This window comes from Salvelinus namaycush, chromosome 36 (assembly GCF_016432855.1).
Source record: "Salvelinus namaycush isolate Seneca chromosome 36, SaNama_1.0, whole genome shotgun sequence".
NCBI classification, from domain to species: domain Eukaryota; kingdom Metazoa; phylum Chordata; class Actinopteri; order Salmoniformes; family Salmonidae; genus Salvelinus; species Salvelinus namaycush.
The window spans coordinates 148,151-219,364 of record NC_052342.1 but is presented as its reverse complement, the minus strand read 5'-3'; the positions used below and the strand labels follow the sequence as shown (position 1 = coordinate 219,364).

At 41.7% G+C, this 71,214-nt stretch overlaps 5 protein-coding genes across 8 annotated transcripts; 3 read left to right on the top strand and 2 right to left on the bottom strand.

Annotated features, from left to right (window-relative positions):
- The first annotated feature begins 20,634 nt into the window (after positions 1-20,634).
- Positions 20,635-27,227, top strand: LOC120030459. 3 transcript variants are annotated; one of them, XM_038975873.1, is made up of 15 exons: positions 20,635-20,723; positions 21,048-21,113; positions 21,471-21,631; positions 22,063-22,180; positions 22,472-22,536; positions 22,790-22,891; positions 22,975-23,207; positions 23,604-23,776; positions 24,488-24,807; positions 25,118-25,206; positions 25,313-25,430; positions 25,759-25,863; positions 25,971-26,141; positions 26,272-26,445; positions 26,590-27,227. In XM_038975873.1, exons 7-15 carry the CDS (start codon positions 23,151-23,153, stop codon positions 26,592-26,594), a joined length of 1,212 nt encoding a protein of 403 aa, XP_038831801.1. In that variant the 5' UTR covers positions 20,635-20,723; positions 21,048-21,113; positions 21,471-21,631; positions 22,063-22,180; positions 22,472-22,536; positions 22,790-22,891; positions 22,975-23,150; the 3' UTR covers positions 26,595-27,227. The 3 variants fall into 3 exon arrangements, with proteins under 3 accessions (XP_038831801.1, XP_038831802.1, XP_038831800.1); XM_038975874.1 differs by having other exon boundaries at positions 20,660-20,723; positions 20,996-21,113; positions 25,118-25,182; XM_038975872.1 differs by having other exon boundaries at positions 20,660-20,723; positions 20,996-21,113.
- A 10,861-nt stretch (positions 27,228-38,088) lies between these two features.
- zgc:112271 (uncharacterized protein LOC553698 homolog) lies at positions 38,089-40,128 on the bottom strand. The gene is made up of 3 exons (XM_038975947.1): positions 39,976-40,128; positions 38,716-38,813; positions 38,089-38,609 (listed from the first exon to the last, which is right to left on the bottom strand). The coding sequence occupies exons 1-3, from the start codon at positions 40,036-40,038 to the stop codon at positions 38,510-38,512; spliced, it is 261 nt and encodes an 86-aa protein (XP_038831875.1). The 5' UTR covers positions 40,039-40,128; the 3' UTR covers positions 38,089-38,509.
- A 747-nt stretch (positions 40,129-40,875) lies between these two features.
- Positions 40,876-48,649, top strand: slx1b (SLX1 homolog B, structure-specific endonuclease subunit). Of its 2 annotated transcripts, XM_038975981.1 has the most exons (5): positions 40,876-41,354; positions 41,465-41,516; positions 47,367-47,690; positions 47,850-48,062; positions 48,233-48,649. In XM_038975981.1, the coding sequence occupies exons 1-5, from the start codon at positions 41,182-41,184 to the stop codon at positions 48,260-48,262; spliced, it is 792 nt and encodes a 263-aa protein (XP_038831909.1). In that variant the 5' UTR covers positions 40,876-41,181; the 3' UTR covers positions 48,263-48,649. The 2 variants fall into 2 exon arrangements, with proteins under 2 accessions (XP_038831909.1, XP_038831910.1); XM_038975982.1 differs by lacking the exons at positions 40,876-41,354; positions 41,465-41,516 and adding an exon at positions 43,416-44,060.
- A 3-nt stretch (positions 48,650-48,652) lies between these two features.
- Positions 48,653-51,211, bottom strand: LOC120030564. Its single transcript, XM_038975980.1, has 7 exons — positions 51,071-51,211; positions 50,622-50,800; positions 50,280-50,390; positions 50,048-50,101; positions 49,699-49,860; positions 49,211-49,336; positions 48,653-49,014 (listed from the first exon to the last, which is right to left on the bottom strand). Exons 1-7 carry the CDS (start codon positions 51,075-51,077, stop codon positions 48,979-48,981), a joined length of 675 nt encoding a protein of 224 aa, XP_038831908.1. The 5' UTR covers positions 51,078-51,211; the 3' UTR covers positions 48,653-48,978.
- A 4,176-nt stretch (positions 51,212-55,387) lies between these two features.
- Positions 55,388-68,403, top strand: LOC120030646 (inhibitor of growth protein 2-like). The gene is made up of 2 exons (XM_038976084.1): positions 55,388-55,652; positions 66,642-68,403. Exons 1-2 carry the CDS (start codon positions 55,511-55,513, stop codon positions 67,346-67,348), a joined length of 849 nt encoding a protein of 282 aa, XP_038832012.1. The 5' UTR covers positions 55,388-55,510; the 3' UTR covers positions 67,349-68,403.
- The last annotated feature ends 2,811 nt before the right edge of the window (positions 68,404-71,214 follow it).

Sequence of the window (71,214 nt, the reverse complement as noted above, 5' to 3'; positions counted from 1 at the left end):
ATGCCTTATTTACATTAGTGTTGCGATGAGATTCGAAATTGAGCTCAGGTGCATCCTGTTTCCATTGATCATCCTTGAGATGTTTTTACAAGTTGATTGGAGTCCACCTGTGTTATATTTACAGTGGATTGAGAAAGTATTCACCCCCATTGGCATTTTTCCTATTTTGTTGCCTTACAAACTGGAATTAAAATAGATTTTTGAGTGGGTTGTATCATTTGATTTACACAACATGCCTACCACTTTGAAGATCCAAAATATTTTTTATTCTGAAACAAACAAGAAACAAGACAAAAAAACTGAAAACTTAAGCGTGCATAACTATTCACCCCCCCAGAGTCAATACTTTCTAGAGCCACCTTTTGCCCATTTTTCAAGGTAAAACTGCTCCACCTCCTTCAAGTTGGATGGGTTCCGCTGGTGTACGGCAATCTTTAAGTCATACCACAGATTCTCAATTGGATTGAGGTCTGGGCTTTGAATGTTTCCCTTAAACCACTTTAGTGTTGCTTTAGCAGTATGCTTAGGGTCATTGTCCTGCTGGAAGGTGAACCTCCATCCCAGTCTCAAATCTCTGGAAGACTGAAACAGGTTTCCCTCAAGGATTTCCGTCTATTTAGTGCCATCCATCATTCCTTCAATTCTGACCAGTTTCCCAGTCCCTGCAGATGAAAAACATCCCCACAGCATGATGCTGCCACCACCATGCTTCACTGTGGGGATGGTTCTCTCGGGATTTTGAGAGGTTGTCACGCCCTGACCTTAGAGAGCCGTTTTATTTCTCTATTTGGTTAGGTTAGGGTGTGATGTAGGGTGGGCATTCTATGTTTTCTATTTCTTTGTGTTTGGCCGAGTGTTGTTCCCAATCAGAGGCAGCTGTCTATGATTGGGAATCATACTTAGGTAGCCTTTTTTCCCACCTATGTTGTGGGATCTTGTTTTTGTACAGCTCTTGTAGCCTATGGAACGTTTGTTTTGGTTTCACTTTGTTATTTTGTTGCTGGTTCTCATTTAAATAAATATGATGACCACAAATTACGCTGCACGTTACAGGTGTTGGGTTTGCGTCAGACATAGCATTTTCCTTGATGGCCAAAAAGCTACATTTTAGTCTCATCTGACCAGAGTACCTTCTTCCATATATTTGGAGTCTCCCACATGCCATTTGGCAAACACCAAACGTGTTTGCTTATTTATTCTTTAACTTCTCTGCGCTACGGATCCCTTTTACGGGATCACTTTCCTAAACCACCGCTAGGATTACAGGGCGCCAAATGCAAAAATATTACTAAAAATATTTATAATCATGCAATCACAAGTGAAATATACCAAAACACAGCTTAGCTAGCTTAATCCACCTATCGTGTCAGATTTTGAAAATATATTTTACAGCGAAAGAAATCCAAGCTTTTGTGAGTGTAGCTTTCAATGCTACAACAGCTAGCCCCAAATTAGCATGGTCACGAAAGTCAGAAAAGCAATAGAATTAACTGCTTACCTTAGATAATCTTCGGATGTTTGCACTCACGAGACTCCCAGTTACACAATACATTTTATTTTTGTTCGATAAATATTACTTTTATAACAAAAAAACGCCATTTGGGTTGCGCGTTATGTTGAGAAAACTACAGCCTCGTTCCGGTCCTGAAAGGAAGATGAAAATTTCCAAACGTATCAGATTAAAAAATATTACAAAATATATTTATAATCATGCAATCACAAGTGAAATATACCAAAACACAGTTTAGCTTGTTGTTAATCCACCTATCGTGTCAGATTTTGAAAATATACTTTACAGCGAAAGAAATCCAAGCTTTTGTGAGTGTAGCTTTCAATGCTACAACAGCTAGCCTTATATTAGCTTGGGTAGCTTGGTCACGAAAGTCAGAAAAGCAATAAAATTAATCGCTTACCTTTGATAATCTTCGGATGTTTCCACTCACGAGACTCCCAGTTACACAACAAATGTTATTTTTGTTCGATAAATATTACTTTTATCACAAAAAACGCCATTTGGGTTGCGCATTATGTTGAGAAAACCAAAGCCGTGTTCCGTTCGACAAATTCCCAAAAATATACGTAATGGTCGTAGAAACATGTCAAATGTTTTTTATAATCAATCCTCAGGTTGTTTTTAACAAACATAATCGATAATATTTCAACCGGACCATAACCTATTCTTTAAGAGAGAAAAGGAAAATGAGGAGCCCCTCTCTCGCGCGCAGGAAACATTCAGAGGACACCTGACTACTTATGAAACATCTTGCTCATTTTTCAAAATAAAAGCCTGAAACTATGTCTAAAGCCTGGTCACAGCTTGAGGAAGTCATTGGAAAAGGAATCTGGTTGATACCCCTTTAAATGGAAGAAAGACGGTCCAGGAAACAGTTTTTTTTTTTTAAATATCACTTCCGGATTATATTTTCTCATGTTTTCGTCTGCAGAATACGTTTTGTTATAATCACAGACAATATTTTGACAGTTTTGGAAACTTTGGAGTGTTTTCTATCCTAATCTGTAAATTATATGCATATTCTACGATCTGGGCCAGAGAAAATGTCTGTTTACATTGGGAACGTTTAAAAAAGAAAGAAAAAAAATTTCTGACCCCTAGCGCCAAGAGGTTAAGCAATGGCTTTTTTCTGTCCACTCTTCCATAAAGCCCATGTCTGTGGAGTGTACGGCTTAAAGTGGTCCTATGGACAGATACTCCAATCTCCGCTGTGGAGCTTTGCAGCTCCTTCATGGTTATCTTTGGTCTCTTTGATGCCTCTCTGATTAATGCCCTCCTTGCCATGTCCATGAGTTTTGGTGGGTGGCTCTCTCTTGGCAGGTTTGTTGTGGTGCCATATTCTTTTAATTTTTTAAATAATGGTGCTCCGTGGGATGTTCAAAGTTTCGGATCTGTACTTCTCCACAACTTGTTTGGAGAGCTCCTTGGTCTTCATGGTGCCGCTTTCTTGGTGATGCCGCTTGCTTAGTAGTGTTGCAGACTCTGTGGCCTTTCGGAACAGGTGTATATGTACTGAGATCATGTGACAGATCATGTGACACTTAGATTGCACACAGGTGGACATTATTGAACTAATTATGTGACTAATGAAGGTAATTGGTTGCACCAGATCTTATTTAGGAGCTTCATAGCAAAGGGGGTGAATACATATGCACGCACCCCTTTTCCGTTTTTTATTTAATTTAATTTTTTTCAACAAGTTATTTGTTTAATTTCACTTCACCAATTTGGACTATTTTGTGTATATCCATTATATGAAATCCAAATAAGAAACTATTTAAATTACAGGTTGTAATGCAACAAAATAGGAAAAACGCCAAGGGGGATGAATACTTTTGCAAAGCACTGTAATAGCTTGGACATGATTTGGAAAGGCACACGTCTGTCTATATAAGGTCCTGCAGTTGACAGTGAATGTCAGAGCAAAAACCAAGCCATGACGTCGAATGAATTGTCCATAGAGTACTGAGACAGGATTGTGTTGAGGCACAGATCTGGGGATGGGTACCAAAACATAAAGAATACAGTGGCCTCCATCTTTCTTAAATAGAAGAAGTTTGGAACCACCAAGACTCTTCCTAGAGCTGGCCACCCGGCCAAACTGAGCAATTGGGGGAGGGGGCCTTGGTCAGGGAGGTGACCAAGAACCCGATGGTCACTCTGAAAGAGCTCCAGAGTTTCTCTGTGGAGATGGGAGAATGTTCCAAAAGGACAACCATCTCTGCAGCACTCCACCAATCAGGCCTTTATGGTAGAGTGGCCAGACGGAAACCACTCATCAGTAAAAGGCACATGACAGCCTCAGATTGGGGTGGTTCACCGTCAAACGGGACAACGATCCTTAGCACACAGCCAAGACAACAGAGAAATGTCTTTGGGACAAGTCTCTGAATGTCCTTGAGTGGCGCAGTCAGAGCCCGGACTTGAACCCGATCGAACATCTCTGGAGAGACCTGAAAATAGCTGTGCTGCGACGCTTCCCATCCAACCTGACAGAGCTTGAGAGGATCTGTAGAGAAGAATGGGAGAAACTCCCCAAATACAGGTGTGCCAAGCTTGTAGCGTCATCTCCAAGAAGACCCACGGCTGTAATCATTGCCATAGGTACTTCAACAAGGTATTGAGTAAAGGGTCTGAATACTTATTTAATTGTGATATCAGTTTTTTTTTTTTTATACATTTGCAAAAAATTATTAAAACCTGTTTTTGCTTTGTCATTATGGGGTATTGTGTGTAAATTGATGATGAAAAAAACAACAATTTAATCAATTTTAGAATAAGGCTGGAACGTAACAAAATGTGGAAAAAGTCTAGGGGTCTGAATACTTTCTGAATGCACTGTAAGTATGGATCATAATGTATTTAGTGTTTTATTCACGTTTTCAAGTACTGGAGACAAATCATACATTCAGATTCTTGCATAGATTGTGTTGGACACGTGTGTAAAATACTTTTTTGAAGGTTGTACTCATTATAATGAGCTAATAGTAAGATTTTGCCGGCTATGTGTGGAGCCATATTTGTTGAGTCACGTAAACGTTTGTCAGATCAAAGGTGTTGTAACAAGGGATAGTTTACTCGACTGACTCATGGTGCTTTGAAGACAACCATGAACTTGGAAAAATACTAGGTCAAATTATGACGTCAGTGATCTTCAGGTCGGAAAGTCGGAGTTCTAGAAAGAGGCCCGAGTACCCGAGTTGGAATTACGAGTTGGATGACCATTCAAAAACGATTTTTCCCAGTCAGAGCTTGTTTTTTCCTAATTCCCAGTTGTCTTGAACGCACTGAAGTCAGAAGTCGGAGAATTCCCAGTTGTTTTGAATGCGGCATCAGATTGTAACTTTGATACCTCAGGGTTGCCAGCTCAGACCCCCCTTTCCAGGGTTTTTATTTTATTTAGCATATAAATAATGCGTTTGCTCCCCATTTATTGATAAATCCCCCATCATAGTAATATTTCCTGCATCATATCCCCCCACGATACCTTCCCCCATTTCTACCCCCATGGACTTGAACCCCCCCCCCACAAATGAATTGAAGAACCCCACAAACCCCCCCTAAAATGGTTTCATCCCTGTTTCATCCTTTCACGCTACGGTTAGGCTAGACAGTAGGCAAGTATTTGGTGTGATGATCTGTGAGGTGATAACATTTGATTTGCTTTGTGATTTGTCAAAAATCAAGTGTCTTGTCATGTGCTCCGGTTCTTGTATACACTGTAACATGTACATTGAAGATTTGTAATACGCTGAAAAGTAGACTAAGTTAATATTTTTGAGGCAATGGGCGCAGCCATCTTTGACTTTTAGTGAATGGCATTCTGGGATAATCAAACATGGCTGCCACCATAAAGAATTTAGCTGCTGTTAGCTTAGCTGACATGCATCTCTTTTCTAAACAATATTACATTTCTTCCTTGTGCTCACCAGAGATGTGGTACATTGTAAACAAGTCTAGCTGTTAAGTTGCTAACTTCTGTTTTGTTTTATGTCAGCGCAACCTGTTATTTAGACTGGTTTATGGAATGAGTTTAGCTGTGGATGTGTTCCGTGTTATGTTTTGATGAAGTTTGCATTTATCTTTTCAATAAAAGTTGAAATTGAGGAAGAAAGTTGTGAAGACCTCTATTTCTCATCAGTAAAAAATATTGTTTAGATGCTTTTCAGACAACAATGCTGTTTAGACGCGTTCTATTGCATTCTGTTTAGACGGGTTCTACGTTCTATTGCGTTCTATTGTGTTCTATTGCTACTGTTCCAATCACATATTTGTGATCGTACGCTGCAGGGACCACTCAACAATGATCACAAATATGTGATCATATGCATCAAAGGGTTAAACTGAGAGATTTCGATGGAGATTTTTGTGTTATGCTAATTATATTCCTTGATTGGAGTCATTACCATAATGCTTAGGCCTACTCCTGTCATATATCACCCAGGTTACCACTCAACCAACTAGAGTGTATACCAATAGTGTTGGATCTGTGACATCCACTTGTATTGATCATATCTTCACCAATGTTGCAGAGCTTTGCTACAAAGCAATATTAGTTCCCATTGGCTGTAGTGACCATAACATTGTGTCAACTGGGAAAGACAAAGTACCAAAGGCAGGGCCAAAGTTTTTTTGTAAGAGATCATACGAAAGGTTATCTCAGGACTATTTTGTTGAAGATGTAAAACATTTATGTTTGTCTGATGTGTATTAGGAGGAGAATCCAGATGCAGCACTTGGAGTATTTGTACAATTATTCTTGCCAATTGTAGACAAACATGCACCTGTTAAGAAACTAACTGTGAGAAGTCTTCTAGATCAATGATGAATTGAAAAATTGTATTGTTCGAAGAAATGATGAAAAAAAGGTGGCAAACAAGTCAGGCTGCTCAGCTGATTGGTTGACATACTGTCAATTGAGACATTTTGTGACAAAACGTAACAAAAAAGTATATATTATTTTACCAAAACAAGATAAAAACAAACATTAAAAACGTACTAAATGATATTAATAAGGGCAGAAAACCCAATTAATCTCCATCGTTCATTTCAATTACTATTTCACCGGTAAAGTGGACAAACTGAGAAGAGAAATGACAACATTGAACATTGAACCATTATATTTGTCCATTGAAGATCTGATATTGAAAGAGAAGTATTGTTGCTTTGAATTTGGTCAAGATTGTGTGGAAGAGGTGGAAAAACCGTAGTTATACATCAATAATGATAAGCCATCAGGTACACACAACCTATATGGGAAACTATTGATAATGGTAGCAGACTGTATTGCCACCTCATTTTGTTATGTATTTAACCAAAGCCTAAAGGAGTGTGTGTTTCCACATGCGTGGAAGGAAGTTAAGGTAATTTGACTAAAAATAGTAAAGCACCCTTTTGGCTCCAACAGCCACCCAATCATTTTGCTGCTTGTTCTAAGTAAACTGATGGAGAAAATTGTGTTTGTTTAAGAACAACTTAACTACTGACTTTCAACATGCATATAGGAAAGGGCACTCAGCTTGTACTGCATTGACTCAGATGACTGATGATTGGCTAAAATAAATGTTTAATAAGATAGTTGCAGCTGTTACATTTCAGTGCAGCCTTTGATGTTATTGATCATAATTTGTTATTGAAAGAAACTCACTTGTTATGGTTTTACATCACCTGCCATCACATGGTTGGAGAGGTACATATCCAATAGAACTCAGAGTATTCTTCAGTGGAAACTTCTCTAACATCAGATATGGACAGTGCGGTATCCCTCAAGGCAGTTGCCTTGGGCCGTTACTATTCTCTATTTTTACAAACGATTTGCCACTTGTCTTACAGGAATCTAAAATGACTATGTACAGTATGCTGGTGATTGCACACTACACATCAGCACACACAGCCAGTGAGCTCACCGAGACTCTTTGCAAGGAGTTACAGTCAGTGTCAGAATGGGTAATTACATCTAAAAGCAAAAGCATTGTATTGGTTCAAAGCATTCTCTTAGACCTCAATCTCAACTGGAGTTGTTCATAAAGGGTATAACCATTGAACAAGTTGAAGAAGCTGAACTCCTAGGAGTAACATTGGAGGGTCAGTTATCATGGTCAAGTCATATTGACAAAGTTATTGTGAAGATGGGTGAGGTACTGTGTGTCTGTTAACTGCACACTCAGAACTAACATCAACAACATGTGTTATAGTCTTTCATTGTTGAGGGTTGAGGAGAAATTGACTACTTCCCTTCTAGTCTTTTAAAGAAACATTTGTGTGTTGAAAATACCTAACCACTTATAAATTATATTTGCATACACTCCAAACAGACATATGAACCCCACCAGACATGCCACTATTGGTTTCTTCACAGTACCCAAACCAAAAAATGAATTAATACTTGGCTCAGCTATGTATAGAGCCATGTCATCATGGAATGCTCTGTCAACAGAGGTTACTCAGGCAAAAAGCAAGTATAGCTTAAGAAAACAGAAAAAAAACATGTTGTACCACAGCGCCTGCCTCTCCTCTTTCTAAAGATCTAATTTAACTTTACTGTACATAAGAATATGTGACAATTTTGTTGTTGTTTTGGCTCTATACTCCAGCACTTTGGAAGTGCAGATTGTCAGCTTTAATTTGAGGGTATTTTCACATCCGATGAACCGTATTGTCACGGTCTGACCTTAGTTCCTTTTTTATGTCTTTGTGTTAGTTTGGTCAGGGCGTGAGTTGGGGTGGGCAGTCTATGTTCTTTTTTCTATGTTATTGTATTTCTGTGTTTGGCCTGGTATGGTTCTCAATCAGAGGCAGCTGTCGATCATTGTCTCTGATTGAGAATCATACTTAGGTAGCCTGTTTTCCCCATTTTGGTTGTGGGTGTTTATTTTCTGTGTAGTGTCTGTTCACCTTGCATAACTGTTTCGTTTTCTCATCGTTGTTATTTTGTGTAGTGTTCAGTTTTAAATTAAAATATGACGAACACTTACCACGCTGCATTTTGGTCCTCTTCTCCTTCACCAGACGAGAATCGTTACACGTATAGAAATTACAGCACTTACTGTAGATAGTCCACCCATTTTAGGGGACCAAATGTATTAGGACAAACATGATATTTGTGTGTCTAATTTTCTCACTTTACTTTAGTGCCTTATTGCAAACAGGATGCATGTTTTGGAATATTTTGTATTCTGTACAGGCTTCCTTCTTTTCACTCTGTTATTTAGGTTAGTATTGTGGAGTAACTACAATGCTGTTGATCCATCCTCAGTTTTCTCCTATCACAGCCATTAAACTGTGTAACTGTTTAGAAGTCACCATTGGCCTCATGGTGAAATCCCAGAGCGGTTTCCTCCCTCTCCGGCAAGTTAGGAAGGACGCCTGTATCTTTATTGAATTTTTTTATGTTTATTTATTTGTAAAAAAAATAAATGTGTACCCCTTTTTCTCCCAGATCTCGTGGTATCCAATTGGTATTCTTGTCTCATCGCTGCAACTCCCGTACGGACTCGGGAGAGGCGTGCGTCCTCCGAAACACAAACCAACCAAGCTGCACTGCTTCTTGACACAATGCCCGGAAGACACACTTAGCCCAGAAGCCAGCCGCACCAATGTGTCGGAAGAAACACCATACACCTGGCGACCGTGGCAGCGTACACTGCGCCCGGCCCACAAGAGGAGTCGCTAGTACGCGATGGGACAAGGACATCCCTGCCCAGAATTTCTAGTGGCACAGCTAGCACTGCGATGAATTGCCTTAGACCACTGCGCCACTCGGGAGGCCCGGATGCCTGTATCTTTGTAGTGACTGGGTGTATTGATACACCGTCCAAAGTGTAATTAATAACTTCACCATGCTCATAGGGATATTCAGTGTCTGCTTTTTTTTACCGATCTGCCGTTCTTTGCGAGGAATTGGAAAATCTCCCTGGTCTTTGTGGTTGAATCTGTGTTTGAAATTCATTGCTCGACTGAGTGACCTTACAGAGTCCATTCAACTTATTATGTGATTTGTTAAGCAAATGTTTACTCCTGAACTTATTTAGGCTTGGCATAACAAAGGTGTTGACTCAAGACATTTCAGCTTTACATTTTTTATTAATTTGTAAAACATTTGAATAATTCCACTTTAACATTATGGGGTATTGAATGTAGGTCAGTGACAAAATCTCAATGTAAGCCATTTTAAATGCTGGCTGTAACACACCAGAATATTTTAAAAGTCAAGGGGTGTGAATCCTTTCTGAATTTTGAATATAACGTAATATATTATGTTGTTCTTGTCTGTTACTGTTCTGTACTTTGTCATGTCTTTAAAAATGTTAGCAAAGGAAGTGTAGGAAGTGTAGGTGCTACATGTGCAGTAGCTAATGTGGATCGTAATAAACTAAACACCTATCCTTTTTATAGATTTTACAGTGATTGTTAGAGCAGTTTACCAGCTCATCACAGATTATAGTTCACATCCTAACGTAGTACAATTACACAGGTTTTAAAAGAAATAAAAAGCAAGTATCAATCATAGACACTAGAACACTGCAATGTCTTTATACTTTGTTAAGTGGACATCTCCCCCTTGAAATCAGAAATTAGTTACGCGAGACACCCACTGGTAAACTTCCGTGTGGAGAATAGTGTAATTACTGTATATCTGCATAAAAGAGCTGCTTTTAAATGCAAATACACGAGGCACTTCTGTGCTTATTCTGCATTTCATTTGTAACCGACCACCTCAATTCAGTGTTATGTACAGTAGCAAGATTTGAAATGGTACTCTTTACATTGGATAAAAGTAGAGACTCAGAGCCACACAATGGTATATCATACACTGCAGTTGAGGAGCAATGGGAAAGTAATTCTGCTTTCAAAGTTGATTAACTTTTAACCCCACTTTTGAGAAAATGGCCTTGAATGTTTTTGTACACGTACTGGAGAGCTCTTATTTGTCTACACCTATTCAGCCTCTTTCACACCGTCTTAAGCCCCACCCATCTCTTTAAGGATTCACATGTGAGGCCATGTGCTAAACAGGGTAAGGTAGTGTAGTAAACAACCAAAGATTTCAAGACTAAAGGTGGTGAAAGTAGTAGCCTACAATAAGGAAAAGCTCCAGGTAAAAATACACTTAATCTAATCCTTGGCCTATATCCTAATCTGACTTTGGTGCAGGTCATGTTGTTCTTCACATTACCGTCTCTGATTTTATTTGATATTGTGTATTTGTCACATGCACAGGATATAGAAGGTGTAAACGGTACAGTGAAATGTTTCTTGCGTATTTGCATAGTATAAAAAATGTCCAAAGAAGTGTCCAGATATAAATATTTTATAATTAGTAGATGATACTTACCCGTACACACTTGTCTAAATTGACAGGTGTGGTGGAAATTCTAACCTTAATCAATAATGAGGAGAGGCTAAATGAATAATCAATCCAGGTATTACTTTTATTAAAATACTTGTTATGGCCTTTCTAGGGAGTTTTTCCTAGCCACCGTGCTTCCACACCTGCATGGTTTGCTGTTTGGGGTTTTAGGCTGGGTTTCTGTACAGCACTTTGAGATATCAGCTGATGTAAGAAGGGCTATATAAATACATTTGATTTGATTTGATAACAAGGACGCTGGTCGCCCCACCCCCGCAGGTGGTGGAACGAGAGCCCCCTGAGTGGAGTTAGCTTCTGGGTTATATACGATCTCAGGATAGGTCAGGATAGGTGCCACTTTGGAGATGTCGTACAATGGTTCCAAACACTAACCCCACACATCCTGTGCCAGACCTTGGGCCCCAAATACAAATAACTTGTTGTTTTGTTCAGTACTAAGAACTTAGAACATTTGTTCCCTCCCCTAGTTCAAGGTGGAAACTATCTCCCCCTAGGAGGAGGTGACTGACACACAGACACTATGGAGACAAGTGATTGGTTCCCCATTATTCACGCCATCCCTTCACATGGTTCGCAATAAAGACACATAGTTCACATACGGAAACAATGTTTCCTTCTGACCTCCTTTGTCATACTCCCTGCTGATATTCTGCATAGAAACAGGGGCATGTGATAGATAAGCCTGACTTCTCCCCACTCTGGATCCAAGGTGACTGAGGCCCATTTGAGGGAGGAAGTGCAGCTGCCAACACCAGAGTCCAAAAGGAGACATTCTAATAACAAGAGTTTCAACAGTTCAATCATATAAGCATATTCTGCAGATAAGCCATCTTAATTATCTGTGTTACTTAGTTTCTTTAACTAACTCAGAAATATATGTCTCAAGCCCAATGCCTAGGCTTAAAGAAGGATATTTTAGTACACACGCATTAGTGGGGTTTAAGAGAAAATTTCCCTCACAAGGGTAATGTGAAATAAATGCTATAACCACCCCCCAGCCACATCTAGCTAAGTGGATGGGTCACTATTGTCTAGACACATGTTCATGAAATACAATAGCTGGTCGTAATCAACCCCAGACACACCTGGCTAACTTGATGGGTCATGTAATCCTCTGGCGAAGTGGAGTATTTTGATTAGACATGTAAGTTAGCTAGCTAGACATAATAAACCATCAAATAAAATGTGTGCCGAATACAACAGGTGTAGATCTTACAGTGAAATGTTTACCTACAAGCCCTTAACCAACAATGCAGTTTTAAGAAAAATACTACAGCCCCGTCGATGAGAATGGGGGCGTGTTCGGTCCAATTTTCCTGTAGTCTACAATCATCTCCTTTGTCTTGATCATGTTGAGGGAGAGGTTGTTATCCTGGCACCACACGGCCAGGTCTCTGACCGTCTCCCTATAGGCTGTCTCATCGTTGTCGGTGATCAGGTTTACAACTGTTGTGTCATTGACAAACTTAGTGATGGTGTTGGAGTCGTGCCTGACTATGCAGTCATGAGTAAACAGGGAGTACAGGAGGGTACTGAGCATACACCCCTGAGGGGCCCCCGTGTTGAGGATCAGCGTGGCAGATGTGTTGTTACCTACCCTTACAACCTGGGGACAGCCCGTCAGGAAGTCCAGGATCCAGTTGCAGAGGGAGGTGTTTAGTCCCAGGGTCCTTAGTTTAGTGATGAGCTTTGAGGCCACTATAGTGTTGAACACTGAGCTGTAGTCAATGAATAGCATTATCACTTATGTGTTCCTTTTGTCCAGGTGGGAAGGGCAGTGTGGAGTGCAATAGAGATTGCATCATCTGTGGATCTGTTGGTGTGGTATGCAAATTGGAGTGGGTCTAGGGTTTCTGGGATAATGGTGTTGTTTATTTATTTATTTATTTCACCTTTATTTAAGCAGGTAGGTGCGGGCAGCAATCGGTTGAAGAGCATGCATTTAGTTTTACTAGCATATAAAAGCAGTTGGAGGCCACGGAAGGTGTGTTTTATGGCATTGAAGCTCGTTTGGAGGATTGTTAACACAGTGTTCAAAGAAGGGCCAGATGTATACAGAATGGTGTCATCTGTGTAGAGGTGGATCAGAGAATCACCAGCAGCAAGAGCGACATCATTGATGTCTACAGAGAAAAGAGTCGCCCCGAGAATTGAACCCTGCGGCACCCCATAGAGACTGCCAGAGGTCAGGATGTGAGCCATGACCAGCCTTTCAAAGCACCTTATGGCTACAGACGTGAGTGCTACAGGTCAGTAGTCATTTAGGCAGGTTACCTTAGTGTTCTTGGGCATAGGGACTATGGTCGTCTGCTTGAAACATGTTGGTGTTACAGACTCAGTCAGGGACAGGTTGAAAATGTCATTGAAGACAGTTGGTCAGCACATACTCGGAGTACACGTCCTGGTAATCCGTATGGCCCTGCAGCCTTGTGAATGTTGAGCTTTTTAAAAGTCTTATTCACATTGGCTATGGAGAGCATGATCACACAGTCGTCCGGAACAGCTGATGCTCTCATGCATGCTCCAGTGCTGCTTGCCCTCGAAGTGAGCATAGAAGTAATTTAGCTCGTCTGGTAGGCTTGTGTCACTGGGCAGATCACAGCTGTGCTTCCCTTTGTAGTCTGTAATAGTCTGCAAGCCCTGCAACATCCGACGCGCTTCAGAGCCGGTGTAGTACGATTCAGTCTTAGTCCTGTATTGAAGCTTTTCCTGTTTGATGGTTTTTCGGGGGGCATAGCAGGATTTCTTATAAGCTTCCGGGTTAGAGTCCCGCTCCTTGAAAGCGGCAGCTCTGCCCTTTAGTTCAATGTGGATGTTGCCTGTAATCCATGGCTTCTGGTTGGGATATGTACATACAGTCACTGTGGGGACAACATCATCAATGTACTTATTGATGAAGCCAGTGACTGATGTGGTGTACTCCTCAATGCCATCTGTAGAATCCCGGAACATTTTCCAGTCTGTGCTAGCAAAACAGTCCTGTAGCTTAGCATCTGTGTCATCTGACCACTTCTTTATTGACCGAGTCACTGGAGCTTCCTGCTTTAGTTTTTGCTTGGAAGTAGGAATCAGGAGGATAGAATTATGGTCAGATTTGCCAAATGGAGGGCGAGGGAGAGCTTACCCATACAGTACAAATGGATTGTCAGACCTAGCCACCATGCATAAAATGCAGTAATATTAATCTGAAGGTAGCTAAAGCTAATCAACTAGGTTCAATGTTAGCTAGCTAGCTAACATTATTCTATAATTAGCAATGAGTTTGACAAAATTAGAAACGTATAATATCTGAAAATTTAGCTAGACTCTTACCCGTGTACATGGATGAACGCTTCCACTTCACTAAGTAAGACGTCTGGCTGTGTCGTTTCCGTCTTGTATGTAGCTACAGCTTGTTTGGCCCGTTGTGTCAAGTCACTCCGGTTCACACTGACCGTGTGCAGAAAGTAGTCCATCACAACTTCATCACACTGATCTTTGTCGATAGCGCCTGCTAAATTCAGGGCATCAATGTTGTTGAGAGCAGTAGCAACACTTCTGCAGTTCTTCATGGCTAACGTTATATCTTTCAGAAAAGCTACAATAGCAAGGATTATCTATACATTCTGAGCAGCTGATGTTATAGATATCTATAACATAGATAGATGGCATGCTACATGACAGACCAATCCGAACTCATCTCTCGTCATGTCCAGTCCATCCAATCATGGCTAGCGGAAAGGTTCCTGACTTTTTCTGTGACTAAACCAACTAGGCTCATAATTTAACAATTGTATTCATATTTACAGGTGGCATACAAGTTCGTTATCAAGGCAGATGAAAGTTCACATGTTCCAGAAGGAACTTGGTGTAGTAATTTGGCTATTAAAAATATTTCCTAGTCAGACCATAATTACTGTTCCAGCTGCCTGATAGGCGTTATTAGGTAGGTAATGTTAAGTGTAGCACGGAGACCAACCTTTACTGGGCGATACTTACTCAATTCCCGACTTGGATGACAAGCATATTTTCTGAACTTCCATGTCTAGTTGCAGGGGGTTTGTTTGAATTTAGAAAATGCTCTGTTATTTAATGAATTAAATGTTTTGCTCCATGAAGTAATCCAACAATGTGTACACCGCAATCTTGTCAATTTCAAAACTTCTCATTGATCGAGACAGATGAGTGTCATCATGGCATGCGGCATTTTGGGGTGGACACCCACCTGTCTCAATCAATGAGAGAAGATTTGAAATAGACAAGATGGCGGCGTGTGAATTATGGAGCCATGACCAATTTTCAGAATTATTGACCATTCGTGTGTTTTTTATTTTTCTCTTTGTATTGGAGTGTAGGCAAAGTTGAACAACATGGCATATCATGACCTTTTGTAGATGAAAGGGTGGCTTATAGAGGCTCCTAGGGTTAACGTGAATTTAATCAACAGGTACTGTATTCATAAATCACTGGCTTCGCATGGTTTGCAGTTACCAAAATGATTACTTTTCCTATACATGGACATAGGACCAGAAGATAGATAGCCCTTTGTATTGGCCTTATAGAGCTAGACACTGGACAGCCGCATCTAACTACAAAATACACATATCAAATGATCTATCTATCTTTTAGTCCACTAACACTAATGGCCAATTGTTAATCTTTTGTACTATAAGGCCTGTTTTCACTGTACCCATATTCCATTTCGGTCCCTATCCCTTCCCCTTGGTTCTAACCCTTCCATGTTTGCCTATATGAAGGGTGTAGATACAGTAGGTATAAGCAGTGTAGGGGTCGAGCTTTCACCTTACATATCTGCAAACAATGCTTTTAATGTAAATACTGCTGGCTTGGTTACAAAACCTGCGTGGACAATATGCCTGTATTGAGACCTTAGTCGAATAAGGACTAGACCTTAGTCTAGCAATACTGTATTGCAACCTGCAATTCAACCTTGCCCTCACTGTAAATACTCACTATGCTGACAAGGTTTGGTAAGGGACAGCAATAGGTTGGAAGCTTGGATTTCACCAATCCAATAACAAACAGATCAGTGAATCGCTCAAAGAGGGGAGGAAGGAAGGATGAGTTTTACACACACTTGAACAAGAGTGTCTATATCTCAAATAATGTAAAACAAATAAATATCCTTGCCTCCTCTCCTTCATTGCACTTCACCTTTTTATCTATCAAGTATTGTCCAATCAGTGCAGATAAAGGGGAGGAGAGGACAGATCACAGCAACTGCGCAACTCACAGCAACTGAGATTGGAAGGAAATTACCATGTATAATGGAGTAAGACTGCCATCGAGTGTGCTAAAAGCAAAATACATGGAGAATTGTCAACAACACTGCCTTTCTGGTTTCAAAAGTTCCGAAAAGCACTGCAAATATTTCACTTTCATAATAAAGCTCCCCTTGGTGCATCTGTACCCATCACACATGTATGTCTTACTTCTCTCTTTGGAAACCTTTGGTACGCTCTCAACATGAATGACTTCCACTCCAGTCTCTACTGCAGTGTGACATATCTGAGCACAGAATGGAAAAGAAAATAAGTTTGAAACATTACATTTGGCATTTGTCCTGGGTTGTGTTCAGTACGACAGAACGGTGTTCAATGTTGAATTCAACAAAAACAGTACTGTACTGAACGACCAGTAAAAAAAAGGCGATTTCAAATGGTCACAGCAATATTGATCAGCCAGACCTTGCCACACCCACCAAACGGAAGCAAACCTTCCTCAAAGGCTGTTGAAGAACGGTGGTCACCGTTTTGAATAAACGAGTCATTTAGTACAAACTGTCACTCAATCTAGCAAAAGGTGAATGGAATTGAACAGGACATTAAAGTTTCGATTCCCTGTCATATTTGCTTATAATCCATATTGCATTACTCTTTACAAAATCAAACATACAGTGATTAGTGAAAGTCTTCACACCTTTTCACAGTTTGCTGCCTTATATTTAAATCTAAACATAAATTAAAATTGTATTTATTTCTACAACACAACCTACTCCCACATTTTCAAAATGGGGGGAAAATTTATATTTCTGGAGATTTTCTAGAATTAATATAAATACATCTTGATTGCGTGTCTTCACACTGTAGACTTAATAATTGTTTGAAGCACCTTTGGCAGCAATTACCAGCTGTGTATCATGTTGAATAAGATTTCACCAAACTTTGTACAACTCTTGGAGCAACATAAACTACATGACCAGAATTATGTGGACACCTGCTCGTCGAACGTCTCATTCCAAAATCATGGGCATTAATATGGAGTTGGTCTCCTCTTTGCTGCGATAACAGCCTCCACTCTTCTGGGAAGGCTTCCCACTAGATGTAGGAACATTGCTGCGTGGACTTGCTTCCATTCAGCCACAAGCAATAGTGAGGTCGGGCACTGATGTTGGGCGATTAGGCCTGGCTCGCAGACGGCGTTCCAATACATCCCAAAGGTGTTCGATGGGGTTGAGGTCAGGGCTGGAGGCTGTTCTTCCATACCGATCTCGACAAACCATTTGGACCTCGCTTGTGTACGGGGGCATTGTCATTATGAACAGGAAAGGGCCTTCCCCAAACTGTTGCCACAAAGTTGGAAGCACAGAATCGTCTAGAATGCGATTGTATGCTTTTGTGTTAAAATTTCCCTTGGAACTAAGACGACTAGCCCGAATCATGAAAAACAGGCCCAGACCATTATTCCTCCTCCACCAAACTTTAGACCAAGATTTGTCCATCGGACGTCCAGATGGTGAAGCGTGAATCATCATTCCAGAGAACGCATTTACACTGCTCTAGAGTCTAATGGCGGCGAACTTTACACCACACCAGCCGATGCTTGGCATTGCGCATGGTGATCTTAGGCTTGTGTGCATCTGCTCAGCCATGGAAACCCATTTCATGAAACTCCCGACGAACAGTATTTGTGCTGACGTTGCTTCCAGAGGCAGCAATGTCAGCCACACTCGGTAGTGAGTATTGCAACCGAGGACAGACGATTTTTACGCGCTACGCGCTTCAACGCTTGGTGGTCTTGTTCTGTGTTCTGCTTGTGTGGCCTACCACCTCACGGCTGAGTCATTGCTGCTCCTAGACGTTTCCACTTCAAAATAACAGCACAGACCAGGGCAGCTCTAGCAAGGCAGAAATTTGATATACGAAAGGTGTTATCCTATGACGGTGCCACGTTGAAAGTCACTGAGCTCTTCAGTAAGGCTGTCAATGTTTGTCTATGGAGATTGCATGGCTGTGTGCTCACTTTTACACAAGTCAGCAACGCTGAATTGGCCGAATCCACTAATTTGAAGGGGTGTCCACATACTTTTGCACATATAGTGTATATCCATTGTTTTTGCCAAATATGCTCAAGCTCAATCAATTTTTGTTGGGGATCATTGATGGACAGCAATATTCAAGTCTTAGCTCTGATTTTTCAAACAGATTTATGTCAGCATCGAGACTGGACCACTCAACACCCCTTGGGAAGCCATTGATATGTGTTTTTAGTCTTAAAATGTGTGTAATTGTCCCACTGAAAAATAAAAGTATCCCAGTGTTAGAGCTTCAAAATATTGAGGTAGGTTTACAAAAAAAAAATTCCTGGGTGTTGCCAATTTCATATTTATTTTGGTCTTGACAAAACTCCCCAGTCCCTGCCAGTGACAAACATACCTATAACATGATGCTGCCACAATTCTTGAAAATGTAGAGGGTTTCACTCTGTGATGTGTTGGATTTGCTATGATTTTTTCAACCTTTTCAACCTCTCTGGATGAACTATATAATATTCGTAAATGTTGTAATTAATAAATTGGTTAAATTAAATAAATAAAATGAACAATTCTGTGAACTGTCATGTGCAAGTTTTGAATTGACCCAATACCTGTTAGCAAAGATGTCAGCTAGAGATGATGTACAGGAGCTTGCAGGGATTTGTAGTTTTGCATGTCTACCTTGATGCTAATTAGAATTTTCAAATCTGAGAGTAACTAGAGCCGAATATATTGATTTTAGAAAGTTAATCCATTTGCCTCGGTTTGGCAGTTTCGTCCAGATTATCATGGCATTTGTAGTTCACCTTATCAGCTAATTAGCGTTTCATTTTGGGTGGGTAACAACAGGCAAATATATTGATAAAAGTCACATTGTCCTAGAGATATTTACATGGTTATAAAAATGTCACACATGAAACACAGCCCTTATTTTAAGTGTTTCTAAAATAACATATGGGGAAAATGAATGGTGGAAAAACGATTGGAACCATTTCCCTGTTTGACCACTAGGTTTTATGGGTATGATTGCACTTCTTCTTCGATGGGGTTTAACGGCGGTTGGCATCCAATGTTGATGGTACATTACCACCACCAGCTGGACTGGGTATTGCATAAGAAACAAACAAAAAAAACATTTTAGTAAAGGGGAAAACGACATCATGCAATATAAAACACATCAACTAAGAAAACCCATCACACTTCTTCAATCACAGTCCACTCCAAAATGCATCCCTACACAGGCTCAGGGTCCTATGATGGGGGTACATTCACCAACAGCATTTATTGCACGGCCTCGGGTGTGAAATCACGAAGACCCAGAAAACGTTCAGTGGCATTCACAATGATTCCAATTTTCTTAGAGTTCTCCGCTTGTGCTGTACAGTTTATGACTATTGCAATAAATAATACTAAGTCCACCTTTTTAACATGTAGCATTTCATTATCCCTCGGTTGATGAGAAACCTTCACTGGTCGTGGCGGCTCTACTACAATTGCTTCTTCACCACAACTCATTTCTTCCAATCTTCTCGCCGTCTCCAGATAGGAGACACGCTGGACACTCCTTAGCCACTCCAAGAATTCAGGCTCATGTTCACCTTCACAGTTGCAGCATTTCCCTTAATCTGGCATACGATATTCTTCTCATCTGCACCCACTTGACACATTACAAAATATTTTACATTCCAGCCCAACCTCACATTCAATTCGCGCATATATGTACAAAATGTATTTCAGCAGATTTCGTGCGTTTTTTGTGTGGTTCAATTCGTTTGAAAATACACGAATTTATGTGCTACTTAATTCGTGCGAAAAGACACGAATTTAACCAGTAGGCGACACACAAGCCTTTGCAACAACCATAGACGCGATAGCCTGTATTTCACTATTTATTTATTTTACGTTATGAATATATAGATATTTTGTCTTTATTTAATCCCTATTAAAACATTGTGATTGTATGCCTATATGTACTGTTTTTGATTTTTCTGAACAGACTTTTCAGTAAAGAATGAATGAATGGTGTTTTATTCGGTTGTATTTCCATGTATTTCTAACAAAAAACAAACGTGTAAACCATTTTTATTGACCAGAATGTAACTGAAAATACAATAGCAGCCTTGCCATTGTCCATCAATACCAAAACATTGTTTTTCTTCGTATAACATTTTGGGAAACGTATGCAGTCATTGTAGTCTTAAATGTTGTTGGCCAACCAAAAATACCAAAACGTTAACCCGTACTAAGGCTAGGGTGGAATTGCACTGAGCTGACTGAGTGTAAATACATGGCTCTGAGTGTAAGCACCTTTTCACTAGAAACTTTCTTGTGTTCAAATTACTGTCAGTGCGAAATAGCTAGAAAGCTTTCGTATTTCAACTTGGCTGCACCTACGGTTATGAGAACGATAAATCAAGTGCAATACCTGCGTCGACCTGTGACGAGCAGCAAAACACCAGAAAGCTTCTAGCCTACCGGAAAATTACAAGAAGAACAAGAATGGTTAACCTCATCCGGTCATGTGACATTTGTTGTTTATAGATTTTTCGCCCACAGCAGATGTCTCGACCCTGGACAGATAACAGGTAGGTCGCCAGTTCGTCCCTCGTTGTCAGAAATACAGCATACATACACATTTGTTTTGTGTTTGTTAAAGTGTTTTGTTTAAAAAACGTGTTAAACCAGTAAGGAAGGTTACGTAACTACGGTGAATAAAGAAAGTTGCATACACAACATAGAATGTGTGGATATTTTTGTTGCATTACTTGCATATATTTGGATATCATTCTCACTTATTATTTTTGCCACCTATACATTAGGCTATATATTCCCCTTTTTCCTCTTTGCATCTTTAAAGAAATACACATTGCCACTCAATCTGTATTCATCTTGTGACTTCTCCTTGGAAGAAGGAGAGAGGGACCCTAGGCGGGACGTAAAGGAGTTGATGAAATCCTGTTAAGACAGACAATCAGGTGAGAGGAGGTCCTAACTAGTCAATGATCTAAGTTGATTGAAACCTGTAGACACTGTAGCCTTTAAGGACTGGAGTTGCACACATGTCATAGAACAACATGAAAAAGAAAGTGACAGACTAATAATGCATTGTTGGTAAATGGTGACAGACTGACTGATCTGCAAGTAATAATAAATATGTATTTGTTATGCAAATTGATTTGTAGATCAGTCAGTCTGCGTGTGGAGGAGGATGAAGACCTTTAGTTACGTGCAGGACATATTAAAACACTGACATGCAGCTTTTCTCAGACGAGAGGTTACTATGTGAAGGAATGTGTTAGGATTGGAAGTTGTCTCTTTATGTTTCTTTTGAGATGGTATGGCCTCTGAGGACCCCCAAGACCAACTGGATGAGGCTATTAAAAAGGCAGGACGCCTTGCTGAGGAGCTCAACCAAGAGAAGGACCCACAAGCCTAACTGGACGAGGCCATTAACGAGGCAAAAAGGCTGGCTGAGGAGCTCAACCCAGAGCGGGTAATGTAACAAGTCTTACATTACCGGTAATGTAACCCCCATAGCTCCCATACGTGCATAAATATTCCCAACACAACCCCAGCACCACAGCGTTATGATTTGTCATTGCTTTTTGTTTGTCAAAGAAGACCACACATGGCACAATGTGAATTTAAACGTAGATTCCGTGATATGACCTGAACACGGGCATCAATGATGTTTCCCATTGAGCATGAGGCACAAGGGTGCACTTGTTAGCATCCTTGTGAACTTCTATACATGTTAGCTGTGTGAGTGAGCCAGAACGTGGGTCTACTGCAGGTGCCTTTCCTCAGCTGACAAATCACTTCACCTTATGTGAAAATATAATTCTTGCTTGTGCTCAAGCAGGCCATGCTTGTGGGAGACTTTTATTAGTGGGCCAGCCATGATAATTGAAATGCACTTTTTAGGAAAATAAGAAGAAAAAGACAAACAAGCCTCCAGGGATTAGGTTCAGATGGAGACAAAGGGATGAGAGAGGACAGATTGTTCCTCAAACCAGGAAGGCAACTACATCCACTTCTCTTGGTAAGTTTCATCCCGTCTAGGTGTTTCATTTTATTGGTCCCTGATCTGACTTTTTCCTTTCAAACATACTGTATCATAGCATATCAAACGTTTGTTGCCGTGCCATAGGCCGGTCTAGTACCACCTACCCAAAGCACATAATACATTACATGCAGGTCTGATCCCACCTTTCCCTGTCTATAACTGTTGTCTGTCTCTGATGAAAATGCATATTTAACGAAAGGAGTGTCAGAACTCCAGCAAGTCTTTTGAATTAAAAACCTTTTTATTACAATTTTTTTCAACTCCAAGGGCCAGTACATCAAGAGCCAGACTAGTGCAACATTTTGGGCCAGTCACTGAGGAGGAAGAATCAGGTATTGATGAGCGATTGAATAGATTAATCGATACAATTCCTTGTTATTCAGTGGCCTTGTAATTCATTTATTATATTTTTATTAAAGCTGTAATCGGTAGTTGAAACAATAACAAAGCACACTCCCCTCCCCTGTGATGGCAAATATGCACTTCATGAACAGGGTGTGTTTTTTTTTTTTTTTGCGGCTGAATGTATTATATCAAAGTTCAAATGTATTCTTGTTTATTGTTGTATATAAATATTGTCCCTAGATTGTTTCTTACCATTGGACGTACCAGAGGTGATATGTTGTTGCCTGACAAGCACCATCCATGTTGGCCCTGGGAAACATATAATCCTCGTAGGAATAAATGGTATGTGCAATATCTACAAGAACTAAACAGTGGTAATGCAATGTAAAACAACATTAATTCAGACTACATTTTTTTCCCTCAAGGTCACTACAATGTCACAGTGCCTGTGCTGACCTGCACAACCTGTCTTAGCACCTGGACAGCAAACTTGGCAGATCTGATAAAGAATGGGTACTGGCCTGCCACTGTCAACTGTGACACCATACACCAGGTAGATGTGTTCAGCTCTTTTGAGGAGCTGAAAGTGTCAAACCCAGGAATGTCCCGTCTGGAGTTTATGTGGATTTTGGAGCAGCGAACTGACTTCTTTGGCAGGGTAACAATCAATTATACTCAGCTTTACCAATGTATGACTTCAGGTTAACAATATGTTAAAGTTATGTTACACAAAGCGTAGTAACAAAATGTATTTCCACTACTACAACTATGTTAAAACTGCAGGTCTCTTGCTACAGTATGTGTTAGCCTCCTACACCACTGTCCTGCCATGCCCCTTATCTGTGCCCTTCTTGCATCCAATATTTCCTGCTCTTTACAACATAAGTACTCGTCCTACTTTTGCGTTGGCTTTCACCTGCTTTGCTGTCAACACTATGCACTGGCCCTGCTTTAACTCAAATCCAGTCAGCCATAGTGAATTATAGTATGTTTTGTTTATACTATTGTTGTAAGTTATTTCATAAATTTTCTATATGTATTTTTCCCTTACCAGAACGGAATGATCTGTGGGGACACTTTTCAAAAAAGCTTCTTTGGGTGGATGTACTGCCGCTCTGAAATTGATCAGGTCTGTGATATACAGTACATTGACTGCCCAGCCTGTTCCCCCGGCATGCTTGCAGTGTCAGTGGATGGGAACAAGAAGCTGTATCGATTCAAAAAAGGGTATGTAAAACTATTCATAATATATCAAATAACATCATACTCTATATCATTTAAACAATCCAAACAAGGTTTGCCTAATCTTTGTCCAGTGTGAACATTTTCAAATGCAGTTGAGTTAATTTTTAGCTTAAATATTTTGAGTTTGTAATGAAATGAATTATCAACATTGTCAAGTGTCCCACAATCAGTTACTGAGGTTGATTGCTATTTCATATGTCATATATTTAATGCATTTCACGTATCCTTTCAAGGACTGATGACAAAGGATTCTTTGATGGCTTATTTATCTGCAAGGATGAGGATGTGTCTGACTTTGTGAACTATGTCCATACAAAGACTAAACATGTACGTTTCCTGTGTATCTTCTAATCTGTGAAATAGGACTGGCCTCGGGCCATCTGACTCAAAGGCAGACTCGTTATACACTATTCCAATAAAAACATATCATTTTGGAGAGATGGTAATCCTCTCTCCAAGTCCAGGGTCGTTACACCACTCCCTCTGTTCAGAAATGCAACCCACTTTACAAGTGCTTGTTTTTTACAGTCAATCTCCAACTTCTGATCTCCATTGTAGCGAACACAGGGGGTAGCTCAGCGCCCTCAGCTAGATTTTAAAAACCGAACTATTAACACCATTAACACTCCCCCCCCCCCCCCCCCCCCACACTTTTTTTATTTTATATCTATACTCTTCTACTTCCTTGTCTAGGATTATGGAAAAGCGCTATGTGGAGCATCCCAGTGGACAGCAGCTAAAGAGTCGTCAAGGAAAACAAACAACAAACTTGATGAAGAGGGACTCGGAAGTTGCCGTCTGCCGCCACGGAATACTTCTAAGGAGCCTCAACATGATGCGGGGAGAGATATTTGCTGTTCTTGCAGAAGGAATTGTCTGGCAGCAGGAACATACAATTCAATTTGGCCATCCTGACCAAAGTTGCCCTTCATTGTCCAGAGCTCGCCACTCTTCTAGACATGAAGCCACTTCTTTCCGTCACGCATGCAAAGGCACATCGTTTGAAATGCGAGGTAAGTTTTTCTTTATTAAACTGTTCAAAGAGATTTTCCAGCTTCAGTCCTTTACAAGGCTTTCCATTTAGATGTTTGTTATTCACATAATTTCAATATTAAGTCAATAATGTAAATGTAAATTAAGATTAAGGGGGGAGGATGGAATCAGGAAGGAGCTGGCACAACTCTGGGGGGGTAGTGGAACAAGGGAACAGCTTCAATCTGTTCCAAGGAAATGTCCAAAGGAGGTAAACAATTTGTTTAAGGTTGTTCTATTCAGCTATGTTAATACTTATCTGGAATAAGGAGTTCTATTTGGCTTTTCTAGCAAGAACAGACATGCTAACCATCCAGGCCGCGGGGTGGAACAGAAGGAAGAACAACATGCACAGAGTATTGTCCATAAGATACTTGAAGGTGTATTGTGTGGACCAATACATCTATTTTAGAAGTATTATATCTATGCATCTAATTTATTTTAAAACAATTAATTATTCTGTTTTGTTTTTGTCATAATTCTCAGACTACAGCAAAAATCCAGGAGGAGACCCAGACTCTCGAAAAGTTTAAGAGTGATTTGGGTGTAGGCGATGAGACTCTGTACAACTGGACAACGGAAGTTCAGCAATGGGCTAATACAGGTAAATTAATACAAAAAAATAATAATCCTAAATGTAACTCTCCTGGACTGTCACCTTGACGTCGTGGAGAGGCTTGCGTACTCCAATGACCCTGAGAGCTAACCCTTAGAGGGTGTATTCCACCGGCAGGTGCAATCAAGCCGGACAGGTGGAAGGGTAGGAGGCAGACAAAACATTCCCTGGTTCTCCAGGTTGGGGCTCACTCACCCCCCACATAACAAATAATTTGTTACAGAAACCTTCACAGGCTCTATGTTCCTCCAGGAAGTGAGTGCAACTACTCACCGTTGGAGATACGTTGTTCATTTATTGATTTATTGTATTTCAGAGGAAACAAATGAGAACATGGATGGTCCCCAGGTACTACAGAGAACAATTGAAGTCCTGTTTCTTAGCATCAAACAAAGGAAACGGAACCTCTACCATCAAACAGGTTTGTTACATTTCATGAATATTGAATTGCACACACTTCATTTCTCTTTCATTTCAAAGCCATGAAATGTAACAAATAATTCCATTCTCCTTTTGTTTTGATGACAGATGGATGCAAGAAAAGACACCTTCTGCACAGAAAGATATTGGAAGAAAAGGCCAAATTGACAGCTGTCACAGAGGAGTACAACACCCTTGTACCAGATTCAGCAATACCATCTACAGATGAGATCCTTTCCGCAGACCTTCATGCATGGCCTTGGGAGCTGCATGGACAAAGTCAGTAGTATGTTTGTGTGTCACAATAACTATGTTTCTGTTTTGCTATCTGTGTTTGTTCAGTTGCTCAAACACAGAGAGCACTGCCATTAAAGTTACAAATCCACATTGCATTCTTATGAATTTACAGCTGACCTACTCACAAAGAAAATAGCCTTTGACCGGGTGATGCTCCTGAGATGGCTGAAGGAGGAGGAGTTAACTGTCCTAAAGGAAGTCAAGCAGCACTGGGAAAGCCTAAAGAGGGAATCGGAGAATGTGCAAGACCTTGCTTCACATGTGACACTTGACCTAAGCAGGCAAAGTAGGGGAACTTTCATTAATATGTACAATTGATGTTGGCACCCTGTAATTGCTATTGTATTTAAGGAATACTTCATTGCATTTACCCTACACATTACGATTGTTGGAGGGAGGTGTCTTGGCCCATAGCTTTGCTGTATATCAGTTTGACAGAGTCCTGGTGTCTTCTGAGGCTGCTGACTCTCCTCTGAAGCATGGAGAAGAGACCTCTGCTCCCAGCTTCCGACTGATTCAATTGCAAGCCTAACACCAAGAAGATAACTTCATAGATGACCTCCTGGAAGAGGACCTAGATGACATCTATTACAGCATCCACTACAGCTCTGATGACGAGGAATATTTCACAGACTGAAGGTGTTCGTTTGGGTGGTTGCAGTTTGCACTGGGTGAAAAGTGATTCCATTTGTTTTGCATATGTGCTTTATCTGCCTTCCTAAGGAAAAATAGGTTGAACATTTTATGGAAAATAAACGTACGTTTCTTCCTTGTTGACAATGTGATCATGTGGCACAGATTTGCGAAGGGCGCTTGTCTGTTACTGCTTTTGCTCGGTTACATGACCAGGTCCAATGCACCCCTTTAAATGGCCAATCTGCAGTTGCTACATTCACTTTTGGATTCTTGAAGAATATAATTTATAAATGCCTCATGGACATAGTTCAACTGCCCTACTCCATCAGATCCCAAAATATATATATTTTTCTACTTCAATGTTTGTAAACAAAGTAAATGTAAACATACACTAGCATGTGTCAAACTCATTCCACGGGTGAGCCGAGTGTCTGCGGGTTTTCGCTCCTCCCATGATTGATGAAATAAGGTCACTAATTAGTAAGGAACTCCCCTCCCCTGGATGTCTAGGTCTTAATTGAAAGGAAAAAACAAAAACCAGCAGACACTAGGCTCTCCATGGAATGAGATTGACACCACTGGACTATAGCCTCGAAACATGGTTTAAACTATGGTTACATTTCTCCAGCCCCATCCCTCTATGGTTACATTTCTCCAGCCCCATCCCTCTATGGTTACATTTCTCCAGCCCAATCCCTCTGCTTTTTACAGAACCATTGGCGGGGAGAACGATTTATTGTTTCACCTGGTGATTTCCAATTTAAACATTGTTAAACTAATGTACTGTGCTTGTGTGTGCTTATTAGTTTAGTTAATAAAAAACTAAAAAAGGTTATCCTTGTCTTCAAGTAATCATTTGCATCCTGATGGAGCTACATCAGTACATCAGTCATGGGCTTTTAAGTCAACAATTCCTTATGTATGTATGAGATGTACAAACGCTTAACTAGTACTGAGTACATTGACCAGTTACTACTTTACTCTCACTAAAGTCGTTTTTGAGAGGGCTACTTTACTTGTACTTGAGTACAAGAACTGACTCCCATCAGCTGCAGATGAAACAGGTTAGTTGAAAAATAATGTTGCTTAGAATCTACAGGCACTCACAATGAATCATCAAAAGTATGGACACAGAATGATTGAAGTGATTATTGTATTTTATTATGCTGACCCAATTATGACCCATGACATCTTTTGGGAAGATTAATGGATAAACTTGGAAATGTTTCTATTGAAATGGTGGTTGTCCCATCCTGAACAGGCCAGTTGCAAGTGACATACATACTTGTAATGCGACTATTAGCAACAGCGGATCATGTTCGCGTTTGTTCGTTTTTTAAAATTAGATGAAACAAATGACACTTATACAGGCAGGTCTGACATAGTGGGAGAATTGTGAACATGCACGTATATATGTCTGTGTTGTCACCGCGTTTGGTCGTTCGGTCAGAGTTTGTTTTGGTTATGTGCGTCGCAATGCCCGTGACGTAATAGACTGTTTCTGAATTTTCTGATTACATTTCTAAACTATTCATAAATTATTATTGCGCAATGTTACTTTCATTTGAATGTCGTATACATTGTTGGATTCTATTAAATAATTGAAGTAACAAATAAATTATTATGTTACAGAAACCGGAAAAGTTGTGAACTACAAATGTGGCACCATTTTGTAGTTTTTCCATAACCCTAAATGGTTTGTTCTTTATCAATATCTTCGCCAATATCATTCTAATTGATGTGTAAAATGACATGTACATCCTATTAGGACATACATAACGCTGTACAGCATCAGCACATGCCAATTCAATGTCTGGAGTAGTGCACTTTTTGAAATGTGTTTTTCGTCATAACTATTTAAGCTTGACATGTGATTCTTTTGATGTAATAAGGTCCCATTACTAAACCTTCATGTCAAATAACGTTCGGATATGTTAATCTATTCTTGATTTTTTAAATCATCAAAGTTTGGGAAAAAGTCAACTGTTAGTGGCGCTACTGAGCACCTCATGGCCACCAGGGGTATGAGATTGCATAATTATGTCTAATTCATGCAAAGGATTATTTGTGCCAAGCCGTAAAACTGAGCTACAACAAAAACATATTTTTGGGGCTTCCATGACCAGACCTAACCTCTTACAAAGGTTTCCTAGGGGTGTATAAAGGTTCATGGCAGAAAACAAGTGTATGTATAGAAATGATTATATAAACTATGTTACATCGATGTTGACACTTCTAGAAGTTAAAAAATAGACACTCAACAGTCTATATGTGGCCTTTCAACCCCTATACCCATTACCCACATGGCCTTATAACCGCACATCTATTGCCATGGTCCTCGGCACATCATATTCCTGATAAGCAACAATGATGAAAATTAATTCTCATTGCATATTCAAAAAAAGCAGTTGTGGAATGATTTGGCTGTCACTTTCATTAAATATTTTCCACGGACAACTAGCCTAGAGACCAAGCAGATAGACGGTCTGCCTCTATGTGCTAAACATGCTGCATGCCATTATGACTCAGGGGTAGGCCTATATCCAACATAATAAATGCAGGTAAAGTAATATATGTAATAGCAATTTATATACTGTATATATAATCCATATATTGGTAAGCTATGTTGATATACACGTAGTCCTATGTATTATAATATATAGCCTAGCTGTGCCTAGCCTATAGGCCTATAATAAACATGGATATGAATTGTGAAGGTCAGTCGGCCAAAATGCTACATTCTCATCACTTTTGATGATTCTTTTCTCATTACTGAGACATTCACTAAGTACTAAAGTTGATCAGCCCAATCCACTGCTCATAACTAATATATCAACATTGTACTATGTGCCTAGGTCTCTGGTCAAAAGTAGTGCACTTTCAAGGGAATAGGGTGGCATTTGGAAAGAAATGATCCAGTACCTTTATCCATTGAACTAACAGTCTTCCAGTAGAAAGACAGAAGCAAACAAGTGACCTTTAATTCTCAGATGTGCATTAATTTGTTCCAAACAGAATGTTGTAGCTTTACTATATTGGAAAAGGCCCTCGTAAAATGAAGAACCGTATATGTTAACCTGTGCGCCTTTTCTAATAGTGCGCCGGTGTTTTATTTCAGGACCACGGACAGCTACTGTTAGCTAGTGCGGCAGAAATGCAGGGTATGCCGTGGTGAGTTCAGAACCACGGCAGTGGAGACTGGAGAGCGTCACTAACAAAAACGAAGACCACAAGATGATTTTTGCCTACTGTAAACATTGGCGTTTCAAATCACGATATGAATCTGATTTTCAACCATCTGACCTACACTGTCTGATTCATATAGCCTGATTTTTTATGTTTGTTCTTTATTATATCAACTGATTGCTTCTGTATGGGGGTGCTTTGGCTGAAAGACCAACACGTTTGATCTGGAGAAAAATAGACTATTAAACTTGCAAATTAACTGTCTTTAGTAAATATAATTGTATCTACTCCATAAGATAATCAGCTATGTGCATTGTGTTATAGAAATATGCATAGACTAAATGTAAAAAAAAAAATAGAGTGAAATTAAACGTATATATTTAATAACATAGTAAAATGAATCAATGCAAACATAAAAGACAAAAATACTCAACTTCTGACTACTTTAATACACATAAGTGAATTTATCACAATACTTTTGGTCCCCTAAAATGGGGGAGCTATGTACAAAACGTGCTGTAATTTCTAGATATGGATGAAAATACACTCAAATTAAAGCTGATAGTCTGCACTTTAACCTCATAGTCATTGTATAATTTCAAATACAAAGTTCTGGAGTACAGATCCAAAAAACAAAAAAATGTGTCGCTGTTGCAATACTTTTGTAGCTCACTTTATATGAAGAATATCTAAATGCATATTCTCATGAAACTGATTGAGATCAAATGGTTGGCATGCTGATGCTCCATGAATGTTTCAATGGTAAACCATGGTGAATTTGGCCAACCATTTATGATTGACAGTGATACATGTGAAGGGAGAGTGAGGAATACATTTGTGCATAAAGTAGGTTAAACTGGAGAAACGCGGTCCTCGGCCTTGATCCATTCATCGTCCCATTTCTTGCCACTGTAAGACAAGAAAGAAAACGTAAGGAATGTCATGTTTTTAAGCAGAAATAGAAAATAAATCATTCAATATGTAATCGTGAGCAAGGGTTGCACCTATTCCTTTCAAAGGGTTTTATGATTTTTGGTTAAACCTAATCTCACGTTGGTCAAGTGCCTTCTTCTCTGAAATGTAATATTTCAACTACATAAAGTACCTTGCAAAAGTATTCATACCCCTTGGATTTCGCCACATTTTATTGTGTTACAACGTTGGATTGAAATTGATTTAATTTATCTTTTTTTTTGTCAACAAGCAACTCAAAATGGTGTACTCTAATGTCAAAGTGGAAGAACATTTAGATTTTTTTATAAAGGCATGCCTAAATTAGTTCACAAGTTAAATTTGGCTTAACAAATCACATAATATGTTATATGGACTCAATAGGGGTTAACATTATTTTTGAATAACTACCCATACCTCTGTACCCCATACATAGAACATCTGTAAGGTCCCTCAGTCAGGTATTGAATTTCAAGCACAGATTCAACTACAAAGACCAGGGAGCTTTTCGAAAACCTCATAAAGAAGGGCAGTGATTGGTAGATGGATAACAATAACAAATCAGACATTGCATATCTCTTTAAGCATGATCAAGCTAATAATTATGGTGTGGATTATGTAAACCACCCAGACACATCAAAGATAGTCGTCCTTCTGAACTGAGCTGCAGGACATGAATGCAACTGCTCAGGGGTGTTACCATGAAGACATTGGTGATGTTATATTTAGAAGCTGTCATGGTAGAAAAACTGAGGATGGATCGACATCATTGTAGTAACGCCACAATAGTGACTTTAATTACAGTGAAGAGAAGAATACAAATATACAGAAGAGAAAAAAAAATCGAATCATGCATCTTGTAAAAAAACTGCAAATGTCACGTTCTGACCTTAGTTTTTTTGTTATTTCTTTGTTTTAGTATGGTCAGGGCGTGAGTTGGGTGGGTTATCTATGTTTGTTTTTCTATGTTGGGTTTTTCGTTTGGCCTGATATGGTTCTCAATCAGAGGCAGGTGTTAGTCGTTGTCTCTGATTGGGAACCATATTTAGGGAGCCTGTTTTCTATTGTGTTTTGTGGGTGGTTGTCTTCCATGTCTGTGTGTTCCACACGGAACTGTTTCGGTTTTAGTTCGTTCACTTTATTGTTTTGTATTTCAGTGTTCAGTTTTGTTCCATTAAATATTCATCGTGAACACTTCCCACGCTGCACTTTGGTCCTCCTCTCTTTCTCCCAACGAAGATCGTTACAGAACCACCCATCAACAACGGACCAAGCAGCGTGGTAACGGGCAGCAGCAGCGGCCGAAATCTGGAGAGGAATGGACATGGGAGGATATTCTAGACAGCAAGGGATGTTACACATGGGAGGAGATTCTGGCTGGAAGGGATCGCCTTCCACGGGAACAGGTGGAGGCAGCCAGGAGAACAGAGGCAATAGAAAAAGGGAACCGGCGTTTCGAAGGAACACGGCTGGCTAGGAAGCCCGAGAGGCAGCCCCAAAAATGTATTGGGGGGAGGCACACGGGGAGTGTGGCTAAGCCAGGTAGGAGACCTGAGCCAACTCCCCGTGCTTACCTTGGAGATAGAGGGACCGGGCAGGCACCGTGTTATGCCGTGAGGCGCACGGTGTCCCCGGTGAGCAGGCATAGCCCGGTGCGGTACATAGCAGCGCCTCGTATCGACCGGGCTAGAGTGGGCATCGAGCCAGGTGCCATGAAGCCGGCTCAACGCATCTGGTCTGTTGACGTGGCCCGTTGACGTATTATTGGCAACATACACAATGGGCGTTAATACGATTTCAATGGGGTTTCCCCATCTCCTCAAAAGTATATCCGCCGTTGCAAATGTCAGATTCCTCTCTGAGGCACATCAATCTGCAGGTTGAACTTGGTGAGATTGTAGACTCCTTAATTAATTGTGCAGTTTTAGGCGATTAAACAAGTAACTAGCTACTTCACATGCTGATATTATCTTTGGTATTATTGTGTGTAGCTACGTTTGCTAGCCAGCCAGCCCATAAAGAGAGCATTGGGACGGCAGGTAGCCTAGTGGTTAGAGCATTGGACTAGTAACTGAAAGGTTGCAAGATCGAATCCCCGAGCTGACAAGGATGAAATCTGTCGTTCTGCCCCTGAACAAGGCAGTTAACACACTGTTCCTAGGCTGTAATTGAGAACAAGAATTTGTTTTGAACTGACTTGCCTAGTTAAATAAAAAAAATTAAATGTATTTGTAGTCTACATTAGACGCCAAATATTTCCACAATTTCTACAATTATTATGATGGCAAAATCCAACATTTGTTCACAAAAAAAACTATAAGAATGAGTGGTCTTGGGTGAATTTTTCATTTAAGTCAGAACTGTAACTAGGCCACTCAAGAATAACTGGTAATCAACTCCAGTGTATATTTGGCCTTGTATCTTAGGTTATTCTCCTGCTGACAGATGAATTTGTCTCCCAGTGTCTGTTGGAAAGCAGATTGAACCAGGTTCTCCTCTAGGATTTTGCCTGAGCTTAGCTATAATTCTGTTTATGTTGATCCTACAAGCATACCTATAGCATGATGCAGCCACCACCATGCTTGAAAATTTGACGAGTGGTACTCGGTGATATGTTGTGTTGGATTGGCCCCAAACATAAGGCTTTGTATTCTTTGCCACATGTTTTGCAGTATTACTTGAGTGCCTTATTGAAAACAGGATGCATGTTTTGGAATATTTGTATTCTGTTGTCTTCTTTTCACTGTCATTTACAGTGCATTCGGAAAGTATTCAGACCCCTTGACTTTTTCACATTTTGTAACGTTACAGCCCAATTCTAAAATGTATTAAATAAATACAAATCCTTGTCTATCCATACACAATACCACATGACGAAAGATACTTTTTTGTTGTTGACATTTTTGCTACTTTATAATAAAAGGTAAAACAGAAATATTTTATTTACATAAGTATTCCGACCCTTTAATATGAGACTCAAAATTCCATTAATCATCCTTGAGATGTTGCTACAACTTGATTGGAGTCCACCAGTGGTCAATTCTATTGTTTGGACATAATTTGGAAAGGCACACACCTGTCTACATAGGGTCCCACAGTTGACAGTGCATGTCAGAGCAAAAACCAAGCAATGAGGTAAAAGGAATTGTCCGTAGAGCTCCAGGACAGGATTTATGTCGAGGCACAGATCTGGGGAAGGGTACCAAAAAACGTCTGCAGCATTGAAGGTCCCCAAGAACACAGTGGCCTCCATCATTCTTAAATGAAAGAAGTTTGGAACCACCAATACTCTTCATAGAACTGTCTGCCCGGCAAACTGAGCAAACGGGGGCGAGGGCCTTAGACCAAGAACCCGATGGTCACTCCGACTGAGCTCCAGAGTTCCTCTTTGGAGATGGGAGAACCTTCCAGATGGACAACCATCTCTGCAGCACTCCACCAATCAGGCCTTTATGGTAGAGTGGCCAGACAGAAGCCACTCCTCAGTAAAAGGCAGCCCGCTTTGAGTTTGCCAAAAGGCACCTAAAGGACTCTCAGACCATGAGAAACAAGATTCTCTGGTCTGATGAAACCAAGATTGAATGCTTTGGCCTGAATGTGAAGCATCACGTCTGGAGGAAACCTGGCACCATCCCTACGGTGAAGCATGTTGGTGGCAGCATCATGCTGTGGGGATGTTTTTCAGTGGTAGGGACTGGGAGACTATTCAGGATAGAGGGAAAGATGAATGGAGCAAAGTACAGAGAGATCCTTGATGAAAACCTGCTCCAGAACGCTCAGGACCTCAGCCTGGGGGCGAAGGTTCACCTTCTAACAGGACATCAACCCTAAGCTCACAGCCAAGACAATGGAGCAGTGGCTTCAGGACAAGTCTCAGAATGTCCTTGAGGGCCCAGCCAGAGCCCAGACTTGAACCCGAACGAACATCTCTGGTGTCTTGACTTTACTTTCATTAATCTGATGACTGTTATTTATTTAATCCATTAACTATGTTTAATTGTTACCTGATTAAATTAATCAGGTAACAATTAACTCATTAGGATTTGGGGCACCACGGAAGAAGTTGTTTAGAGTTACCATCTCCCGAATTAAACTCTATAAGTCTTTGCCTATTTCATTGATAAACAGTCATCTTATTAATCATTACCTCATATCAAATCATCATCATTCTGACCAGTCGTAACCTAGGATCTAACCAGCCTTGCTCATTATTCAGTACTACACAATTTGGTTTAACTATGTATTTACTAGCTAACTAAATAATAACACAGAATACACACACACACTTACATGAGACAAAGGTCCCTGGTGGACGGACAAAATATGGCGGTTTATACACAACGAATGAAGAGGGGTGGGGAAAAGAGAGAGATAGAGAAAAAGGGACACTTATTGCGGAGACATTCTATAACTATTCTCCCATTTGGAGTAAAAAATAATTTACGTGTGAAATGCCTTCATTCGTCGTTATCTCATCTCTTTCAGAACCAAGCCATCTTGGAAAGGGTTTTGGTGGGGTCTCCTGTGGATGTAAGGCTCTGATTGTCCACAAGAGGTCACAATGTTCTTCTTAGTTATCTGGTCTCCATGGGTGTTCATTCCTCGGTGATTGTCTGAGATGAGCTTCTCCTCTCTCCACCTCTGGTAGATATTCAAAGTTCCAAATCACTTTACACGTGCAGCTGCAGACTGGCGGTGTCCTGGTCTGGTAGGTGAGTTCATTTTCTTCACCTCATGTTGAGGTTGAAAGCTTCAACCATTTCAAACGTGTAGCTCTCCGCTTCATGTTTCCTGGTCTAAAGGTTGATTTCTCTTCCAAACCTTTATGCACTCTTGGTCAAAAGGGATGTTCCGTCGTGCTGACAAGCTCGCTGACCTTACTCGGGTTCGTGGCTACTTAATGTGCAAAGGATATCAAAAACTATTATGATATATTGCAAGTTCATACTTCCCTTTTAGGATATGAAGGGGACCGCATACTCTCATAAAGGAGTAGAGGTGGCCCTGAACGCGTGGCAAAAGGAATTTTACAAATCGCATGCACGGAAGCAGAGTTAGGATAACATTGTTTTACAGGTTATGCTCTATGTGAGAAACTTGGGTGTGTCAAACTTAATGAACTGCTGTGGGCAGCTAGAATAGCTCTGTGGCTTGTCCACCCCACCCTCCCCCAATGACCCCATTCAAAAATGTCTATGTGACCCAGAGGCCACAATATGTCAAAAGCATGTTGAAATCACTACTAGTAGTAAGGTTTATTTCCAGGCACACTTGTTTGCACGGTCGCTGCGTTCAGACCGAGCAAGCTATGGTCAAGTGTGGCACCTCGTTGAATTCGGAATGGCCTAGAGACTATAGTGATGCCATTTGTTTGCCATTCAGTGTTGATTTCAGCCTGTCCATTTGGTTAAAGCAAATCCCTGCTTATATACAGTGCATTTGGAGGGTATTCAGACCCCTTAACATTTTCCACCCCATAATGACAAAACAAAAGCAGGTTTTAGAACATTTTGGAAAATTATTTAAAAAGAAAAATGGAAATATCACATTCACATAAGTATTCAGACCCTTTACTCAGAACTTTGTTGAAGCACCTTTGGCAGCGATTACAGCATTGAGTCTTCTTGGGTATGACGCTACAAGCTTGGCACACCTGTATTTGGGGAGTTTCTCCCATTCTTCTCTGCAGATCCTCTCAAGCTCTCTCAGGTTGGATGGGGAGCGTCGCTGCACAGCTATTTTCAGGTCTCCAGAGATGTTCGATCGGGTTCAAGTCCGGGCTCTGGTTGGGCCACTCAAGGACATTAAAAGACTTGTCCCGAAGCCACTCCTGTGTTGTCTTGGCTGTGTGCTTCGGGTCGTTGTTCTGTTTGAAGGTGAGCCTTCGCCCCAATCTGAGGTCCTGAACGCTCTGGAGCAGGTTTTCATCAGGGATCTCGCTGTACTTTGCTCCGTTCATCTTTCCCTCAATACTGACTAGTCTCCCAATCCCTGCTACTGAAAAACATCCCCACAGCATGCTGCCACCATCATGCTTTACCGTAGGGATTGTGTCAGGTTTCCTCCAGACGTGATGCTTGGCATTCAGGCCAAAGAGTTCAGTCTTGGTTTCTTCAGACCAGAGAATCTTGTTTCTCATGGTCTGAGAGTCCTTTGGGAGCCTTTTGGCAAACACCAAGCGGGCTGTCGTGCCATTTAACTGATTAGTGGTTTCCGTCTGGCCACTCAATCATAAAGGCCTGATAGGTGGAGTGCTGCAGAGATGGTTGTCTTTCTGGAAGGTTCTCCCATCACAGAGCTCTGTCAGAGTGACCATCGGGTTCTTGGTCACCTCCCTGACCAAGGCCCTTCTCCCCCGATTGCTCAGTTTGGCCAGGCGGCAAACTCTAGGAAGAGTCTTGGTGGTTCCAAACTTCTTTCATTAAGAATGATGGAGGCCACTGTGTTCTTGGGGACCTTCAATGCTGCAGAAATGTGTTGGTACCCTTCTCCAGATCTGTGCCTCGACACAATCCTGTCTCGGAGCTCTACTGACAATTCCTTCGACCTCATGGTTTGGTTTTTGTGCTGACATGCACTGTCAACTGTGGGACAGACAGGTGTGTGCCTTTCCAAATCATGTCCAATCAATTGAATTGACCACAGGCGGATTCCAATCAAGTTGTAGAAACATCTCAAGGATGATCAATGGAAACAGCATGCAGCTGAGCTCAATTTCGATAATCATAGCAAAGGGTCTGAATACTTATGTAAATAAGGTATTTCTGTGTTTAAATTTGAATAAATTTGCAAACATTTCTAAAAACCTGTTTTCGCTTTGTCGTTATGGGGTATAGTGTGTAGATTGATGAGAAAAAATATAATTTAACTGACTCGCTACAAATGAAGAGCCAGTGATAATTGAAGACGCTTCAGAATTGGACTACTTGATGACCAACCACAACTATAAAGGCTTCAAAGCAGGTCGCCACCTGTACTGTGAAATCTCCAGCTCTCCGACGGTTGTGTGGCATCTAGCTTTATCTGAAGCTTCAATAGACATCAGTGCACATGCACACTATCTATTCCTTGGAAAGAGAGCTTTGTACAACAGACGAGTCATATAATCAATACTCAAAGCTGTACCAGCCCATTTGATTCATTTACACACTTGATCTCACATAAATAATTTTATTTGGGGCTTTCCAATCTGAAAAGCCATTTCCTTGAGTCAAGTCATTCATTGTTATGACCGAACAAACACAGTAATGATTTATTTAAGTGATAAGATTTCATTTGAGTTTTTCTGCCTGTTCCATGTTATGCGTTGTTGCATTCCTAATAACATTTTGGTATAATGTCAGTAATAATCACATACCTCCACAACAAAAACTGAAAGTGAAGTTTCAGTATACTCATTCAATCATTAAGGAATTCGGACCAGGATTGTTTTGTCATGTTTAATACTTCATTTCAGTCTGCATCATTGACTGAAATGAAATATATGTTAGGCCAGAAAGTCAACATTGTGTGAGCAAGTGTCGCTTATTTACACATAATAAGTTGTAAAGTAAATATGGTCAAAGTGTGTGTCTTCATCACTGTGCTTTCTGTTTCTCCCACTGTTCTGGTGTCAGCGTCTTCTGTTCAAAGGCGTGGATCTCTTTTAGCTCTTCAGCCAAGCAGGTGTTCACCATCCTGACAAACCAAAAATCAGAAACAAGAGTCAACTACAGTCTACTCCACATATCCATTCAAAGTTAGCTCATAACCCATATCAGCTCTACCTGCCCACTGTGCCTACCTGTGTCTCGCCAGCAGTGGTTTCCCCTCAAACTGGGGAGACACTATTAGAACTTTGAAGCTGGCAGCACATCTGTTAGGGGATGTGTCTTCAACTTCCTGTGGAAATAAAGCCGGTAGAACAGGTCATTAGTGGGGTGTGTCACACCATAGCTCAGGAGTGGCCAATTCACCTCCCGGGTGTGAATGGTTTTGCTCCAGTCCTGTACTAACACGCAAGACTCAACTAAGGTTCTGATCATGAGCAATTGATTAGTAGAATCAGGCAAGAGCAGAGCTAGAACAAAAGCCTGCACACCCAGTAGCTCTCCAGTAGAAGTGTAAATGTACAAATACAAAATGACCCAAATCAGCCCAATTCTGTTACACTAATAGTTTTTTCACCAATCAATAACAGCATAGGGCAATTTTTGATATTTTTTAACACCTTTTTTCTCCCCAATTTCGTGGTATCCAATTGATAGTTACAGTCTTGTCCCATCGCTGCAACTCCCGTACGGACTCAGGAGAGGCGAAGGTCGAGAGCCGTGTGTCCTGCGAAACACGACCCAACCAAGCCGCACTGCTTCTTGACACAATGCCCGCTTAACCCGGAAACCGCACCAATGTGTCAGAGGAAACACCGTACATCTGGCGACCACGTCAGCTTGCCAAACCCTCTCCTAACCCGGACGACGCCCCATGGGTCTCCCAGTCACGGCCAGCTGTGTCACAGCCTGGGATCGAACCCGGGTCTGCAGTGACGCCTTAGACCACTGCGCCACTCAGAAGGCCCATGCACATTGATTTTAACAAACAATTGGTCCCCCCAAAAATGCACCCCTCCGTTGAATTTCAAAATCCCAATGTGGCCCGAGCCAAAAAGTTTGCCCACCCTGGCATAGGGGTATACTACAAAGCAGGATCAATGAGTTAGCCAGCTAACTTGCCAAAATATTCTAAAATAACTTTTTATTCTTAGAAATATAAGCTTGAAAAGGGCATGTTCTAATGTTCCAACAACCAAAACCATATATCTAAGTTTCTTAATTAAGCAGAAAATCTATATTTATTTCTGGTTGTTTATCAAAGTTAGCTGGCTAACTCATTGATCCTGCTTTGTTGTATAACACCCAGATCTTTTCACATCAGATTTTCAGAGGTGATCTGATTACTCAAAAGACCAATTAGTCCAAAAAATATCAGAATTGAACTCCTTGTGTAAACGCAGCCTATGATGCGCAACATCCATGTTCATTCATTGGGGAATAGGGATACATACCACATGCACCGCTCCGATCTCCTTGATAAGTTTGTCACGGATGTGATCTGTTGTAACAGACATACTTTTGGAAACAATACTGTTGTTGTCTCTTTATGATCCAAAACGTTACGGTAGGTTATTTTGTTAAACAAGATGACGAAGGGAAAGGGAGGGTCCACTACCATGTATGTATTGAGAGGCGGACTTAGATACTCAGGAAATGTAAAAGTATCCAATCGCAACTATGGAGTCAGAACTTTTAACCAATCAGATACTACTAGGGCGGGAAGAATATTTTTACACAAATGAGCGCTAGAATTGGACCATCTCGGAGTGACCAATCAATTGGGAGATGTGGGGGTCCTTATTTTATGATCTTGTTTAATTTCTTGCCTGAATAAATATATTATATAATAAATAGTTTGTAAATTTACCTTCTCACGTGACCCAAGATACACAATTGTGGGATTTTTCTCTTAAATTCACATTTTGAAATGTATAAAATGTTAGTATAATGTGTGCTTTGAACTATGTTGTGTCAGGCATTAGCTTGAACCTCTATTCATTTGAAAACACAGCAAACGTTTTGTTAAAACAAAGATGATCTATTATATTGAGAAGATAATCGAGTGACCGCTCTAACAGTGGAAATACATGTCCTCCAAGATGGAAGGCAGGCGAGATCAGGTGGGACCATTCTAGCCAATGAGAGGGCAGATACACGTGACACACCAATAAGTCGTTTTTCTCAAAATTGCAGGAATGCCACGTGCATCCACTTATATCAGTACGTCTGTAACAGTATGAACATTACGAAACTTCTTTTAGTAAAATAAGCCTCAAGTAATTCGACCCTATCATAGACCTAAATACAAAACGGGTTTACCTCACATGGACAGATTTTGGGTGGAGTAAATGCTCTCGCTTCGCTTCTTCCTCTCTTGTTTACAGTACATTTTTCTCACGCAAGAAGTAGTATCGGTTAGGGGGAAATTAATTAAATGAATGTGCATGTATTTCACAATGCTGGAGTAAAACGATATATTACCATACTACTCACATCAGGGTTAAGTTCCTTTTGTAACCAGGTAGAAGTCAGACTAGCTAGCTAACTGTTAGCTAACACAGGACAGGTTGCAAAGATCGTTCACGTGAGTTTTATTGACACATAACTCTACATATGGATTTTATTTTGGTGACTTGATCATTTCATGTACATCTACTATGGTCTTGGAGGTAGAGAGTTTCTTCGGGGTGTACATGCTGTATTGCACCAATCCCAAATTCAAGGGTCGCATCTACATTGGTTTCACTGTGAATCCAGAGCGTCGTATAGGACAGCACAACGCAGGGCGACACCGAGGTGGAGCCAAGAGGACCAGTGGAAGGGGACCTTGGTAATTAACAGAACTAATGTAAAATAATATGTTGTATGGCTTGTTGCCATTTCTACAGTCTTTGAGAGACATTGTGCATCATGTGGATTTTGTCTTTGTGCCTTCTCCAGGGAGATGGTTCTCATCATTCATGGCTTCCCCTCTGACATAGCTGCTTTGAGGGTAAGTCAGTAGGAACTGCTTCTCTTTAACCTAATAGGCTGACCACATCGCTCGCGTCGCGAAATTTAGAAATCTTTGTTATTCAATTATTGCACCCATACTGCTCGCGCGCGCCAACGAGCATCTGCGTTGCCAAGGGCTAACGCGTTGAACACACCAACTGCGTTATTTTCGTTTTGACACACCAATGCTGCGTTTGTCTTGCAGCGTTGCGTTGCAGAGGCAGTTGCAGTGCGTTCTGTGTGGTCGAACTTATGCATCAAATTGTATGCATATGTAACGGATGTGAAATGGCTAGTTAGCGGTGGTGCGCTCTAATAGCCTTTCAATCGGTTACGTCACTTGCTCTGAGACCTTGAAGTAGTGGTTCCCCTAGCTCTGCAAGGGCCGTGGCTTTTGTGGAGCGATGGGTAACGACGCTTCGTGGGTGTCAGTTGTTGATGTGTGCAGAGGGTCCCTGGTTCGCGCCCGGGTCGGGGCGAGGGGACGGACGTAAAGTTAAACTGTTACACGTAGACTTGACAGAAAGTAGCTAAATGTGAATGTTGAATTTTTGTTGCACACATATCCAGTAAAAAAATGTGGGATTACATAATAAAAACAGTTTAATTGCATAATTTCTTTAAATTTTTTATTCATTTATTTGCCAAGTATATTATTTATTCGATGACATCCACAAATTAATTGTGAGAACCTATAATATAATTTCCCTCCGAAATGCAGTTTTGGAGCGAAATGCAATAATAAATAGTCAAGATAGCAGAGTAGGCTCTTTAAACAATGAGACCAACGTTGAGGAAGGTGGTCTTGATCGCGCTGTTGGGCCGGGACCAGCCCCGCCGAAAGCGCAGGTCTGTGTGGGTCCAGAGATGGTTAAAGTCCCGAAAGCAGGCAGGGGAGTTCCACCGTCTCATTCAAGAGTTCCGACTGTTTGGAGAGGAATTCCGAAGTTACTTTCGTCTGGACCGAAGCCAGTTCGATCACCTGCTCCAGATGGTTGGAGCCAGTAAGATACATTCTAGTACATTTTTAAAGCCTTTGATACCATAATTGATTGATATTTGATACATTGTTTGTATGTGCAACCTAGCTAGCTAAAGGGCTCTAGTTAATAGTCCCTACTTGACATCAGATGTACTTGTACAGAATGTTCATTAGGACTATAGCTTTTCCCAAAGTTGGTTTATAATCCTTTTTTAAATATGCAATGTTACCAAATTAAAAGAAAGTTGAGGTGCCTTCTGCCCTGATGAAGGTAGGCTAGTCTTCTCCAGGACCCATTGTTGTTCAACACAGTTAAAGTCATTCATTACATTCTTATTGGACTCACATACACTCTTAGAGAAAAAGGTTCCAAAAGTGTCCTTCTGCTTTCCCCATAGGATAACCATTTTAGGTTCCAGGTATAACCCTTTGGGGGAAATGTTATATATGGAACCCAATAGGGTTCTACTTGGAACCAAAAGGGGTACTACCTGGAACCAAAAAGGGATCTCCTATGGGGACAGCCAGAGAACCCTTTTAAGTAGATAGTACCATTCTTTCTAAGAGTAGAGTTGGCCTGGGCTACAGTTTATTGATATAGTCATAGACTGAATTGTACTGTTTCAAGGCATTGTTAATGATGGTTGATGAGTATTACAATATAATTAGTAGAGCATAATAAACTGTAATGAGGTAGCTATATGAGTAGATAGAATATGTGGGTGGAATTCAAGTTACACACAATATTGATCATTATTTTGAATTATATTTCAGGTTCTTGGCGACAGGGGACTCCTACAGGACCATAGGATTCAGCTTCCGAGTTGGGCGGTCCACGGTGGCAGGCATTGTCCCCTCTGTGGCACAAGCCATTTGGGACTGTCTGGTTGTTGAATACATGCCTGTCCCCAAGGAGGAAGACTGGAGGGCCATCGCTGCCGAGTTCCTGGAGAGGTGGAATTTCCCCAACTGTCTTGGCTCCATTGACGGGAAACATGTAGTAATCCAGGCTCCACCGTGCTCAGGTTTGCAATTCTACAACTACAAGGGTACATATTCAGTTGTACTCTTGGCTGTAGTAGATGCCATCTACTGTTTCCGTGTTGTTGGTGCTTACGGCAAGGGAAGTGATGGCAGGCACTTCAGGAAGGCACCCTGGAGATTCCACCACCTGCATCACTCCCTGGGGCTGAAGTCCTGGGACCTGTTCCCCACGTCTTCGTCAGCGACGAGGCCTTCCCTTTAAGACCCAACCTCATGAGGCCCTACGCTGGACGCCAGCTGCCATTGCCAAAGCCTGTAAGGATCTTTAACAAACGACTGTCAAGGTTAGTTGTTGAATGCACCTTTGGGATTCTGGCAGCCCGGTGGAGAATGTATCGGAGAGTGCTTGGTCTCAGCCCCAAATGACGATGCCTGCGTGAAGGCCACATGTGTTCTCCACAACTACCTGCCGAGGTCATTCCAGGAGCCGCTCCGGATGGAGATGGGCACGCCAATGGTCACCTACCTGATGTCACCAGGGCAGGTGCCAACAACGCCCCCAGACAGGCACTCCAGGTGAGGGAGAAGCTGACCACCTACTTCTCATCGCCAGCAGGTATGCCGTGGAGTGAAACAGCTCTTTTAAGGGCCCCATAACACAAAGGTTATTTTAAGAACCATCCACCATTGTCCATAAAATTGCATTTTTTTCTCCAGATTACTTTATGTATCATTGTTTCTCTTTATTTGGAAGCTATATTTAAGTGACATTTGGGAGTAAAGACCACACCTTAAACCCTTCCCTTTCCCATTAACGTCAGTATTATACACACCTGGCATGGTACATCAGGTGAGCAGGACCACTAATTAAGGTTATAGGATATACAGTTAGTATGATAAATGAGATATTAATAAACAACTGACTATGAAAACATTATAGTTTAATAAGTATTCAAGTACAGGAAAGAACATGATAGGTATGTGTTGTAAAAATGTTTTAAAAACAAAACTATTGAAAGAGGTGTGTGTGTGTGTATTCTTTTTTTTAAATGAATGTGTAGCCTGTAATCTGTAAGAGAACAACAAGAGCATGTATTTTTGGCACAACTGCAGACAGATACAGGCACTACATATAAAGCCTAGACGTAGCAGGGGAACTTCAGACATGGCCATAAAGAGCGAGAGGGCAAGGCACTGGAGATCTGATGTACAGAGAGGAGTGGAGAGGTATGTGTGTGTGTGTCTCTAAAAAAGAAAATAATATGTAGCCATAACACAGCTAAACAAACAAATGGCCCCTGGATGTAATGGACCAGTTGATGGAACATAACTCCACAAAAAGTTTCAACACCCTGGTTTTCAAGTGGTTTTAAATGAAAGAAATACATTCACCTTTAGTGTTGTAAGATCAAGGTCAAAACAACAACTAGACAACTCCTTTTCCTGTGAGCTGGTCGGCTAAATTGACTCCATCTCTGGAAGGGAAGAGAAAAACAACACATACAAGCTTAACATAATAGAACACCATAAAAGGTGAGATTTATGTTAACTAAATACTGTTTGTATAGTGTAGTTAGAGGCATAAATATTGGAACAGTGCGGTAAAGTTGGTAATACTCGCTGTTTACCGTACTCATGGAATTTGTATATCAGATCAAAAGATGAATATGACAGGCAAATATTTAGACAGCAAACTGTTGTTTTGGGATATTTTCTAACCTAGAAACAACAGCTATACATTTGCCTCATATTAATATGATCTGAAATACCAATTAGCCTACATGAGTATACTGTAAAAATGACCTACTTTACTTCACTGTCGCAACACTTATGACAATGCCTGTGATGTAGAGATTTTTTTTTTTTTACCATTGAACTCAGCTAGGAAAAGTAGCTGATACATTTTAACCTTGACTGCTGCTTTTCTTTGCTGAGGCAGCCTCTTCAGTGTTGGCACCAGGCTCATGGCAAAGAGGTCTCTTCATCCTCCTTCCTGTGAGCATCAGGTTGGGCATCCCTCTCGACGACTTGGAGGAGCCTCTGCTGAAATGAGTCGAGTGGATCTGGGGGCTGGTACCTCCGATGACGCCTGGTGTGACGTTGTTTCTCTCCACGGCCACATCCTGTTCAACGAGGTCCTCAGTGGTCACTTCCGTGAGGTTCATAATAATCTCAGGCGGTCCTAGATCCAGAGGTGCTTCCTCCATTTCATCATCTTCCATGGCTGCACCGGTGGTGGTCATACTTGTGGATGATGTAGATGTTGTAGAGGGTCTCGCTGCACCGGTGGAGGCGATGGTCACACTTGTAGATGATGTTGAGGGTCTTGATGCACCGGTGGGGACAACACTTGTGGATGACGTAGTAGAGGGTCTGGCTGTAAAATTGCCACTCGTTGCCATAGGCACAATAAATGGATCCAGAAAATAAAGAATGTAGCAGAAGCGCCAAGGCTGCTGGCCTGAAGCTACTGACCCAGACCTCTTCTTCTCTTTCTCTGCCTTTCTCTCTCTCTGGTATCTGTCCCTGAGTCCTCTCCACTTCCTCCTACAGTCTTCTTCTACATAGACATGAACATGATAAGCCAAACCATTACCTAGCATAACTATAGTTATTAGATAGCTATCATGAACATGTCACCTACTGTACACACACACACACACATGGTTATCTGACCAAATTATCAGTGGTACACTAGTATCTACCATTTCTATTACTATTTATCTGACATACACACTCACACTCTTCAAACATGATTATGTGGGAGAGTTATCAGGGTTAGTAACTAGCATAATATTTATGACTATTTCTTTCACACACACATCTCATTGGCTAGGTTAGCAAGCTAGGTTAGCTAGCTAGCTAACGTTAAAAATATGTAGTTCTGCCCCTGAACAAGGCAGTTAACCCACTGTTCCTAGGCCGTCATTGAAAATAAGAATATGTTCTTAACTGACTTGCCTAGTTAAATAAAGGTAAAATAAATAAATAAATAGCCACATCTAGCACAAGCTCACTACTAAACTGACCTGGCAATCCTACTCTCGTGGACACTTGTCTCCAAGCAGCATTTTTTGTGTTTATGTCCCTGTAGCTGTCAGCAGTTATGTCAAAAAGACACTGTTTTGAGGGAACTGCGAAAATGATTCTCTCCATGTGTCCAACCGCATGCGACCATCTGCAAAAGATACCTGCATCAGTATAGTTGCCTAGCTGCGCAAAATGTTATGCAGCAGTGACGCAATGACGCAGTCGGTGTGTTCGAAGCGTTATAGAAGCAGGTACTCACGTGCCATCTCCTCATTGGTTATACCCACGTAGGTGACTGAAAGACGAACTGTTTTGCCGGTAGTTGTGGTAATACAATGAAAGTTTAGATGCGATCGCCATATAAGGTAAACGATGAAAAGGCCTGGAAGGAGGAGAGATGACTAGAAACGATTCGGTTGGCCGTTTTATGTGTGGATTAATTGTCGGAGTAGAGGTCCTTGTGCATTTCAGGTAAAATAACAACTCAATGTTTATATCCCAGGACAAATTAGTTAGCAACAGCAAGCTAGCTAAATAGGACAAATTAGCTAGCAAGTGCAAACTAACTAGCTAAATTGTCGTAAATGTCTAATGCTTATTGACCTGTCCCCAAATTAATATAATTGGTTCTGAGTTTGTTTTGATATTTTAACCTGCGTGTCGTGATTGCGTTTGGTGTAGGGGGACAAAATACATTTATGCACGATAGCGCACGCGCACGGTTTGGGTTCCGTGTAACTTTCAATTCAACAACCTTAGTTACACCCCCTGCCCCCCCCCATATGTGTCACTTCCCCACCAGATTGACGTTTCAAGACCTAACCTCTGTCTTCTCCTTCCTTCCATCAATAGTTTGAGTGGGCATGGCAGAACCCTCACTCCTCCCGACGCCTGTCCCACGTCACCCGGCGCTCAAAGAAGGAATCCAGCCTGCAGTTCCACTGGCGTGTGGTGTCCAACATGTTGCGGGTGATGCCGTGGAGCCGCCTGCCCCTCACCACCCGCTGGCTCAAGCAGGAGTACAGGATGGACTTTGAGCCTGGCCTTCAGCCGCCGCTGCACGTCCCTTTGGCCTTCGGCAGCATCAGGGTCAGGAAACAGAAACCGAAGCATGTGGAAGAGGAACAAGAGGAGAAGGGTGCAGATATATGCCTCCTTTGTCAGGGGACTGTTAAGGTAAAGCTAGTGGCGCTTAATAGTAAAGCTCAACAGTGGCCACCAATCCTGGTCCTGGAGAGCATTGAAGACGCAGGGTTTTGTCCCAACCCTGCATCGAAACATCTCATTTAGCTAGTTGACTGCTCATCAGGACCTTGATTAATTTAATCCTTTCAGTCTGCAGATAAGATGACCTGCTTCCATCCCTTATGTCACATGACCAGCCACCTGATTTGCTTAGCCAAACACTTTCTGACGGGTGAGGCCGCACATCTCCTTCCTGTGGAGGGGGAGTGTCCCGGGTGCCGTCACTCAGTACTGTGGGGGAGTCTGATTCGCCACAAGAATGGCTGTTACGGAGACCTGGAGGAGAAGACATCCTCATCCCAAGTAAGTGGGGGATTCAAATGTAGGAATTATGATTGTCAGTGTTTTGTATTTTACTTATTAATTCAGACTTGCCTAAATAACTAACAGTAAAAATATTAGGATGAAGGCCCAAGGCATCTGTGATACTTCAGTTATATGACTTGTAATAATGCATCTGTGTTGTTCCACAGAACCATTGGACAGATGAACTGCAGATCTAATCTGAATGTGATCAGTCAGAACCTTCCTAATATGAACTTTGAACTGCTACCCGAGTCACCATGACTGTACAGAGAAGAGACTGCGAAGATAGGATGAAATACAGTAGATCAATGACTAGCAAGTTACTCTTGAATGGACTTTCCTGCAACAGCAAAGGCTTGATCAATTGATTGATCCGTCAGAAGATTTAATGTTTGCACAAAAATCATGCTGATCTGGTTTGAAAAATGTTTTTAATGCATCATCTGAACCCCTTTTAGATAGTTTTTTTAGTTAACAGATACAATCATGAATAAGGCCGTTTTAAATGTGTGTAAAACCTATATGTAGTGTATGTACAACCAATAAAACATGGATACTTTGTTTTGGAGCCAATGAAAGCACAAGTGTTTGTCCCTGAGGAAGTGTTTATTTCAATATGATGTACCCACAAAGTTTCCATCCTTAAAACCATCACTAAAATAGCACCTGAGACCATATAGATCTAAACAGACATACTCTATCATATACTCTATCATCGGAACACACAACAAAATAACCAAACTATAGCATAAAAAAGGCAACCATATAATATGACATATCGTCAACATCAAGTGTATGTGCAAGACAGAAAACATAGTGACAAATAGATTTGAAAAAAAGTGCATGGCTAGATAGGCCCGTCAGTGTCTCTTCATGATGGCTTTAGGTTCCTTTCTATGTACCTCATCTCTTGTCACTGAGCAGGGCTAGTATATGCAGTGACCACAGGCTTTAAGAAAGAAAACATGATTAAACAACAATGAAAGCATTCTCAGATTAAGCATAGCAGCTGAACTGTAAATACATTGTGTGTGCGATCAAATAGCTTCAGTGAAGTGTACGAGAGCATGCGAGTATGGAACATGCATCTGGCCAAACCATTTGGCATGTGTTCAAATTCTCATGCTCTTGAAATGAACTCTTACCATGCTGGGTGCTGCAGGGGAGCAGAAGCGTAGCAGCTTGCAGCTGTAGATAGTCAGGGTGACAGAGATGCCGAGGAGAGTTGCGTGCACGAGGAACCACTCGACATAGAATGGATACACTGAATTCTGGGTAGGTGTGGGCGATAGCAGACACAGAAACAGAGTTTGAGGTATGAGTGAATGACGCTACCATACTGTTGCTACGTTTACTTTTCTAACCATCCACAGCACTATTTGTATTGCGTTTTAATATTCATGTGTTCCATCAACAACCTTCCAACCTTTGCTTGACACATACAGATGTTCTGATTGCTACCAACTACTAAGTCTCTGAGCTGTACAAGACAATAGTTTCCCCAGAACTTCCCCAAATCTTTTCACTGTGAGATTCAGCTGAAGTAGTTGATCTCGGGACAGATACATTATATAGGCCTTATATACAGTATACTGTATAGTCTGTGTTCTAACGCTATTTCTATGGGACTCACCATCAGCTTGTCGCATGTGATGTGATGATGTGTGTTGTTGTAATCAGTGAAAAGCCAGCAGTCTGGCACTAAGTGGGTGTCAGACAGCTTTCCTCCTACGACGACCACGTTGAACATGGCCATAAGGCAGGTAGCCAGCTGTGTCCCCAGACACGCCTTCAACTGAAAGGACGAGGAAAATGAGACAATAGATGTTTTTGTCTTCCAGATATAATGCAATGGGTAATCTCAGTTCGAAAATATAATGATTTAGGGTTGTCACAGATCTGTTTGTGCTCTCTTGCCAACTTGACTGTAGAAGTAGGCAAAACAGCACAAACAGATCTGGGTTCAGACTATGATGACTCACTGTGGGAACATGAAGACTCTGTGCTGCTATGGCCACACTTCCCGCCACTATCGCCTACAGAGAGCACAGCACAGTTAGCTGAAAATCACCCATTTCATGTCAAGATACAGTAAGGAAAAACAAGAACAAATCATAGCTTTCTTCACTTGTTCAATAATAGCATGAATTTATTTACCATACTAATAAACCTAATAAGCGGCCAAGGACATGCATAGATACGTATCCTACTCACAGACAGGGAGCCTATCGCTCTGGTTACTTCTTCATTTCTCTGATCCAATCGGTTGGCGACACTGACATAAACTGAGTTGAGCACAAACACACCCAAAGTGATCTGAGAGACCTATGATGAGAGGAAATATCCACAAAGTCAAGATTCCTACAGAATACATGCAGTAGGAAGAACAGTTTTATGGTTGCATTTTAACGTTATTAAATCAAGTGAAGTAATTGAGAACCAATTAACAATGGAATACAATATCAGTCGTTTAGTAAAATAGCCTTATTCTGAAGGGAATTGATGAGGATTTAGTTGTTTCTTAGATTTCGCCTCCGCAAAAATAGACTCACACACCCCCAGTGCTTTGGGCTGGAACTCCTGGTAGGTCTTGCGGGTCGGGGTCTCGGTCTCAGCACCTGGAAAGTCGTGGTCCAGAAATGTAACATCGAAGAGGGAACCTCTTTCTTCATTCACGTCGCCGGCAGGTTGTGAATTGGCGGGTGAGTCCGCAATAACCCCAGTTTCAGCAACAACTTCGGCGGGATAGAGGATGGAAAACCATATGCCAATGTGGAAAACAGACCCCTAACTGTTTTAGCCTATACATAACCATAACTGTTCTAGGCAATAGGCCAAGGTAGGCATCCAGAATTGGACAAAAATAAACCAAGTTATTTCTTAGGGTTAGTTTTCGTTTGTTTGGAAATGACATTTGTAGACCACATTGTCCGGACATTTTGAAGGAATTATGCAGCCTAGTAGGTTGAATTAAACTAAACAAATGCAAGACGAAAACAATTTACCTTCCATTTCCACAGAGTTGCTGCAAAGATATCCTACAGCCTATTTAATAAACAGCCTACGTTTTGTATTTGAATGTAGCACATAAAATGAGATGAGTAAACGCCCAGTAAAGTTTTATTTTCCATAATGTCTGCCCTCTAGTGAGAGAAATTTGATCCTACATTCCCGAAGTTGTGGCATAGGCACATAGGCTAACCATAATCATGCATCTCATTACTAGAATCGCAGTATGTTACTGTATATTTCTTAATTGCTGAGCAGGAGGAACTTGGACTGTGATCACCCGATGAAAGAGGGAAATCACAGGCTCAAATAAAAAGTTATAATCAGCATGTTATAATAACATAGACCTACAGTAACTTCTAATGCAGATCTATTTGGTATCTGGTCAAATAGTTGATTTTAAACTATTAGAATATAGGCCAGTCAGCTCAGACACACCATAGGCCTAGTATTTGTGGGCCTGCAGTAAAAACTAAAACTTCGACCTGGTCGAGTCTGTTGTTTAAACTCCAACCAAACTTTTATTTTCATTGAATGCTAGTGTCTATTCTTTATGTTATATTTCTGTTGACACTGACCATTCTGGGAGCTGGGCAGCAACAGTAGACCACCTTGCAGCAGTAGGCAGCCAGTGTGACAGAGATAGCAACGAGAGCAGCCTGTATCAGGACCTGTGAGAAGCCCCTGACTGCAGCGTGCAGTTCGGGGCCGGGCTCAATGTGGGCGGAGTCAAACGTTGGGGCTGGGCTCAATGTGGGTGGAGTCAAATGCGTTTAACCCGAACCCTTCCCGTCTCCTTCAAGGTCACCCAAGTTGAGGTAAACGTCGAAGGTATCAACATCAACGAAAGCAAATCTTAATCGAACCTACATGGATAAAAATATAAACCATGGAAGTGAGACTGTCATTATGCATAATGTACTTTGTAATATTCATGTTATACCAGTGCAGTGGTATATTTTTATATGACCAACTACCGCACCCATTTGCACGTGAGCTAGCTAATTGCTCACAATGAGGGAATCTTATTTGGACAAATTTGCCTACTTGAGCAGTAAGCCTAGGTTTAAATGTACAGTTTATGCAATCGATTTGATCGTTGATTTTCTGTGTTTCTTCAATGTATGCCTTGTTGTGTTTGGCTGGCTCTAAATGTGTATCGTTGATGCCATTCCCTTAGTTACACATAGCGAGTCTACACAGCCTACACATAGTATATACAATAATGACAATAGTTAAACACAGGTCCCCTCAGGGGTGTGTGCTCAGTCACCTCCTGTACTTCCTCATCACTCACGACTGCGTGGCCGCGCACAACTCCAACATCATCATTAAGTTTGCCGACGGTATGACGTGGTAGAACTGATTATAGACAACCTATAGGGAGAAGGTCAGAGACCTGGCAGTGTGGTGCCAGGACAACAACCTCTGCCTCAATGTGAGCAAGACAAAGGAACTTATCATGGACTACAGGAAACGGAGGGCTGAACACGCCCCCTTCACATTGACGGGTCTGTAGTAGAGCGGCACTACGGCCCTATCCTGTTCCAAACACAGTCGTTAAGACAACACCTCTTCCCCTCAGGATGGGGCACGACAACACCTCTTCCCCTCAGGATGCTGAGAAGATTTGCCATGGACCCTCAAATCCTCAAAAAGTTATTCAGCTGAACCATTGAGAGCATCTTGACTGGCTACATCATCCTTGGTATGGCAACTGCTCGGCATTCGACCGCAAGGTGCTACAGAGGGTAGTGCGTACGGCCCAGTACATCACTGGGTTCGAACTCCCTGCCATCCAGGACCTCTATTCCAGGTGATGTCAGAGGAAGGCCCTGTCACATGAGTTGACGCTGGAGAGACGAAGCAGGTACGGGGAGTAAAACATTTAAAATATAACGGACATGGAACGAGACAGGAACAGCGTCAGCAAACTAATACAAAGACAAAAAACAATTAATGCAGCAGCTGGGAACAGAGCAAGGGAACTGACAAATATAGGGGAGGAAATAAACAGGTGATGAATGAGTCCAGGTGAGTCCAATATCGCTGATGCGCGTGACGAGGGAAGGCATGTGTGCGTGATGCAGGGCAACCTAGCGCCCTTAAGCACCAGGGGGAGGGAATAGCGGGAGCAGACGTGACAGTACCTCGCCCTCTTGGGACACCACATGGCGTCCCACCTGGGCGAACCGGCCGAAACTTGGGCGCTGGGCAAGCCAGTTGAGGTGTGGAAGCCCGACGAACCGGCAGGAGCGTGAGAGCCTGGCGAGCCGGCTGAAGCATGGGAGCCTGACGATCCAGCTGAGGCAAGACACCTGTCGATCCCGCTGCAGAAAGGGAGCCCGATGATCCGGTGGAGCGTGACGTGGAATGGGAAGCCGCTGAGCCAACTGAGGCAAAGAAACCTCTCGAGTCAGCCAGGGCGTGAAAGCCCGACAGGCTGGCTTAGGCACCCCCGGTTCCATCGGCGGCGGAAACCACCCCAACGTCACCAACAAAACAAAAGACAAAAAACTTCTGGACCGGCTGGGCGAACAAGAACTGACGATCCGGCTGAGGCCCGACGTGGGATGGGCGCCATCCGAGCCAACCGGGGAAAGGAAACCTCTCGAGCCAGCTAGGGCGTGGAAGCCCCACGAGCTGGCTAGGCACCCCCAGTTCCATCGGCGGCGACCCAAAGCCGATGTCACAATACCAACCGGAGCCTTCACTCCAACCCCAATTGTAACTAACCTGATTCAGCTTGTCAACCAGTTTACTGATAGGATCAGGTGCGCTCGATTAGGGTTGGAGGGAAATTCTACAGGACTGTAGTTCTCCAGGAACAGTGTTGAAGAGCCCTGCACTAGAAATTTTCAAAGACTCTATCCACCCAAGTCATAGAGTGTTTTCTCTGCTACCGCACTGCAAGAGGTACCGGAGTGCCAAGTCTGTGAAAAAAAGGCACCTGAACAGCTTCTACCCCCAAGCCATAAGACTGCTGAACAGTTAAGCAAATGGCTACCCGGACAATTTATATTGACCCCATTTGATATTTATTTATCTTAATTGTTTTGCACGAACTCCCTTGCACTGGCTTTATGCACACTCAATAGATGCTACCCATACACTCACGCATACTACAATGACACTCCAACACACACACACACACACACACACTACATACGCTCACATACACACATGCATATTGACACCACATACATTCACACACACTGCTGCTACTCTGTTTATTATATATCCTGATTGCTTAGTCACTTTTACCCCTACCCACATGATCATACTGTATTACCTCATTTACCTCGTGCTCCTGCACATTGACTCGGTACTGGTACTCACTGTATATAGCCTCGTTATTGTTTTTATTGTGTTACTATTTCCTTTTTTATTTAGCAAATATTTGTCTTACTTTTTACATCTGCACTGTTGGTAATGGGCTCATAACTAAGCATTTCACAGTAAAGTCTACACCTGTTGTATTTGGCGCATGTGACCGATACAATTTGATTTTAATATGATTGCTTTTGGGGTTTCCTGTCAGACATTGAATATCTTGTTTTGAAAGATGTACTTTGTTGAAGCACCTTTGGCAGCGATTACAGCCTCAAGTCTTCTCGGGTATGATGCTACAAGCTTGGCACCTTTATTTGGGGAGTTTCTCCCATTCTTCTCTGCAGATCCTCTCAAGCTGTCAGGATACACAGCTATTTTCAGGTCTCTCCAGAGATGTTTGATCAGGTTCAAAACCGGGCTCTGACTGCGCCACTCAAGGACATTCAGAGACTTGTCCCGAAGCCACTCCTGCATTGTCTTGGCTGTGTGCTTAGGGTCGTTGTCCTGTTGGAAGGTGAACCACCCCAGTCTGAGGTGCTGAGCGCTCAGGAGCAGGTTTTCATCAAGGATCTCTCTGTACTTTGCTCCATTCATCTTTTCCTCGATCCTGTCTCGTGTCCCAGTCCCTGCCACTGAAAAACATCTCCACAGATGCTGCCACCACCATGCTTCACCGTAGGGATGGTGCCAGGTTTGTTCACTCCAGACGTGCCAAGTGTCACGTCTGGAGTGAACAACTATTTTACCGGTCGAACAAAAAAGTATGATAAAAAAACAATGGTGTTAAAAATACTTAATGGTTTACTTTCCCGGGAAAAGTTCATAATAATAAAGGCGGCCTTTATTTTATTCACAGCCAATCCAAACGCTGGAAATAAGAATGGCCCATCCCCCTGTCAAGTAAAACGCGAAAACGCTGTGCACTGCCATAAAAGGAATACATGCGCATGCGCACGGTGTGCAGTTCTGTTTGAAGTGAACTGACCAGTGAATATAGTAAGCAACAATACCGGCGCAAGAAAACCATTAGAAACCATACTAAATGCATTATCTCAAATCTATTTACAAGTTTTCTTGATTGTCTCAATGCATCGGTGGGAACAATGTTAGGTCATCACTATCCAAACGTGGAAAAGTCACAACTGGTCAGCTATGTGGAGGATTATTTGGAATGTGTTGAGTCCATGCCTTTGGATATACAAAGAAACGTCTCTCTGCTGCGAGAAATTGACTCAAAGTATCAAGGTATGGTTTTTCCTCTCGTTGTTTTAGTGCTTATATTTGCGAGTTTGACGATAAAATTACAAAAACTGGGTGTGCTGGATTGACAAATTCCCGATCCACTTTAGCTAACGTTAATGTTCCACACACTAGTTAGCATTGAAAGCAAGTGTTTTGTGTGCAGAAATATAGATAGTTTAGTCTTTCGAATACGATGTATGCCTTCAATTTGTTATCCTCAACATGTCCCGGTGTCAGGTCCGAGTTGGCTTGATATAGCTACAGAGGATCAGCCATTTTGACAAGAGGGGTGTTGTGGCGTTTGACGGCTTTCTTTCGAGTTGGTAAACCTGTTATCTGCATTCGTTTTGTTTATTTTACAAGGGATGTTGACTTATTGTTGATAGTGTTGCCTACTAGCAAATATAAAAATCGTAGTATAACAGTAACGTTAACTGTTAACAGAAAGAAAAAAAAAACAAATGGTCGTTGTTGCAATCCGCTCTAACGCTGGTGATGATAAATGTGCCATGTACGAGAATTTTGCCAGTATTTGTGCCGCGTTCCAAACAACTGGGAACTCGGTGATTTCCGAAACCAGTGCGTTAAAGACAACTGGGAATTGGGGGGGCTCGGACTGGGATTTTTCTTTTTCTTGAAGCATCTCGCATCGGGCCACTTTCTAGAATTTAGACTGGCTAAACCTGGCTATTTGTACTATTTCTCTATAAAAATCGGATTAAAAACTTAACCACACTGCAAACCTTTTATGCCTATGATAATCCCTGCCCAGTAGTGCCATACGAAGGTTGGGTTGGCAACAATAGCTAGCTACTTCCCTCGCTGTAACGTTGACACAACTAGGTGGGGGTGGAGGACACTGTACCGTTGTCCCCAAGCAAACTAGCAGCATCCTTCCTTGGTGGTGGTTTTTCAGCAGTTGGCATCCAATGTTGGTGCATTACTACCACCTACTGTGCTGGAGTGTGGGCCAGAGACAGCGCTAGCAGTGGGTACGGCATGTAGTAACCGCAGTGTGCAGATGGACATTATTGCCTGTTCAGGCGGAAAGTTTTGTCACTTCCTGAATCGGGTATTAGAACTCCCCGCCCACCTGTGGGGAAAACAACCTGTGGTAACCTAGTTTACCCAATTGGCTAGCAGCAAAAACTTTACCTTTTTCAAACCTAATTTTATTGTCTGCTTGTTTTAGTCAATGACACAACTAGATTTAAGTACATGTCTTAAGATTTATTTTCAACATTGCTTGCTCCTGAGTGTTCTCACTACTTAGAAAAACATATTTTAGGGCTTCCCTCATGCCGCGTTTCATGAGGGTGCTAGCAGCCACGTGAGTGCTAGCTAGCTTCTGACGTAACATTAAGCTAGCCAAGACAAGCAACAAGACATTGATTATACAGCGACAAGTAGTGAGTGGTGTTAAACGGACTATACTAAACAAGTTAAATGTATTGCCTGTGATTTAAATGTGTTCCACACACATAGCTACCTCCTTGGATTCCCTACATTTCCCACTCCCATGCCGAATAGTCTGAAGCCACAAGACTCTTCTCGCTTGCTCTGTTTCCTTATGTGGGACCATTGTGAATTGTAGGTTGGGATTTTTTCCCCATTGTACAACAAACACAGCAGCTTATCGGCATGTTTTGTTATTTCTATATAACTGAACATCGACAACAAAGTTGGCTCTTTTACAGCAGGAGTCAATGTCAAAGAATGTTGGTTTCCCCCAATTTGTGTGTGTGGTCGAGGGGAATTCCTATGACGTGAGTCGGTCGTTCAATAAAACGTCACAATACGGTGCCGAGCATTCGATTTGGCTGCTGTGGGGCAAGGAGATCCCCAGCTCCACTAAAACCATTGACAACTACGTGCTGTTTTCAAGGGATTGTTAAATCAGCAGTAGAAACAATAAAAAAAATCAGCCTCTGCACACCTTGTTTGTTAAAAAGCTAAGGGATGGGGCTGGAGAAATGTAATCACTATCAAATTCATAGACGGCTATGGATGCCAGGATTGACCATCCCTGATATCACAATTATAGTTTTAACCATCTTTTGAGGCTATAGTATTTGTTTACAAACATTGGAGTAAAACAAGTGTATTTGTTGGGTTCTGATGAGCTTAGTTCAGCTGTCGTACCCCATGAGTCAGTCAGCTGTCGTACCCCATGAGTAAAATACATTTTTACCCGACCCTCCCTGAACGCTTGAAAAAAGACAAGTGACCCTCCCATATACCCAAAATAATAATAAAAAATTAGCAGAGAACATGCCTACCGTTTATCCTCACTCCTAGGACAGACCAGTCTTGGCAAAGAAGGTTGCAGAGTCGCTGACCACCGCGGACAATGGTAGGGGTGAAAAGATATTCATGCAGTGTTTTTATTATAATGGATATCTTATTTGCGTTCCGAGAATAATTCGCCTTTTTATAAACGCATTTCATGCAATTCTACGTCGTTTTACATGACTGGAGACCAGCAGAATATTTTTTAAATACCACAACAGAGCATGGCATTGAATGTGCGCATGCTGCAGCCATGGAGACGTTTTGATTTCTATACATGCTATTGTTAACAAAATAGGTTAGTCTAAGTTTGGGACAGTCCTGAAGTTTTCTATCAGCTGTAAAAGTTGAGCTCAACAGAACCAGTCACATCTGAAGTATCTGATCATCAATGACATCGAGAAAAAGCTATTTCTTTAACACAGCAGCCGCATATCATCAGGTAGACCTATATGCACTTGTAACTTTTTATTTATTTGGGAAACTGTCTTTTTCTACTTTATTCCATGATATTGTTGTTACAAAATAGATTTGTGTCGACTGATTGGTGCATAGGAATACAATAGCATCTGCTAGGCTAAATTTAACAAACAGCGCATGATCCTCAAACCAAAGACTGGCCAAACTCGAGTTTCTAAAAGTGAATTCAAAGGCACTGTATAGCCTAATAAGGCATTTTTTGTTTCATTCATTTATTTATTTTTCATTTTATATAGCCTAAAATGGTTATTTTATAGGCATGTTGTTGAACTGCTGTTAATGCTGAGCGCTCCTGCCAGCCTGTAGCATGTCACAAATGCTTCACAATTGATTTCCTAAATACATTTTTGTTTCTCCTTAGGCTTGCTCCTGAGTGATTTGGAGTTAGTATTTTGTTCAATAGCCTGTTGAAATGTCGAACATCAATTGATAGTGGCAGAATCACACATTAGTTTCCAAGCAAAGTTTTTTTTTTTTTAAATGGGCTCCTTGGCTATAGAAGGTTGTAGCACAGCATCTGAATGTCATAGACTAACCAAAGATATCCCATATGCATAGTCTTTTCCTGGCATTTTACAGCTTGTTTCTAGTATAAAGCATTGTTATAGATCGCTTTATATAATCAGGTCCATATATATATTTTTTCTCAAATACTAAGCTAAAAAAAGGGGTAGGTCTATGCTTTTAGTCATTTTCTTTTTTATAAATAGCCACAATACCCTCACCCCCTCAATTCAAGCCCTTGTTTTAACTTAACACACCAAGCACTTCATTGACACTGAGATATTTAAGGAGTGCATGGTGACTGAAGGAATTGGCTGACAAAATCAATGGATAGTACACTCTAATTTTGTCAAACATGTAGTCCTACCTCTTATTGAATAGGAAGAAATGGGCTCCAACACACAAACACTTGTTCTAGGTAGCATTAAGTCAAATTAAAATGTAAACTGTTTAAATTAATTGGGCCTTCTCAAATTAGTCTACTTTCAAAACCCATGCGCTGTTCATCTCTGCAGCTGCCGCTTCATAGTAATTTAAATTGAAATAAAATTTGTCACATGCGCCGAATACAACAGACATTACAGTGAAATGCATACTTACAAGCCCTTAACAAACAATGCAGTTTTAAGAAAGATAAGTGTTAAAGTTAGGGATGCATGATATATCGGTAAGCATATCCGAATTGGCCGATATTAGCAAAAAAATGTTGGCATCGGCCCAATGTCTAGTTTAACGCTGATGTGCAAAACCGATGTCAAAGCTGACGTACATAACGTACAAAAGTTTGGGGTCACTGAGAAATGTTCTTATTTTTGAACGAAAAGCACTTTTTTTATGTCCATTTAAAATAACATAATTGATCAGAAATACAGTGTAGACATTGTTCATGTTGTAAATTACTATTGTAGCTGGAAATGGCAGATTTTTAAAAATGGAATATTCATATAGGCATACAGAAGCCCATTATCAGAAATCATCACTCCTCTGTTCCAATGGCACTTTGTTTTCGCTAATACAAGTTTATCATTTTAAAAGGCTAATTGATCATTAGCAAACCCTTTTGCCATTGTTAGGACAGCTGAAAAGGGGGGTGGGGTGGTCAATCCAAATAGTCTGGGTAGCCATTTCACTAGATGTTCAGGAGTCTTATGGCTTGGGGTTAGAAGCTTTTTAGAAGCCTCTTGGACCTAGACTTGGCGCTGCGGTCAGAGGCTGAGCAGTTGCCATACCAGGCAGTGATGCAACCAGTCAGGATGCTCTCGATGGTGCAGCTGTAGAACCTTTTGAGGATCTGAGGACCCATGCAAAATATTTTCAGTCTCCTGAGGGGGAATAGGTTTTGTCGTGCCATCTTCACGACTGTCATGGTGTGCTTGGACCATGTTACTTTGTTGGTGATGTGGACACCAAGGAACTTGAAGCTCTCAACCTGCTCCACTACAGCCCCGTCGACGAGAATGGGGCTTGCTCGGTCCACTTTTTCCTGTAGTCCACAATCATCTCCTTTGTCTTGATCACGTTGAGGGAGAGGTTGTTGTCCTGGCACCACACGGCCAGGACTCTGACCTCCTACCTATAGGCTGTCTCGTTGTTGTTCGTGATCAGGCCTACCACTGTTGTGTCGTTGGCAAATTTTAATGATGGTGTTGGAGTCGTGTCTGGCCGTGCAGTCATGAGTGAACAGGGAGTACAGGAGGGGGCTGAGCACGCACCCCTGTTTTGAGGATCAGCGTGGCAGATGTGTTGTTACCTACCCTTACCACCTGGGGAGTGGCCCGTCATGAAGTCCAGGTTCCAGTTGCAGAGGGAGGTGTTTAGTCTCAGGGTTCTTCGCTTATTGATGAGCTTTGAGGGCACTATGGTGTTGAACGCTGAGCTGTAGTCAATGAATAGCATTCTCACATAGGTGTTCTTTTTTTATCTAGGTGGGAAAGGGCAGTGTGGAGTGCAATAGAGACTGCATCATCTGTGGATCTGTTGGGGCGGAATGCAAATTGGAGTGGGTCTAGGGTTTCTGGGATGATGCTGATGTGAGCAATGACAAGCCTTTCAAAGTACTTCATGGCTACAGATGTGAGAGCTATGGGTTGGTAGTCATTTAGGCAGATTACCTTAGTGTTCTTGGGCACAGGCACTATGTCCGGTCTGCTTAAAACATGTTGGTATTACAGACTAGGACACGGAGAGTTAGAAAATGTCAGTGAAGACACTTGGTAGTTGGTCAGCGCATGCTCGCAGTACACGTCCTGGTAATCTGCCTGGCCCGGCGGTCTTGTGAATGTTGACCTGTCTAATGGTCTTATAGCATTTGTGCGTTCGATTACAGGCTTCAATGTCCAGAAACTAGAAAAGAAATAAAGAAATGGCGATAAAATAAATGCCTTACCTTTTGAAGATCTTCTTCTGTTGGCACTCAAAGGTCCCAGCTAAATCACAAATGGTCCTTTTGTTCGATAAAGTTCTTTATGTCCCCAAAAACTCAGTTTAGCTGGCGCGCTTTATTCAATAATCCACCGGTTTCCCTCCTTCAAAATGCATACAAAATGAATTGCAAAAGTTACCTATAAACTTCTCCAAACAAGTCAAACAACGTTTATAATCAAACCTCAGGTACCCTAATACGTAAATAAACAATCAAAATTTAAGACGGAGAATTGTTATTGTCTTTACCGGAGATAAACAACAAAGTACATGCTCTCATCCACACGTGTGAAAACACTACAGCCAAATGGGAGCCACTAAGAAAAACAAAAAATTCTGGCTAATTTTTCCAAAAACAAGCCTGAAACTTTCTAAAGACTGTTGACATCTAGTGGAAGCCCTAGGAACTGCAATCTGGGAGGTTTTCCCTTCATATTAAAAATGACAGCCATTGAAATCAGTGGTGGGCTGAATTTTTTTCTCTCTTTTTTTTCTGTATGGTTTGTCCTCGGGTCTTCGCCTGCCATATTAGTTCTGTTATACTCACAGACATTATTTTAACAGCTTTAGAAACTCTTGAGTTTTCTATCCAAATCTACCAATTATATGCATATCCTAGCTTCTGGGCCTGAGTAACAGGCAGTTTACTTTGGGAACGCTTGTCATCCAGATGTCGAAATACTGACCCCTAGGCCAAAGAGGTTAAAACCGCATTCCAGCCAGTGTCTATTCCACAAGTTACCACCTGCTAAATCTATGACGTTAAAATGCCTATTTACTCTGTTCTATCTGACTGTGCAATCCACTGTCTCATCAGCCAAGCAATTTACGAACTTGACCATTATAAAAAGCATCAAGACATTCTCACATTTCTTTTGTATAAACCTTGTATGTCTCTCCAACATTTACAACATTGTTTCAGTATTCAAATTCGATCTCCAGCAGTCACATAGTAATGAATGTGTAAGGACAAGACAGGCAGGCAGGCAGCGTTTCTCAGCAAGTCGAAATCATGAATCAGCTGGCATAATTTTTATATATAAGAAATGTCATTGAAAAAATGTCAAACGAAACAAGGTGCAGCTAGTTTGCAGTCTTTCCAGCTTCAGTTGGGTTGATTGTGTTAGCTGTGTTGTTGGCTAGCTCCTCTGAACAACAGTGCCCTGACGAGTGAGCACATTTTATATGCCAAGCGAAATTGTGCCACATTAGCTCATTGTTATGGATGTATCCAAATGTCGCTAGAAAAGTTTATGCAAACGCAGCTACTTTTCTGTTATTCTGGCTGCACATTTTGACATGACTAAGTTTGCTGGCTAGCTAGCAAACAAGGGATAAGCACGTTGCCATCCAGTATGGCAATGGAACATTTAGAACGAACGACTGCATCCATAGAAGCAAAGCATAAAGACTGAACGACTGTGTCGCGTCTCTACCAATCAATAGAACAAATGACCAGCTGACTTGGATAGAAACCCTACATTTGTGTCGAGACTATGGTTGCAAAGGGTCGGAAACTTTCCAGTAAATTTCCTGCATTTTTATAGAAATTTTTCATGGGAAGTTAATCCTGGGAATTTTGGGAAGTTTTGCTTAAATTCATCAAAAAAGTTAGCTTATAACAGGGAACCTTTTTAGGTCTTTAGGTCTTGTGGCATATTTTGGTTAAACTATCCCCAATTCAATGGAATTGCAACCCTCTGCATGCAACAGTGCATTCTTCCATTACGTATACAGCTGATTCTCAAGATCTTGCACACTAATGAGATTCTATTGAGCCCACACTACTACACTGTCTGAGCCTAGGACTACATGCTTTCTGGTAAGTTTTGATTACAATACTGGGTGGGGTGAATATTTTATGTGACATGATAAAAATAAAATAAAAATGTAAATAGTAGCCTACAGCAAAGTGTGTTTTAAATCATTTCTAACTCAGCAATTTCTGCTAGTTAGTTGTTGCTACCATGTGGGTTTTAGCTTGCTTGAGCCTGCTAACTAAGGAGTGTTAATTCACCTGTTTCCATACATGTTTCATTTTAAAACATTTCTTACAAAGGAATTGTATAACTGCTTAACCATTTATCTGTACATGGAATTGTATTGTTTTTATTTTTTATTTTTTTCTAATCTTTACAGGATAGTGCCACGGGCATCATCTGATGCGTGGAGACATTTCACTGCAGCTAATGTAGAAGGAAAAGCTGTGTACATAGGAAAATACTGTGCCAAATCATATGTGAAGAATGCAACAAAGATGTAGAATCATCTGGCCAAGTGCATGAAGTTCCCTCGGCGCTCACAACAAGCAACCTCTGACAAAAGTCCCTCTACTTCTATTCGAGGTGAAAATGATGACTCGGCACATAATCAATAGGTACAGCTCATGGTCCTCCTGGAATCAGAAGTTGTTTTGAATCAATGGAGGAACATAGTCAGAGAAATGTTGAATGTCTTGCTCGAGCTGTGTATGCAACTGGTTCACCTCAGATGCTCACAGGCAACGTGTATTGGAAGAGATTTCTGAATGGTCTTTGCCCAGCATTCACTGCTCCAACCAGACATGCTTTATCTAATCATTTGCTGGATGCAGAGTTCAACAGAGTTCAAGTGAAGGTCAAGCAAATCATAGAGAAAGCATACTGTATTGCAATCATCTCTGATGGGTGGTCGAATGTTCGTGGGCAAGGAATAATTAACTATCTTCACCACTCAACCAGTATTCTACAAGAGCACAGACACGAGGGACAACAGACACACGGTCTCTACATTGCAGATGAGCTGAAGACAGTCATCAATGACCTTGGACCACAGAAGGTATTTGCATTGGTGACAGACAATGCTGCGAACATGAAGGCTGCTTGGTCTAAAGTGGAGAAGTCCTACCCTCACATCACACCCATTGGCTGTGCTGCTCATGCATTCAATCTGCTCCTCAAGGACATCGTGGCCCTGAAAACAATGGATACACACTACAAGAGAGCCAAGGAAATGGTTAGGTATGTGAAGTGTCATCAAGTTATAGCAGCAATCTACTTCACCAAGCAAAGTGAGAAGAATAAGTGCACCACATTGAAGTTGCCCAGCAACACCCGTTGGGGTGGTGTTTTCATGTTTGACAGTCTCCTGAAACTCCTGAAACCTATAGCAGTAGCCATTGCACGGATTGAGGGAGACAATGCCATCCTGTCTGATGTTCAGACTCTGCTTGCAAATGTAAGCGAAGAAATCCGTACTGCCCTGCCCACTTCACTGTTGCTCCAAGCAGAGGAAACTGCAGTTCTGAAATACATCAAAAAGTGTGAAGACTTCTGCCTGAAGCCCATACACGCCGCAGCGTACATGTTGGACCCCAAGTATGCTGGCAAGAGCATCCTTTCTGGCGCAGAGATCAACAAGGCCTATGGTGTCATCACTACTGTATCTCGCTGCCTGGATGAGGACAAGGTTCTTAGCAGTCTGGCGAAGTACACTTCCACGCAAAGGCTTTGGGATGGAGATGCAATATGGCAGTCGTGCCAACATATCTCATCAGCCACCTGGTGGAAGGGACTTTGTGGATCTGAGGCTCTTTCCCCTGATGCCTCCATCATCCTCCAAATCCCACCAACATCAGCCGCCTCACAGCGCAACTGGTCCTTGTTTGGGAACACACACAGCAAAGTACGCAACAGGCTGACCAATACAAGGGTTGAAAAATTGGTGGCCATCCGGGCAAATTTGAGGCTTTTTGAGCCTGACAATGAGCCATCCTCAACTAGATTGGAAAGTGACAGTAAAGATGAGGCCTCAGAATCTGATATTCAAGATGTGGACAGTGAGGAGGACAAGGGAGAAGACATGGAAGCCTGAGAGGAAGACAACCAAAGCTTTAGTGTCTAGACTATCATTTTACAGATGTATGTTAAATTTTTTGGGGTGAGATGCGATTGATCATTGGGATCATTCAATATTCCCTTTTGTTCAGTGAAATCATCCCATGTGAGGAGTCAACTAATTTTAATTCAATTAAATTTGTTTTTATTTTTATTTCTATTGGAAGGATTTAATTCTTTGCAATTATGTCTACTTATGATACGGTTAAAGGTTTATGTTTGTCTCCATATGATATGGTAAATATATCCAATGCAAAAAAATCTACATTTAAATGGTATTCATATTAATTTGCATATATTCCCACGGAAAGTTTCCACCTCTGAATATTCCCCAAAATGTGCACGCCTAGTTGGGACTATGTCTTGTGGAAGGATGAAATGGTATGAATAAATTAATAAAATGTAACTTTTTTAATGAAAATGTCAATCATGATTTGAATATGTTCGTAACCGTGTGTGTGTGTGATCATGCCCGAGAAGCCGGTGTTTCGAGGATATATTGGCACTGTTTGCCGGCTCTCAACTTAACACCCGTGCCAATATTTCCTCTAGACACCGGCGAGTCTGTTGTGTGACGCACATGAACTGACGTTGCACTTGTATGCTATTCAAAACTATATGTTTACCATTAGATATAACGGCATTCTGTACAGCTGCCATTTTTCCCCCCACTATGCTTCCTACTAGTGTTTATTTATTTTTTCCCCCTCTCCGTTCTTCTCCCCTCTGCTTCCATCAGAAAACCATGAATCACAACGTTGTTCATTTGGACAATTTGTCTTTTTCACTTGTACATGTCCACACTCACCGAAAATGACATTCGGTAGCTACTAGCTATGCTTCTATAAGCTGGATTTACCTGTCTTTGGAATTAATAATTTTTTCGCTTGTATGTGATTTCGCAATTACTTGTGCTAATTAGCATTCTGGTAATATACGGCCAATGTTTTTTTACATTTATTTTGTTTTAGTGCCCCCTTGTGTTCTATGCCGGTAATACCGTATTTCCCAAGATGGCAGAAGAACAGAATGATGGTATGAAAATCTGGACACAGCCCAAGTCTACACGTGACTTCCTACAGGCCGTGCCCACAGACAGCCATTGAGGCTGCTAGCTAGCTAGGACACCGGCACACATTTTCCAGCTCATTACTCGTTTGTCAGAATGCTATTAGGTGATTTCCAGTGCTCCCAGAGTTTGCAGTAGCTATTTTATACATGCATAAAATGGTGCTCACCAAATTTCTCATCCCTTTTTCCCCTGTTCCTACCAGCGTCCTTAATGAGCACTTACATTTTCCCTGCCCACTGACTGACGTTGTCAGATATTATTTAATCCCTCATGATTATTCTACTCAGTAACTAAACAAATGCAGGCGACGCCCATCCTAACAACTATTTTCTCATTCTGTGTGCTTTGCAGAGGTCCTGAAGGAGGTTGACGATGTCTACGAGCGTTACCAGGGCGAGCAGGATGCGGCACAGCGTAAGAGGCTTCAGATTCAGCTGCAGCGGGCCCTCATCAGTAGCCAGGAGCTCGGCGACGAGAAGATCCATGTGGTTACCCAGATGACCGAGCTGGTAGAGAACCGTTCCCGCCAGATGGACTCCCTCTGCCTCCAGGAGCCCAGCGAGACCAGTGAGCGGGTTGTCACCGAGCGGCGCTCCAGTTCTGTCCAGGAGGCGGCGGTGTCCACCCCTGCTGAACGTTCCTCGGCCCGCCGGCCGAGACGCCAGCGCAACAGTGAGAGCCGTGACTCCAACCACGCCTCGGGTAACGTAGCGGTGATGGACGACCCGGCGGATGAGCTGCCCCTGCAGCCGCGGGAGAAAAGGTCCAAGTCGGCCAAGAAGAAGAAGCGCAAGGCCAAGCAGGAGCGCGACGCCTCGCCCGTGGAGTTCACCATCGACCCCAACGAGCCCACCTACTGCCTGTGCGAGCAGGTGTCATACGGCGAGATGATCGGTTGCGATAACGACGCGTGCCCCATCGAGTGGTTCCACTTCACCTGCGTGGGGCTCACCTACAAGCCCAAGGGGAAGTGGTTCTGTCCCAAGTGCAGAGGGGACAACGAAAAGACTATGGACAAAAACCTGGACAAGAACAAAAAGGACCGGAGGTCCAGGTAGTAGTTACAAGTCCTCCGTCCGTTGTCCCTTTCCTCTCGGAACATTGTTGAACTGAGGGTTGAGTTTATCAAAGTGATTCATTCAAGGGATGACGAAATGTCAAGTTCTGAGAGCAATCGGAACACTATTTCCAGCAGCGCTTACTCTGAGTAAAGGACTTGACCAATACTGAACTGGTGCTGTTACAATACTGGTGACTCACACTGAAGCCTAAATGTTGTTTTGCGAAGTCCGATGTTGACTGTAAGGAACCTCAGCCTAAGCTGCCATCTTCTGTCTGTATCGTGTGTTACTTAACTTCCGTTCTAACAAGTGTATTGAGTAACTCGAGAAGCAAATTTTGGCTTACTAGCCCATTTGGAAATGTTGATTTGATGTAATGTATCCGAATGAATGATGTCCTTTTTGTAAAAATGTATACATTATGTTTGGCCCATTTTTCTTAGTTGAGTAAGCTTTTCATTTCTTATGTGTTTTAAAATAAGTCTTCCAAATCAGCGCGTCTCTATTCATGAATCACTGTACCAGACGGGGCTGAATAGATTGTGCAATGTTTTATTTTGTATGGCTGACAGAGGGGTAGTTTGCGCTGTTTCTGTGTTCCACTGAGTTGGGATTTCACACTAATTTCACATTTTAGGTTATTTTACGATTTCCCAACTGTCATTTCAATTGACCATCCACAGGTGCAGCACTCCAGCTAAAAAGTGATGGTCTGTCTGGAATGGGATTTCATATTTGTGGAGACGGTCTACGTATTCTGTCAAATGTGTAATCCCCCCCCCATTTCTGTATATCCATTAAAACAAAGTTATACCGGCGAGAGGGGAACCAATTTATTACTTTTATATCGGTTTCACTACACACGCAATAACATCTGCTAAATAAGTGTATGCGACCAATAAAATTTGACTTGAATCCTTTTCTTGAAATATACATTTTACCTTCCATTCTTCTGCTTATCAGGTCATATTGTTAAACTGAAGAAGTGTTTCACTCAGTCAAGATATTTCCAAATAACATGAGTATCACATAAATAAAGTTTCCAAAAACAAACTCCACTCCTACATGCGTCTCTGACTGTCCTATTTGTCTTCATCCTCGCTACTACTGGACCCTCTGAACAAGAAGTCCTCCCTGGTTACTGTGGTGATCCGCTGTGATTGTGATGTCAGCCTAAGGGCAGGGCTGAGGCCCAGCAGTAGGGTCAGACACTGGACGTGGGTATCAGGAAAGAGAACAGACGGGATGTTGCAGGCCTCCAGGTCCTATAGCAGGGGTGCCCAACCAGTCGACCGTGATCTACTGGTCGATCGCGGAGTGCTTGCCAGTCGATTGTGAGATTATACTTCTACTAAAATTCAGCCACACAAATCGATGCCTCTAATCTCTTTATTTTAACGTTCAGTCTTCCATTAACAATTTCTGAAAAGTCACATGATTTACATAAAATATGACCAGTCCCTGCCCACTTATTGACATATGCCTAGTTAGCGCAGTCAAATGCTGCCCGCCAACTCAAAGTCGAGGTCACAGTGATGCCAGGCAGGTAGCTAGCTAACCTGGTAGCCAGATTTGTTCTTAAATTGTTCGGTCGACAATAGCAATGAGTGAAGGGAAGGATACAAAAAAGGAATGTGAGGATAATTTTTTTTCATGTCGAACTCAAAATGTGTATTCCTCATCTGCCATAATAGCATTGATATCCCAAAGAAAAGTAACGACATTTTAAAACCACACACAAAAGATTGTCCGGCAAAGACTGAATTACGAAGAAAGGTACAACAACTAAAAAAATAAACTGGCAGCGCAGCAGTCAATTTTCACAAGGCCTGTGACCAAAGGGAAGGCGGCAACCATAGCATCTTATTGTGTGAGTCGCGTTCTTGCTAAGCATAAAAAGCTGTTCAAAGATGGAGAGATAACCAAGGAAGCATTTATTGAGGCTGCAGACTCGCTGTTTGAGGATTTTAAGAATAAGACTGAAATTATGGCTGCCACCCCATGACATTCAGTTGTCCAGAAATTCGGTGACCAGAAGATGTGAGGGAATAGCGGAGAACCTCGAGGATCAACTGACGAAGGATATTGACAACTGCGAGTGTTATGGGGCGGCAGGTAGCCAAGTGGTAGCCTAGAGCGTTGGACTAGTAACCGAAAGGTTGCAAGATCAAATCCCCGAGCTGACAAGGTAAAAAGCTGGTTCTGCCCCTGAACAAGGCAGTTCCTAGGCCGTCATTGAAAATAAGAATTTGTTCTTAACTGACCCTCCAGTTTGACGAGTCCACAGATATGCATTTTCATCAGAATGGTATTTGACATGAGTACAAAGGAGGAACAACTGCCATTTTGCCACTGAAAGGACATACAAGGGGCGAAGATATTTTTCAATATTTTATGGAGTTTGCTAACAAATTCCAACTGCCCTACTGTAAGCTTGTCTCCATTACTACCAATGGGGCACCCGCAATGGTAGGCCGCATTAGTGGGTTCGTTACATTGTGCAAACGAGATTATTATTTCCCGAACTTTAAGTTATTATTGCGTAATTCATCAGGAAGATGTTAAACATGAAAGAGGTGATGGATGTTGCGATGAAGATTGTGTGTTCTATTCGAGCAAGAAGCCTACAGCGGAGGCTTTTTCGTGCTCACTTAGAAGAGACTGAAGCGTAGCACACAGTGCGGTGGATGAGCCGAGGTACATTTTTAGGGAGATTCAGTGAATCGTTGCCTGAAATCAAGGAATTTCTGAAGGTCTCCAAACATGCAAAATATGCACAGTTAGAGGACATACAGTGACTCTTGGATTTAGCTTTTCTCACTGACCTAACTTACATGCTTAAGGAATTGAATGTGGAGCTGCAAGGAAAAGGCAAACATGTAATCGACATGATTAGCACTGTGAACACTTTTAAATTCAAACTACAGCTGCTCACAAGAAAGCTGCAACGTAAGGACCTGCACTTCTTTCAACACATGCATTCAGAACTTGAATGTCAGGGTAAGGATACAGCACAGCTTGACAGTGCACGTTACGTGGAGCTAGTCCAGAGCGTCTTATCTGAGTTTGACAGTCGTTTCCTTGAGTTTGCGTCACTTGAGCCTATTGCCTAGCCTAGCCTAGCTATGAAATTACTTCCGGCGCCGACCGAGATGGCCGCCTCGCTTCGCGTTCCTTGGAAAATATGCAGTATTTTGTTTTTTTATGTGTTATTCCTTACATTGGTACCCCAGGTAATCTTAGGTTTCATTACATACAGTCGGGAGGAACTACTGAATATAAGAGCAATGTCAACTCACCATCGTTACAACCAGGAATATGACTTTCCCGAAACGGATCCAGTGTTTTGCCTTCCACCCAATACCATGGATCTGATCCCAGCCGGCGACCCGATGCGACGCCGTAAAAGGGGCAAACGTAGCGGTCTCCTGGTCAGGCTTCGGAGACGGGCACATCGCGTTCCACTCCCTAGCATACTACTCGCCAATGTCCAGTCTCTTGACAATAAGGTTGATGAAATCCGAGCAAGGGTAACATTCCAGAGAGACATCAGAGATTGTAACGTTCTCTGCTTCACGGAAACATGGCTAACTCAAGAGACGCTAACGGAGTCGGTGCAGCCAGCTGGTTTCTTCACGCATCGCGCCGACAGAAACATACATCTTTCTAGTAAGAAGAGGGGCGGGGGTGTATGCCTTATGATTAACGAGACGTGGTGTGATCATGACAACATACAGGAACTCAAGTCATTCTGTTCACCTGATCTAGAATTCCTCACAATCAAATGTCGACCGCATTATCTACCAAGGGAATTCTCTTCGATTATAATCACAGCCGTATATATTCCCCCCCAAGCAGACACA

Coding starts and splice junctions, on each gene's coding strand:
- LOC120030646 (XM_038976084.1), top strand. CDS start 55,511: ATGTTAGGTCATCACTATCCAAACGTGGAAAAGTCACAACTGGTCAGC. Junction 55,653..66,641: donor AATTGACTCAAAGTATCAAG/GTATGGTTTTTC, acceptor TGTGCTTTGCAG/AGGTCCTGAAGGAGGTTGAC.
- slx1b (XM_038975981.1), top strand. CDS start 41,182: ATGGTCTTGGAGGTAGAGAGTTTCTTCGGGGTGTACATGCTGTATTGC. Junction 47,691..47,849: donor TTTGTCAGGGGACTGTTAAG/GTAAAGCTAGTG, acceptor TAATCCTTTCAG/TCTGCAGATAAGATGACCTG. Junction 48,063..48,232: donor AGAAGACATCCTCATCCCAA/GTAAGTGGGGGA, acceptor GTTGTTCCACAG/AACCATTGGACAGATGAACT.
- zgc:112271 (XM_038975947.1), bottom strand. CDS start 40,038: ATGTCTGTTACAACAGATCACATCCGTGACAAACTTATCAAGGAGATC. Junction 38,814..39,975: donor AGATCGGAGCGGTGCATGTG/GTATGTATCCCT, acceptor TTATTTCCACAG/GAAGTTGAAGACACATCCCC. Junction 38,610..38,715: donor CCACTGCTGGCGAGACACAG/GTAGGCACAGTG, acceptor TTGGTTTGTCAG/GATGGTGAACACCTGCTTGG.
- LOC120030459 (XM_038975873.1), top strand. CDS start 23,151: ATGTCCCGTCTGGAGTTTATGTGGATTTTGGAGCAGCGAACTGACTTC. Junction 24,808..25,117: donor CACATCGTTTGAAATGCGAG/GTAAGTTTTTCT, acceptor TGGCTTTTCTAG/CAAGAACAGACATGCTAACC. Junction 25,864..25,970: donor GAACCTCTACCATCAAACAG/GTTTGTTACATT, acceptor TTTTGATGACAG/ATGGATGCAAGAAAAGACAC.
- LOC120030564 (XM_038975980.1), bottom strand. Junction 50,102..50,279: donor GAGCGATAGGCTCCCTGTCT/GTGAGTAGGATA, acceptor TGCTCTCTGTAG/GCGATAGTGGCGGGAAGTGT. Junction 49,015..49,210: donor CCCCTGCAGCACCCAGCATG/GTAAGAGTTCAT, acceptor TCTTTCTTAAAG/CCTGTGGTCACTGCATATAC.